This window comes from Sceloporus occidentalis, unplaced genomic scaffold (assembly GCF_023333645.1).
Source record: "Sceloporus occidentalis isolate IW3139 unplaced genomic scaffold, rSceOcc1.0.p SCAF_77, whole genome shotgun sequence".
Lineage (NCBI taxonomy): Eukaryota > Metazoa > Chordata > Lepidosauria > Squamata > Phrynosomatidae > Sceloporus > Sceloporus occidentalis.
Window position 1 is genome coordinate 3,159,219 of NW_028317057.1, and position 72,089 is coordinate 3,231,307.

Consider the following 72,089-nt stretch of genomic DNA (forward strand, 5'->3'; position numbering starts at 1 on the left):
GTCTTCAGCAACCGCTCGGCACCCCTTGGGCCCCCCTGACTGGCAGAAATCCAGGACTCCTCTGCTGGCGGCCGCCGCCGCCTGCCTCAGTTGCGACCCCGGATTTATCGGCGTATAACACGCAGGTAGGGTTTAAGCTCCGGATTTTAGTTAAAAAAGTGCGTGTTATACGCCGATAAATACGGTATATCGTTGCCCCCCCTCCCTCCCTGCCTGCCTGCCTGCCTGCCTGCCTGCCTGCCTGCATGCATCTTCGCTCCATAAGACGCGGCTGATTTTTCATCCTACTTTGGGAGGAAAAAAACTGCGTCTTATGGAGCGAAAAATACGGTACTTTTTAAGTTCTTCTCTCTCAGTGTGTTTCTGGGCATGTTAGTGTCAGTGTGTGTCTGGGTATGTTAGTGTGTGTAGGTGTGTGTAAGGGCAGTGCATGTGTATATGTGTGTGTACAAACAGGTGTGTATAAGGGGAGTGTACATGTATATGCGTGTGTAAGGACAGTTCACGTGTATATGTGTGTGTAAAGGCAGGTGTCTGCAAAGGCAGTGTACGTGTATATGTGTGTGTGTAAGTGCAGTGTATATGTGTGTAAGGGCAGTGTACGTGTATATGTGTGTGTAACGGCAGTGTATGTGTATATGTGTGTTTATGGGCAGGTGTGTGTAAAGGCAGTGTGTAAGGGTCCTGTTGACCAAGCTTCCAATGATGCTCAGCCAGCATTATGGTGGACACCTGGTTGGCTGAGCATCATGAGTATTCACAGCTAACATCTGCAGCTTTATCTACTGTTAACGGCACTTCCCATGATGCTCAGCCAGCATCATGGAAGTAATATGTCTGACTGAGCCTCATGGGAATTCAATTCAATGTGTTGGTTATTTTTAATATGCATGACTGTGCTGACAAAAATAAAGCGTGTTTTAAGTGGCGATGCAAGTACATTTGCTTGTATCGGTGAGTTCCGTGAGAGCGATTAAAATAAATAAATAAATAAGTTTCCCTCTTTCCCATTTTGATATGTTGGGAGGTATAATAGTGAGTCTATAATAGTGAGTGTGTGTTAGGGTGAGCTTGTATGTGTGTATGTTAGTTACCTGAAGGGAAGGAGGGGCACAAGAGGTCAGGTGCCAGCCCTCCTTTGTGGTCCAACTCTCAGACTTTGCACCAGAATCCCTATCTATACATGCCTCACTATTGAAAACCATGGGCTGTTCTGTGAATGCAGGCTGTACCGAGTGTACAGCTATCAGGGGATGACCCCGCCTCCATACCGTTACTGTTATTGAGCTGCGGTTACATCCATGTGACAGAAGGGCAGAGGCAGCCACAGAGGAAGTGTAACCTCTCGCTGTATCAACAAACAGCAGCGCGGCTCTCCCGACCATCCCTATGGATCTGAGGGGGGATACGTCTCTGCTACTATGGACGGCTGCAGCCGTCATCCTGTTAACCCTGCTGGTGTTATCCGCCCTTCCTTTACTGACCGACTACATTCGGAAATGGAAGGTCATGGCACCGATTCCAGGTGTTGGCATCAACATCCCTTTCATTGGAAACGCTCTCCTGCTGAAGCCTAACGGTGGAGGTAAATATAGTCCTGTTTATGCGCTTCTATCGTGCTATCTTTATCATGAGGCTGACAACGAAGGGTTAATACAAAAGAAGTCTACTTTCTAGAGCCGGAAGGGTTTTGCTGAACCCCTCGCTGTCCGAGAGGAATGCGAAGCACGGCATCCAAAGTGCTTCTGGCAAGGAAAGGGTGAGCTGTACTGTATATAATGTAACAACTTAAAGGTGCAGTGCCAGGTAAATACAGCAATGAACTGCACGTTTTGCATTAGAGGCTGTAGGGAATAGATCCAGCCAAGTGTGATAGATATATTATATATATATGATATATTCTTAAATGTAACCCTTTCTCTCTCTCTCTCTCTCTCTCTCTCTATATATATATATATATTCTTAAAGGTAACTCTCTCTTTTTCTCTCTCTCTCTCTCTCTCTCTCTCTCTCTCTCTCTCTCTATATATTCTTAAATGTAACCCTTTCTCTATTGTAAGTGCCAAATACTCTTGCATGTGAATGTTTACATGTTTCAAAGAAAAGAGGATTGTAAACTTTCAAAGTTAATTGTAAACAAAGTAGAAAATCCATCCTGGTTCAGTTTGAAAAGTTTGATCTTACCCTGGGAAGTTTTGCGAACATTCTTCTGGTTGCTATGGTGAAAATAACTCTTTTTAAACATTGTACCCAGGATCATCCTCTTGTTGACAAATTCTAGAACCCATGCACTACATGTAGATATTCTAGAAAATGACCAGACCCCCCAAAGGGGCTGTTGTACTAAGCAAACCTATAGAAGCAATACTAAATAGACAGATCGTGGGTGTTTTCCCTACTTAAACAAAACATTACTTATTTATGTTTATGTTATTTATCATACGATCCAAATAAACTGCAGCAGATCTGTCATCTTATTTGTCTTCTGGAGGATTAATCACATAGAACCACAAAAACATCTAAGAAGTTTTTCCAGTTTTTATGGCAGCATTGTCATGTCATAGTTAAGAGTTCCTTGCAAAAATTATGCCAATGTTTTACATGTTTAATTATTTTTGGGAAAAGTCTGGGCATCTAACAGAACTAAATTGTTTTTTAGAGAAAAATGAAAGAATGGAATAACAGACCTGCTATGCTTTGTTAGCTTGTTCTGCTTGATGTTGTTGTTTATCCAATGCATCCTTCAAAGTAGAACCATGATAATCAGTCAGGTAATGTTATAGAATCTCAATAATGTTCAAGCTGGCGCATGGCCAGGTTGCCAACTGACCAGTTCATTTTTGAAGACCTGTCCCAAATAAAAAAAGAGCGAGGTCTTTTTCACTGCTGCCTCACAAAGCGTTGATCCTGAGTGCGGACATATGAGGTCATATCCCAGCGCTCAGCACTAAACCCTTGCGCACTGCGATGGAACATCGAAACAAAGTCTGTAGGAACAGATCTCCTGCGACCACCACAGGAAATAAGGAAGGTTAGACATGGGGTAAAAGGGGAGCGATAGTGAGAAAATGGAGAGATAAATAGATATAAGTGATAAATAATGAGAAGGGAGAAAGGGAAGATAATGAGAAAGAGGAGAGATGGTGAGAAGGGGGAGGGTAGTGGTAGCAGCACATGGGTTCCATCTGAGATACCGCTAAATGCCTTGCACCCATCCTGTTTAACCTAAATATGTTTATATATATATATTTACATTAAATGGGATGGGTGCAAATTGTTTGCTGGCTTTTCATATGGAACCCATGTACTGCTACCACTGTCTTTTCTTCCTTAAGAAAATAGGGGTTAAACATACTGCAGATTATTCTTCAAAATGCTGCATTTATCCTCAAATTGAATCATAAATATTGCACATTAAAGTCTGGAACTTGGTTTCATGCAGAAAATTAAGCACTCAGGCTAGTTGTTTACTTGGTGGTAAGTTAACCTAAGGGACCTCAGAATTCATCTGGGAATGGGCTGTGGTAGGTCTTTTCAGTTGCCTTGGAGTTTATGATAGGATTTTTTTTGCAGAGAAGAACTTGTTCCTCTTTGTACCACATCAGCTTAATGGGCTTGAGTTCCGGGAATCAAAGGGGACACTGTGATACAGAGCCATCAACTTGTGACATGTTGATGTTGCTATAAATTGATGCACCTGCTTAGTATTGAAGTTCAGGTATGTTGTGAAACTGCATCATTGTTCCGAAAATACTTACTACACAGCTTGTTGCGGTTGCTATACCCTGGTTCTACCGGCACCACACATGCAGAAAGTATGATTTGTTGGGGTATAAAACTTTTTAACTCAAATAAGTTGTTTGGTGTGGATGCTGTAAAGCTTCTTCTTCGTTGACGTACTGTATATGTTGTAGGCTTCTGCTGTTGTACTCAATACGCTGAAAGATCTCCTGGGTTGCTGCCCCGTATCTCTGAACCTATTTTCAGCCAACCTTGAGTATTCCACATCTAAAGTGTTCTTTACTTATCTTTCAAGTAGTATTTCAAGACAATTTACAGTTCACCTTCCAAACATCTATCCCAATACCATTAACGGTCTAGCTGACACCATATTGTTACATTCACCCATAGAACTGTTGATCTTTTTCACCTTCTCCTGGTTCATACTGTCCTATAAATTTATAGGCAGAGCCCATTCTGAAACTTTGCCTTCACACAAAGTTTCATTGTGTAAGAGATATTTAGTTTACAATTATGGGATTATTTTATTTTAGTGGAACAAAAACTTATTTTAAACTATTTAATCTCCTGCCCTGGAGGTCTCTTCCTTCTCCTTGTCCACCCTTACTGTAAGGTTTATGAATAGAGCTGGTAGATGGGTAGGCCAACTTTCAAACACCACTGACCCAAATGAGATAAGCAGAAATGCAGACACTTGGGTAGGAGTGATGGCATGAGAACCCAGGTATAGAGTGACAGGTTAGTAATGGCTTTAATGGCTTTCCACTCCGCAAGCCGGGAGACGTGGCACCATCTTGTGATTGGCAAACACATGTTTGCCAACCAGGCGCAAACAGAGATGGAAGAGTAGGCAGTGGGGACCCCCATCGGTACAGTGCAAAGCTGAATCAGGGTGCAGGACCTTGAGGTAAGTTCTAACGCAACGGCTGCCTGCACAAGAGTCAGTGACTTATGATGCAACAATTTACTTGACAGGTAGAAATAATAGGGAGTTCCTTAGAACAGGGCTTTTAATGGGTTTTTACATGGAATATACAGAAGCTTGGTTTTAAATACAGAAATATATTGCTGATTCTGATCTGTAAATACTGTAAAACAGGTTTATTTAGTGTATAGACCTCTTAAACATAAGATTTTGCAGAGGTGTAAAATCCACTTTAACGTGTTATTCCTGTAATATGGTGTTATTTTCCGGGCCAGTGCTAGTTGTTTACTTGGTGGCAAGTAAGTTGTGTATTTACGTGGTTGTAAGTTCATGGCTGTCACTGTGATTATCTTTTACTGATGGAATGCAAATGCTTGTAAAACGTATTATCTCTATTAGATAGAAATGCTAAAGGTAACATGTAAGACCATTCAGCGGCTAAAAATAGGAGTTTATTGATCCATTATCCGAACTGTGTGCTGCATGTTAATGGGGCACTGCCGCCTTTGCAGCTCTGAGCAATCCATGAAATTGCTTCGTAGATTGTTTGAAAGTAAGAGTCAATTGTCCTCAGTGTAAACTGCGAAAAGTGATACCAAGTGGTTACAAGCTGGGAAGGTGACATTGTAACAAAATGTCATGTCAATGGGAAAAAAATATATAGCAGGGTGGCAGGCTGCAAAGTTAAGTGACACATATGACATAGCCAAGAATACTGGGTAACAAGCTGGAGAGCCCATCCTAACAACGTACTACTTACTGTAGAAATTCTAGCCCAATACCTAATAGGGGGCACATAAGTATATACACTAAATCATCTCTAAATGGTTAGATTGAAGATGAAAGAGACATGCTGAAATACATAAAGGTGTTACGTACACTCCAGTAGAGATGAATATTTGAACAATGCATACATGCTAGGGCAAGTGATAATAGTCTACAACTAGAGGGTTAGAAGCTTAGATGTAACACAAGCAAGTATTGTCAAAGTGTAATGGTGGTGAATAAATGACATAGGCCAGGGGTGTCCAAGTTTTTTCTGCAGTGGGCCACTTCATCAGAATTGTATACGTGCATGGGCCGCACTCATTTTTCACTGTGACAAAAAATATGGCCTTTAATAAAATATGCAGATTAAAATAAAGTAAAATGACACAAAACCTTTACTCTTCCTCTCACTGATTTCTGGGCCTTGAAAGTTTTGCGACTACAAATTCAGGATTCCCATATTTTTATTCTAGGGATGAACTAAAATGAAAATTCTGGACCAAAACATTCAGGGTTCACTTAGCCAAAACCGAAAATGACCCCCACCTTTAAAAATAATAATAAAAACTCACATGTTTAATAAAAGTAGGTAACACACAATTGGACAAAATTAGCAATATGACTTCGCATGATAGGAGTGTGATTGCTAACAGCAATCACACTCCTATCATACCCAGGCAACCAGTAAATGCTGGTACCTAGGCATGATGGGACTGTGCTCGCTGTGATTGCTGTTAGCAATCACACTCCTATCATGCCAAGTCAGCCAGTACATGCTGGTACAGGGTGGCTGTAAGTGATGTGCAGACCCCATACTGCTGGCAGCATCACTACACAAGGGGGGCAGCTAGCTAGGTTTCAGCATGTACTGGCTGACTTGGCATGATAGGAGTGTGATTGCTAACAGTAGTCACAGTCCCATCATGCCTAGGTTCCAGCACTTACACATCCATCCAGTAAATGCTGGAATCTAGGCATTATGGGACTGTGATTGCTGTTAGCAATCACACTCCTATCATGCCAAGTCAGCCAGTACATGCTGGTACAGGGTGGCTGTAAGTGCAGACCCCATACTGCTGGCAGCATCACTACACAAGGGGGGCAGCTGGCCAGGTTTCAGCATGTACTGGCTGACTTGGCATGATAGGAGTGTGATTGCTAACAGCAATCACAGTCCCATCATGCCTAGGTTCCAGCACTTACACATCCATGCTATCACACACACACTCATTTATTCATATAATCATTCATTCACAGATTCATTCCCTCAATCACAAACACCCTCCCCACCCCCTTACCTGCACTGCAGCTCCCTCGATGCCGCTCACAGACTTCAGCAGGGGGCGCAGCCTCCCTCTGCCTTCTCTGCTAAAGCACAGAGGAAGTAGGAAGTCACGTGAACTCCGCTTCATCTGTGCAGTCCAGAAGACCCTCCCACAAGTAAGTAGCAGGGCTTGAGGTGCGGCTCGCGTAAGATCGTTTGCCCTGGCTGCCGATCTTACGCGGGCCGCACCTCGAGGTCTCGCGGGCCGCATTTGGCCCGCGGGCCGCATGTTGGATGCCCCTGACATAGGCTTCCGAATAAGTGGAAAAGGATAATACAGGGAGGGAATTTAAACATTGCTGGGGAAGGTATAGTAAGGTTTTACAGCAGGCAAAACATGGTTAAAATGGAAAATTTCGTATTTGTCATAATTGTAGCAGGGTCACACATGTCATGGAAAACATATGTGAAGTTATGCTATCTACATTTTAATACTAGCAGCAAAACGTACAATAAAGCTGTCAATGCCAAAGGAAATATCTGTTCTGGGGAAGGTACATTAATTCATTACACATATTCCCTCTCTTATAACCAATAAATCTTCCTACACATAACCATACAGGTATCAGAAACACCTTCTTATATGGTGCTGGCAATGCTGGTTACAAAAAACTGGCTAATTTACAGCAATTCTCCATTAGACATACAAACTACATAATTCCAACATATAGAATATGTAATTCCATGGTTGGATACAGGCAGGCAAAGGAGAAGGATATATAAAAAATATATACTTATCAAACAATATGGACCCAATAAGGTCCAAATCAACATGGAAACATGAAAAATAAAATACACCAAGGAAATGTGTATATCTGTTGTAAGAACCTATATAATGAAATGCAAAGCTGTATGATGTTACACTTACCTACCTTAATCGAACTAATAAGAACCTTGTGTATCTCTGTCTCTGTCCTCCCCTTTGGCAAACAAGGGTCTTCTTTGAACGGACCCTACATGCAATTCTACCATTTGTCATGCTTTTAAAGATTGTTTTTAAAATACGCTGTATTATTGGGGGCCATTAATTTTTTTTCTAAATGGAATTACGCTATGTTTGCTTTTTCTGGAATTTTGACAGTTTCTCTAATACCCTCTACAACGCAATAAGAACCCCTTGTTTGCCGAAGGGGAGGTTAGAGATACACAACGCTTTTATATACTAAAGCCAGAATTTCGCTCGCTCGAGTAAACGAAAAAGCATACAGATTTTTATTCCATTATATAAATTATAATAGATTTACACATTACTTTTATTTTTTGTGTTTCCATGTTGATTTGAACCTGTTTGGGAAATTGTTTGATAAGTGTATTTTTTTATATACTTTCTTTTCTTTGCATAACTCTTTATTGCACAACACTTTGTTAGGAGTTATTTTAGTTTTTGTACCTTGTGCTGTTAAAATTTAAAAAAACCCGCTAATATCTAAAGAATAACACTTTTGACTTATATATTTAACTTTTTTATGTTCCAGATTTCTTTCTCCAAATTATCGAATACTCCGAGATATTTAGACCCCTTCCACTGTTTAAACTTTGGATTGGGCCCATTCCTTTTATAATACTCTATCACGCAGAAAATGTGGAGGTGAGTAATTTCAAATAAGCATCATTTTTTAAATGTAATGTCACAACAGCGAACGTGCAAGGCCTTGGTAATAAAATAAATTGACTCATTATGGAAGGTTTAATATTTTTCAGGAGACTAATCTGTGGGGATAGCACCGTTGTCTTCATTAGATGCCATTTTTCTTACAGGATACCTCAAATTCATATCGGGGAAAAAAGATGTTTAACTCCTTTGTGACAAGCCACCTTTTTTTTGTATTATTTGTGACAGTGGCTGTTTTGACTTTTCTGCTGTGTTTGTGTTTATCTGTAATTCTCTTCTTTCACCTTTCCTGTACCCAAAGCACTTGTGAAGAGCTTTCAGGAGCGATCACACGGGGTCCCTGACTGTTTTTTTGTTGTGTTGCTGAATGCCTCAATATCAAGGTTGTTCATGCATCAATAAATTAGCACACAATAAAGATTTAGCAAGTAAGTTTATTAAGAGTGCACAAGGAGAAATAAAGCACAGCTCTTTGAAGTGGGGCAGTCCCACAACAGGCATTTAAACGTTTGTTCTCTAGGTGGATTATAACTTTTGGCAAGTATCCTAACCGATAAGTATAAAGGTCCCTTAAGCAGCATATTTGATTCAAATGTGGTTAATACGTTTCTTAAAAGAATATCGCAATATTCCTGACAAACTGCCAAATTACACAAGGCCAAAAGATCATGAGGCTATATCCATTTTTGGGTGCAGCTGGATTTCCTAAAAACTCAGAGTAAAATGTAAAGATATTAGCATACATATATATCTTTCATAAGACATTCAGCAACACCGGCTAAACTTAGGAGGCGATCGTTGACTGCTTCCTAGACTAGTTACTGCAAACGGGCGCCTGTGACTGCTCCTGACAGCGATCATGTGGGGGCTCCACATATTTGGGGGGTTTAGCTGAATGCCTGAATGTTTGGGCATTGCAGCAAGACCGGCTGAGTAAAGTAAGCAATTGTTGATTGCTCTCTAAGTTAATTTTACCCCATGACATGCCAGGTACATAAATTGAGCTTAAGGGGAAGCATTTCCATGATGTGCCTGGCACTTCAATTGTCATCAAGGGATTAAGCATTTTATGCTGGCTCTGAAGATATTATAGATATTAAGGAGATGATTAAGAATGCTGAGAATCCTTGAGTAACACTATGACAAGGGCCAGCCCAAAAAATCGGGTATATGAAAAGTGAACGTCTGATGTGTTTTCTGATGTTGCCTGTCACAGGGGTGCCCATGTTTTTTCAGCAATGCGGTACTTCATCAGAAATGAATTTGTGCGTGGGCCGCACCTTATTTTTCATTGAGAGAGAATAAGCAGCACCACTCCTATGATTATATAATGAACCAGACACAAATGGCGGTACAGCTTGGCTCCTCTCATTATAAAGTGAGCCAGACGCAGCATAAATTTCAGCACTATATACATTGACATTAATGGTTCTACAGCATAACTTCCATCTCCCATAATTTGTTATTAGTATTTTGTTACTTTTTCACTCTTTCTCGCTCTAACTCACACTCTTTCACATTTTCACACACTCTCTCATGCTCTTTCAGTCTTACTCTCTCACACTATCACTCTCACACACTCACTTTTACATTCTCTCACACTTTAACTTACTCAAACTCTCACTTTTACTCACGCTTTCTTTCACACTCTTACTCACTCTCTCTTTCAATGTCTCACTACCTTCTCCACCAACCGCTTCCGGATAACTGTCTCCTTTTTAAGTAGTTCCGCTTCTTCTCCTGCCTCCTCTTGTTCTTCTGTTTTTTTTCATCCACTTCTTTTTGTATCTTTTTTCTTCATCCGCTTCTCTGAGAAACAAGGGCTACCGGAGCACTTCCGCAAAATAGTGGAGTTTGCGGGCACACCCTATCCCCCAATTGGATGAACAGGGGAGAGACTGTCCCTGTGGCTCCGCCCTTTTGCAGGAGTACCCTAAAGGGCCAGAATAATGCAGATGGAATCACAGAGAAAGAAAGTCGCAGAAACGCTAAGGAGTTAACTTGTGATCCTATTTTGTCCACATGTGAATATCCACCTACCAGTTTGTTCATCATTTGTTTAATAGATCTAACATTCTAAATTTTGCTATTTTCTGTTCATAACAAATTCATTCTCAGATAGACTTCGCCCCTAAAAAAAATATTTACATAGAGGTTGAAAGATAAGAAGCACAGCCTCCGCTTCGCGTTAGGTATAGGCTAATAGAGTGAGGTAATTTAAATATGCATCCGATAAGCATACGCCTGTTCTGACTCTGCTCTGACTCTGCTCTGACTCTGTTCTGACTCTGTTCTGACTCTAACATGAGACCAAGTACTAATTAAAGATCGAGTCTTTACATCAGGAAAAGAGAAAGGGTGGGAAAAGAAAAAACATTGAATTTCAGGACAGAGATTTGTCAGGTAATCCTGGCCCTGCCTCTCTAAGATAACAAATCTAGTCGTTCTTAAGTTGAACTAGCTAAATATATCCAAACAATTTATCCTGATTGTCAAACAAAATGCACAGGCTATAGTTAGTTTTAATAAACATAAAACTTCCAAGAGTTAAAGAACCATTTGAAGTCCGCTCCCTTCCTACCTTTGTGATATGTATTTGATAATTTTCTCTGGAGGTCATGTAAGTTGTATAAAAATGCAAGAATTTTTGAAACACTTTAAGGATATTTGAGTAGCACTTCAGACAAAATGTAAACAGGTGACATTTCAGAACTTTAAAAACTGCAAGACATTATGTAACATTAAATTGAGAAGTTTATATCTATTGATATGAAACATGTATGAAAACTTATACAAGGCTAGCCGTACATGTATATATATATATATATATATATATATGTACATTTTTATATAGGAGATTAAGTAGCCATGGGTACTAAAGTTTTAAGCCCTGTGGACACATTCTTTGCTGGCTTCTTAAATTTACTTCTTCTTAAATTTACTTTGTCTAGCAAGTAATAATATACATAAATGTTCAATGCATCATGAATTGAAGATAAAGTATATTGGCATACCTGGGAGTTCCCCATGTTTGACCCTGAGTCTCTAGGTGAAGCCATGCTTCCTGGGGTCTCAGGGTCCGTTTCTTTATTCCCCAGGCAGGGGAGTAGAGGGTGCCCTGATCTATTGGTCTGTCTAGCCTGCACACATCATAGGACTGCCTACATAAAAAGGAAAATCAATAAATAAAGCCCGCCAGGGGTCGCGTAACTAGTTAGCATGGAGAAGTCTCGTTCGTTATCGGGCTTTATTTATTTATTTTTCTTTCTTTTTTTCTTTCTTTCTTACGTAGGCAGTCCTAGAAGGCTTAAACACACAAAAGAAAGCCCTGCGCTCAAACTCCCATCATTGTTGGGCGGCAGCAACGGCTATAGTATTCATCAGCCCAAAATACATAGAACAAACACCGAAAAATAGTTACCTGCGCACTAACCCAAACACCTGTGCTTATATAGACAAATGGAGGTTTTTAGTTTCACTCCAATGGCCATTAAAATGGAAGCTCGCCTGCCACGTCACGGCAAACCTCTTAGGGAGTCCTACACTATAGTCCTAGAAGGCTAGACAGACCGATAGATCAGGGTAGAGGACCGCACTGTACCTGCGGGTCCCGGTAATCCTGCGCAGTCCCGCAAGGCTGCCTTCTCGCTGCTCCCTTACAGTGTCTCCTCTCTTGCTCCGCCCAGAATCATAACGGAGTCACGTGATGAGACGTCACTTCCCGTGACCCCGCCTTGTTCCTTGGCGGAGCAAGAGAAGAGACGCTGTGAGGGAGCAGCGAGAAGGCAGCCTTGCGGGACTGTGTGGGAACTCTGCAGTTCAGGTAAGGAGGTGGGCGTGATTGGCCACAAATGTGGCGGGAGCGGGCGGGATTGGCCACAAATGTGGCGGGAGCGGGCGGGATTGGCCACAAATGTGGCGGGAGCGGGTGGGATTGGCCACACATGTGGCGGGAGCAGAACACCCACCTTGCGGGAGCGGGCAAAGAATCAGCGGGAGCGGGATTAAAAAAGCTGGGGCGGCTTTTTTAATCCCGCTCCCGTTGATTTTTTGCCCGCTCCCGCAATGTGGCTGTTCGGTGCTAGATCAGGGCACCCTCTACACCAGGGGTGTCTAAGTTTTTTCTGCAGTGGGCCACTTCATCGGAAATGCATGTGTGCGTGGGTCGCAGTAATTTTTCACTGAGAGAAAATGTGGCCTTTTAGCTTTAGAATGTATACTAATACAGGGTTAATTTGGCAAAATCCCGAAACAAAAAAACAAAACACCGAAAATAATCATCCGCAGGGGCCCTGCTACTTCCCTCTGTGTTGCTCAGCAGCTCAGCATCTCTTGCTCCGTGGAGGGGAAGCAGGAACCCAGCGGAGTCACGTGAATGCGCATCACCTCACGTGACTCCGCTCCATTCCTGTTCCCCTGGGCAGGTCAAGAGAAGTTTAAACAGACTGCGTGCAACGCAGATGGAGACAGCACCCCTGCGTAAGTCTGCGAGCGGCACCGGAAGATCTGCAGTTCAGGTAAGGGTGGGGAAGGGTGTACGAATGAGTGTACGTGAATGAGGGAATGAATGTTTGTGATGAATGAATATGCATGTGATAGCATGGATGTGTAAATAGGGGGGCTAACAGCAATCACACTTCTATGATGCCCAGGATCCAGCATGTACTGGCTGCCTGTACAGAATAATATTACCATATGGTTATACATGTTTCTTACACATTGCATTCAGCAAAGATGAGCGCAACATTTTATACATAGATACCTTAAGCAGAACCAGGGTTTGTGTTAAAAACCCCCCAATAATTATATGATCCCAGTTACTGTACAGAATGTCACTATGATCAGAACATAAAAAATGTAGAGTGAAAAATGTTTCCATACACCACAATAGAACCAAGCCAAATGTTCTGAAAACAATTAAAAGTGGTTTAGTGTATGAGGGTGTGTTTTGGCCCTACAGGACATAAAAATGTATGTAGGGTTTTGCTGAACCTTTTTCTTCAGAAGTGACTCTTGTGGAAGTAAAGTGCAAATTTTACCTCGTTTTAATATTATAAATATATTTTATAATATAGATTATCTAGTATTCATAAAACTACTTATCCTTAAAAAAGATATTGCATCACAGAGGAAACAAACACATGGTTAAAATAGCAAGAAAATCCTCTTGTTTTTAAGGCATGAAATAGCCTTGTCAAGAAATGGTTTAGAAAATAATTTCATAAATATTATTCATGCTTTCCAAACTTTTTAAATAAACTTTTGAATAAAAATATATTAAGTTTAATCACAATGTGCAGGATTGAAACATAGAAGATGTTTCTAACTTATATTAATTAGTTTGGTTAGCAAATAATTTTTTGAATATTTTAGTCCTGTGAAAATATTTGATCATATTTTTGTTTATTTTTAATATTGGCATCTATAAGGGAAATAGCATTTGATTTTAGTTTTTATCAGCCATGCAGCACACAGTGGGTGATGATACAACTTAAGTAAATATATTTTATTTTTACAACACTTTTTCCCCCTATTTAGCCCATTTTGAGCACTTCAAAACATATGGACAAATCATTTGCATATAAATTCCTCCATCCATGGCTCGGAAAAGGACTTCTTACGAGGTAAAACATACCCACCGCTTGTTGTATTTGTAGTTATTAAAACAAACAATGGGCCATTTTTTAAAGCAAAACTACAGAAATCCTTGGTTAATGTTTGAAGCAATCAACAGAAAGATTGTTTGCTTTTTGTTTTATTTCATAAATTGCTACTTATTAAATTTATGAATTTTCCAACCAGTATAGGTCTCTGCTGTTGTCATTAATCCTGATTTTTGTATGTTTCATTTTCCATAACGTCTACATCAAATACAAAAAAAAAATACAAAAATATAAAAATATGTTTTATGGAATTTTAACTCGAGAAGCACCTTATAGAGTCAAATGTATCAGAATTTCTCTCAATGGACAAAAAGCTTTACAGTGAATCACACTGAATAATGTAAAAAACAAAATTACAATTTCACTAATCTGAATTTTGACTAAACTCGAACAGAATAGCCAACCAGTCTCAGCATGGCCCTTTATGTCTTGCACAATCCTGAATATAGAGGCAAAAGCTGGAAAAGCTGCACCTGTTCTTATCTGGAGGAACATGATGCCAACTAGGCTGTGGTGAAAACATCCAACTGTGCTTAGGGAGTAGGTCCTGATGTTTACCCTAGGTTGTAACTGAAGCAGCTGTGCATTTCAGATTTGAGGATTAAGGAAAAAGCATAATCTCTTTTGATAGTTTGGTTCATGAACTTTACTGCCTTTTTTACTATAGCTGAAATGGCTTTTGTCTGATGTGTGTTTATATATCGCTAACTCTATTGGATGAAGACTTACCACCGAAAAAGATGTTAGCCGATGAGATGTTTAAACACACTGGAAGAAAAACGAGCAAGTGTCATCCTCTTTAGCATAAATACAATATATTTCTGCATAAATGGTGCTTTCATTATTCACTGAATATAAAATTTATACTACATGATTTACCAAATTCCCAAATGGCAGCTTTAGAAAGGCGATTGACACATTAACATTTTATAACTGTACGTATTGTCAGAAAATATAATAATAATAAAATGTGACTCTACAGCACAGGGGAAAAATGGCGTTCCAGAAGAAAGATGATAACCCCAACCTTCCACTTCTCCATTCTCTCGGAATTCCTGGAAGTGATGAATGAACAGTCCAAAGTACTAGTTGAGAAGCTCAGAAAACATGCAGACAAAGAGTCTTTCAATTGCTTCATGAACATAACACTTTGTGCTTTAGACATCATATGTGGTAAGTATGATGTGCTTTAAGACTGCTCCTTGATCAAATTCTAAAGATTTGAAGGCACATAAAACACATTTTGCTTCTCCTAACTGTTTATCTTGTACTGGGAGTATCTCACGTAAACATCCAGTTGCCTGTTTTAATACCTATATGTCTGTGTGCAAGAGATGCATGTAATTTATGTCACATAAGTAAAGACTATATACCTGTGTGGAAGGTAACTGTATGTCACATACATATATTTCCCCCGTAATATCTGTATGGAACAAGAATGCTTCCAGCTTTGCACTCTACAACTTTATATTTAAATTACTTGACACCATGTTAGTCATTCTAGGTGGAGGTCTAATCATAGTACAGTTGGGAGAGTATGACTAGACTATTGCATTAATCCCACAAAACGTGAATGACAGTTACCAAAGTGAAATGCCATTCATAGTTGCTAGAAGGGTAGGTTCTGGTGGGTTTGTAGTAGTAGTAAGGAAGTAGTATGTAACAGTTACAGTGCTTTGAGGGCTGGAGGTTAGGCTGGTTTATGTATATGGGGCAATCCATTGTTCTATTTAGGAAGTTGCGTTTACATGGGGGTGAGAAATAGAAAAAGTAGTGGTAATGAGAGAGAGAGAAAAAAATATAAAATGCAAAAATGTTTTTTAATGTTTAATTAAGGCCACATGTGTAAGTGATTATATACTGCTGAAGTTTCGTTTGTAATAATTTTTAAATTAAATTCTAGAGACTGCAATGGGAACAAAGATTCATGCACAGAGCAACCAAGATTCTGATTATGTTCGGGCTATCTATGAGTAAGTGTCTTTAAGTAAGATTTAAGACAAGATTTTACATGTTATTTTTTTCAAGCATAGAGATCATACAAAAAAGATCGTACAAAGTGTGAAAGCCAAAAGTTCTGTAAAACCACCATTGATTAAAGGATTCTGGTAATAGTTGTTACCCAGCGCTCCAAGTCACCAGTGTCTTGTCTTCTGCTTGCACATATTAAACCTAGCTGAACAATTAATTCAATCAATCAAAACTGTGTCATTGTCCATATAAGACTATGTATTTATTCTTCAATGTATGCCAGAATGAATACCAGATATTTGCTTCATATTTGTGGAATGGTATGACAGTCTAATAAAGAAGCATTGTGTAAAGCGAGGTTTGGGACAAATTATCTCAGATGTACTCACATTCAGGACAGTCTAATTTTCCAGACAGGCTACTCAACAAAGTAGTTTGAGGTCTACCATTAGCTTTGAGCTATGACCTTGGTTAAATAATTTATTATATATACCATATATAGATAATAGTATAGTAATTATCATCATTAAATGCTATTACTATTAAATCTATTTGTTAGAAGAACTGCATATATAAAGTCGATTCTATATGAATTTGCCATCTTGTTTACCACTTCCTGAAGATTTATTTAGCTGTCCCTTAAATATTGTAACATCTCTGTTAATATAGAATGAGTGATATGGTTCATCGTCGTCAGAAAATGCCATGGTTATGGCCAGATTTAGTGTTTTCTAACTTAAGGATTGGAAAGAGACATGACGCAAACCTGAAAATCCTTCATTCATTTACTGATAAGGTACCGTATAACATTAAATGTTCTCTTTTTTTTAAAAACAAACAACTACATGGAAGGCTGCATATTAAGAGGCAAACAGGTAAGTAAGTAAGCAGTGAACACACTTATTAAGCCATACTTGTTTTGCTGTGGTTGTGGCATCTAGGAGTTCATAGTCTTCAATCTTTTTCAATAATGAATCCTTTATTGAAAATAGCTTTTTTTACTGTATTGATTAATATAAAAATATTTGTCTTCCTTTCAACAGCACTGGCAAAATACAACACATACGGGTGTAATATAGGATACAATATTTTAAGCACCATTAATTAAATAAAGCCGGGATGGACCAGTCATTAGGCATATGCCATTGGTTGCAATGGTCTTAAAACCAATTTCCAAATTTTCCCCTGAATTTTTATTTTTTTTAAATATCTTCATGTTTCATGTAAAAGTATACGAAACACAAGTGAAAGCAACCACGTAGATAATATCTAATTGTGCTTCAGCTCTGTTTTCTTTCTCAAAAGAATATTACCTATTCTAATATTTCAACTGTGTGTTTTCAACAGATGGAAATAAAATACGCAAAAAAATGCAAATGAAACCTGAAATCTATGCAAACAATAATGTTTTTATAGCTAAAAAGCAATCGTAGTCTTGAAAAGTTGCTCTAGGTTATTAAATATAATAGAACCAATCTTTCAAAGTACAAAACTGCTTTGGTTGCTCAGCAGAGGATGGTAGCAGGTGATAAATGCAGGCAGAATAGGGTTGCTGTTTTAGTAATAAAACATTGAAAATTAGCACAACCATTAAAAGAACTGTGTATATATATATATATATATATATCAGATGCACATGGAAATATGTTTTTATGCATCTATCTTGTGTTTAACCCCTTAACGACAATTGCCGGTCCTGGCACGACACGGAAAAGCATGTGCTTTACGACAATTGACGTGCCAGGACCGGCACGTCTTTAAACGGGTGCAGAAAGCGATCTACTATCGCTTTCTGTACCCAAAAAGCGTTGCTGAATGCCTCGACCTCGAGGCATTCAGCAACGCCGCGATCGGCACGAAGGGGCCATCTCTGGCCCCTCCACGGGGCGTCAACATCCGCCATACTTTGTATGGCGGCGGACGCCCGTTTTAAAAGCGTTTAGGAGGCGATCGACGATCGCCTCCTAAACTTAAATGGTGTCGCTGGAATGCCTCGATCAGGAGGCATCCAGCGACACCAAACACTAACCTTTTGATGGGCTGTGACCGCTCCGGAGAGCGGTCACAGCCGCAGCTGCCGGCAATCTTCGCCATCAAGGAAGATGGCCGCCGTCCTGTAACAGGAACCACAAATTTTAAGAGTTCGCTAGATGGTCCAGACCATCTAGAGAACTTTGGCTCCACTTGCAGGTTGAATACAGGTACTGCATTCACCATGCAAGTCAATGGAGCCCAGCTTTCTAATCACAGTGTGATTAGTAAAAATAAATTAAAAAATAAAATAAAATTAATAATAATTAGAAAAAAATAGTAAAAAAACAGTAAAATGTAAAAATCATTTCCCACTGATGTCACTATCAGGGGAACCTCCAAGTTGAAAAAAAATGTTAAATTTTTTTTTTTTAAAAATAATAAAAAAAAAATCTATATATATATAAAAAATATATTTTTGTGAGCAAGTCCTAAAATTAGCATATTAGCTTAAAACAATTCTCGCATGGAAAGAGTTAAAATACTGGCATATTAAATGCCCGTGGGGTGTCTACTTTTAAAAAATGTATGATTTGATGGGGTAAATTCAATGGGCCAGGTTCAACAACGTCCCAATTAACACGGGGGGAAGGATGGCCACACATCTAATTTCCAATTAGAAAAATGCACACGTACCAAATGTGGCCTTTTAGTTCCCCCAAAAAATGACACACCCATGCATGTGGGGTATCACTGCACTCAGGAGATGTTGCTGAACACATTATGGGGTGTCGTGTGACAGCGGCATATACCAGGAGCTGTAAATTCATACATAAAGTAGGTGTGTGTGGGAAAAATACACACACAAAAATATTACTGCAAACTTTGAAAAAATGCTGGTGGTAAAATATGTGCATGCAAAGAGTTAAAATACCAGCATTTAAAATACCCTGTGGTGTCTAGTTTTGAAAAATATATGGTTTTGTTGGGCACACTGAAATGGCCTGGCTCAAAGATGTACCAAATAGGGCATGGGCAGTGGATCCCCAAATGCCAAAGTTCAACATTGAAAAATGCGCATGCCCCAAATGTGGCCCTTTTGCCCCCAAACAGCCAGGCAAAATCATTCATGTGGGGTATCGCTGCGCTCAGGAGATGTTGCTGAACACATATTGGGGTGTTTTGTGATAGTGACATAAACTAGAACATTTTAATTCATACCTGAAGTAAAATGTGTATGACAAAACAAATGCAAAAAAATGACTACCATAAAGTTTGACAAAGACTGGTGGTAGATATGGTGCATGGAAAGAGTTAAAATACTAGCATTTGGAATACCCTGGGCTGTCTAGTTTTCAAAAATATATGACTTGATGGGGTAAATTGCATTGGCCGGGTTCAAAGATACCCGAAATGGCACATGGGGGGAAGAATTACCAGATTTGGAAAAAATGGCTTTGAAATAGCAAAACGCTACCTGTACTTATTGCCCCATAATGGGTAGAAAAAAGCAAAAAAACATAAAAACATTGGGTATTTCTAAACTCAGGACAAATAGTAGAATCTATTTAGTAGGTTTTTTCATTACCTTTTATAGATGAGTAAAAGATTTTTCAACTAAAAGTTAGAAACAGTCATTTTTTTCTAAATTTTTCACCATATTTTATAATTTTTTTAATAGTAAATAATATGATACAATCAAAACAATGTCATCTAAAGAAAGCCCTTCTTGTCCTGAAAAAAACAATATCTAATGTGTGTGGGTTCAGTAAACGGGAAAGAAGAAAATTACAGCTAAACACAAGCAGCGCAGAAATGTTAAAAAGGCCATTGTCACAAAGGGTACAAAAAGTAAAATCAGCCTTTGTCTCGAAGGGGTTAAAGGGAGTTAGATTAGTAACTTGTGACCCTTAAATTAAGATAACATTGACCTCAGTGTGGGTTTAGCTTTTTTAAGCTTGTGTGTTAAAAGTGCTACAGAATCTGCTGGTGCAATATAAAGAAATGTAATATAATGATATGTAGCTAGTGTGAATTCAAGCATTGGATGAAGAATTTGCAAAAAATATAAAAAACTATTTAACATATTTTAGTGAGAATATCCAAGTATTTAGGGTAGTCACAGTAGCACATGCAGTATTTTGCAACATAAATCGATAAACTGATGATGTTCACATAATTATTTGTATCAAAAGACAATTTTAGAAAGAGCTGAAGAAATGAAGAACTCAAATTGTAGCCCAAGTATCACTGATTCAGAAACAGAGAAACCAAAGAAAAGAAGTGCCTTTTTAGACATGCTTCTACAAGCAAGAGACGATGCTGGAAATGCCATGAGCCACATGGATATTCGGGAAGAGGTGGATACGTTTATGTTTGAGGTAAAGTGATAATTTTGGTATTAATCCATAAGGAACCAGTGCGTGGTTTTGGCACAATTTTCTACAAATCTCGGCTCTCATGAGATAAAATAATCCTTTACTTTTAAACCAAATATCCCTAAAATGAATCAAATGGATTGACACAAGTTAGGGGCAGCTTTTAGTTAAATTTAGTTATGCTAAGAGCAGCAAAATTCAACAATTTCAGTTGAAATGGTAAACAATCCGAAAATTTCATGCACCTATGTTGGCTGTCTTTCTAAAAAGGAGCAGTCAATTACACAGATTTCAGCACTTCTACTCCTAACAGGATGAAAGGTCTGAAAGCCCTAATGTGGAAATATCACACCTGAACTAAAGTCATTACAGAATACAAAGAACCATCTGTAAAATCCATAGAGTAATCTAATTGAGCTAATATGTTTTTGCTGTTTCGTGATCTCATGTTTACTGTCCAAAATAGATCTAAGTCCCTCTGAAGCTCAGTCCAGAACCAACCTCTAACTTTAATACTAAAACAAATCCCTGTATAACAAAAGCCCCAGTATAACACCACTACCCATCACATGGCTGCGGCAGTGGCCAAACCCATGGCTTCTACTGACTCAATAGAAAATGAAAAGCAGCCATTTGGAAACAGGACATCTGAGATTATGACTTTTAGTCACTTTCAGCTGTTGTAAGGAACCAGTGACCTTTACTGCATACACCACCACCAGTAATGTGGACGGTTACAGGATATGCAGGATTGGGGTTGTATCATATATTTTAGAAGCAAAATATTTTCATACAGGTTTTCAAGGTCTTGTCAATGGCTCTGGTTGGTTCTGATTTGTGAGTTACAGCCGCATACCATTTTGATGCGGTCAGGTTTTATTAAATTGATATAACATCTGTGGGTTTTCATGATTGAGTCATACCATTTTATGTAATATACTATCAGATATTTCTTATATTTCAATAATACAAGTCATAAAAAGTAGTATACACACATTAACAACTGAAATAGTGGTTAACAAACAGAAATCATTCAGTTGAATTCTGTAACAGTTATAATAAATGATAATGATTATGCATACCATCCTCCTTACTGTGATTACTGACCTAACATATTCATTTTAATACTTAGGGTCATGATACTACAGCTGCTGCCCTTAATTGGTCTTTATTTTTATTGGGATCGCACCCAGAAGCGCAAAGAAAAGTTCATAAAGAACTGGACGATACTTTCGGTGAGGCTCATAGATAACAATTTTGCATATGTAAAATACTAGATGTCAGTAGCCATGAATAACATTATGACATTTGTACAATCATTAGTTGAACTAGGTGCAGACTAGCAAATTTTCATTTTAACTTTCAGCACTAGCCCAAATAATCCCTTCTAATTCTCCCAGAAATCTGGTGACCGAAATACAAATTTACCGTACAGAATTCTCCAATACACACTGGCCAGTTTTGAGGAAAAAGCACCAGTTAGTTGTTATTCTGGTGTCTCCCTGGCCTAATTAGATATACTGGTTAAAAACAAAAAATATCAGTTTACTCACTTAGTTTCTAGCATAGACAGCTCTGATAGAATATGGGCATAAGGTAATATCCCAAAAAAATGTATTAATCCCAGAGGTTTATGTATAAAGATTGATGTTTAACTCCAAATATATAAAAGAAAATACTGTTTTTCAGGAAATGGATGAAATAAAAAGTTTACTGTTCTCAAAAAGTCTATTAATACATTAAACATGATTTTATATATTTTATTTATATCAGCTACAGAAGAACCTTGTAAGATCTCAGTTTGCACTCTAAATTTGTTCTATGAGGGATATTGCTAAATACATTATCATTATTATTATTATCTTTTATTTATATAGCACCAACAATTTACGCAGTGCTTAAAACAATAAATATATTCAAGGAGTATGACAAGACGAGAATTGACAGACTAAGACAAACCGATACAATAGGTGGAGAGAGCCCTGCTCGCCCACCATTCCTGACGGGAACTTTGTGTAAAAGTACAACTCCTGGTGTACATTACATTTATTTCTATACCGCCAGCAGATTCTGTGGCACTTTAAAATCAGATATATTAATGTATATTTGTTATGTACAGGTATGTGTCAAGTGCCCGAGTTAAATTGCACAGCACTGAGTAATTTGTTGGTGCTTAATTAATAACAGGTAATAATAATAATAATACATATTGATGTCCATATTATATGGACTTCAGTGCATTTTTCTGCATGCAGGTCAGCACATATATTCTATACACATTCAACGTACAAAGTGAGACTTCTTGATTACCCTCCCCCTTCTTCCTTGCTGCCTGGCTGCCTTTACTGACATGAGTTGTTAGCAGGAAGCATACTTCAGTACACTTCCTGTGCAGGCTACGCAGCAGGGCAGTAAGACAGCCAATCACACATATGCTAGTTGAATGTTCATCTAGGTCACATGCGGTTGGCTGCCTTTACTTTCATTGATTTCAGTGGGAGCTCAAGGTATGTCCCAGGAGTATACTTAAGTATGCCTTTCTGTTTTCAATAGAAGCAGCCATGATGGGAAAAATTGCATGCACCAATTTGGACCCCAGTGTGCATTTTAAGTTAAAATAGGGCTGGAATAGTCCTTCAGTGTTCCTACATTAAAATAAGGCCTGCTGGTTAATACAAAGTTTTAATGAAAATTAGTGTGATTATAAAATTATTGTAAATACAGATGTGTTGGCAAAAATATGATGATGGGTTCTGATAATGTCCACAACAGGTAAATCTGACCGCCCAGTCACAACCGATGATCTGAAGAAACTTCGCTATCTTGAAGCAGTTATTAAGGAAGCGCTGAGATTGTACCCTTCGGTTCCATTTTTTGCACGCACTATTACTGAAGACTGTACTATCCGTAAGTGCATTATATTTGAAATGTGATACCTTGTGACTATAGGAAGCTTTGCTTAATAACAAGAAATATTAGCTATTGGAAGAACTTGATTATTCTTTTCATTCATGCTTAAACATAATGATTAGAATTCCCTTAACATTCAGCTGCAGGAGTATAGCAAAACCTGGAAAGGCAAAATATAGATTTCTTCAAATCCTAAGCATTGTTAATTTTAGCATCCCTTTGTGCCTTAAAAACAAAATGAATCAGGATGGCATGGGGGCCAAACATAAAGCACATCAATTTTCTTACTGCACCCAAACATAAAGCACATCAATTTTCTTACTGCACCCACTAATTAACCAGATTTTCTCAAAATGTTTACAATATGCATATAAAGTGAAATATGATATGATGATGCAGTAGTAAACATTCACCTTAATCTTTAGCTAAATTTAAATGTTTACTTCCCTTATATTTTGCAGGTAATTTTAAGGTACCAAAAGGTGTGAATGTAGTAATTGTTCCATATGCTTTGCATCGGGATCCAGAATGGTTTCCTGAACCAGAAGAATTTAAGCCGGAGAGATTTCTTCCAGAGAATGCAAGTGGACGAAATCCATATGCATATATACCTTTCTCTGCTGGGCTTCGAAACTGCATTGGTGGGTATCGTATTAAGAATCAATCACTTTTAGAAATATGAGGAACATGGAAAAAAAATATAAGCAGCATATGGCATATGAACATTGAACAATAACGGACATAACAAGACATTTGCTGTAATTAAGAACAATGGAGCTGCTAAATATGGAAGTAGCAGCGGGGACATTCCACTGGTATTCATGGTGATTACGCCATATGTAGAACTTTCCCCAATATCTTTGTTAGTCTATCAAAGAAACAAACAAAGTCCCTGGGTGTGAACATTTACACCCTTCTCCTTATATGTTGCTTGCGTTGCATATTGGTTAATTATTCTTTGTTTAGCTGGATACAGTCTGTACTTCCAACGGCACAGAATTTCAACCCCTCCATGTAGTAGACACCAGGCCCGGACTGGGACAAAAAATAGGCCCGGGCATTTCAGACTGAGCAGCCCATTTTTATGGAAAAAAAACATATATGTACATACACATGCATAATACAACACGGGAAGCCTGAAGCCACAATTTAGTGCGACTAATCCTTGAAATAAATATTATAGCGTAAATAACACAGTACTTTATCTTTTCCACTAAATGATTTCAGGGCCTTGAATGTTTTGTCCCCTGAAGTCACTACAAATTCAGGAGGGCGTTTTATCTCTGGATAAGTAAAAATGAAATAGTTCCTACTGTAAATTAAAGAAACAGATAACCAAACACACACACCAGGACAGGCTTTTCCACACCGACACCCAGACACACACCCCAGGACAGGCTCTGCGACACCCAAACACACACCAGGACAGGCTCTGCCACACCGACATCCAGAGACACACACCAGCACAGGCTCTGCCACACCAACACCAGACACACACACACCAGGACAGTTAAAAAAGAAAAAATGGTTCAGCACTCAACTCCCAGGAAGCTGGGTACTAGCAGGAAAAAAGGGACAGTATAAACCCTCTTGAAGTATACGAACACAGAAAAGAATCCCAGCACTCCAATCAGCTTCCAATCCTTAGGTTACTTTATTCAGAGAAAGCAAAACAAAAAAAGCAACATTTTGGCCAAACAGGGCGTTTTGAGCTTGACAAAGGCCCTGTTTGGCCGAAACGTTGCTTTTTTTGCTTTCTCTGAATAAAGTAACACCCATACACAAATACACACCAGGACAGGCTCTGCTACACTGACACTCACACACACACACCAGGATAGGCTCTGTCACACCAACACCCATACACACACACACCAGGACAGGCTCTGTCACACCAACACCCATACACAAACACACACCAGGACAGGCTCTGCTACACTGACACCCACACACACACACAGCAGGACAGGCTCTGCCACACTGATACCCAAACACACACACACCAGGACAGGCCCTGCCACACTGACACCCAAACACAAACACCAGGACAGGCTCTGCCACACTGACACCCGCATCCGGAGGGTTTCCACGGACGGTTTCACTTTGGTATTGATTTATGTGATGGTTGCTGCCCCCAAAACAGCCTGTCTGTGGCATCTTTGCCCCCAAAACAGCCTGCCTGTGGCATCTTTGCCCCCAAAACAGCCTGCCTGTGGCATCTTTGACACCAAAACAGCCTGCCTGTGGCATCTTTGACACCAAAACAGCCTGCCTGTGGCATCTTTGCACAATATACTTAAGGCAGTAGTTTCCAACCTTTAGACAGACTAATAGTGCAGAATTTACTAACTATTACAATCTATTGAAATTGTGAGATTCATAATACCTGGACCATTGGTGTCCTTTAAGAACTGGGTTTAAAAACTAGACATATACTTATACATAAATAAATAATGTATAGTCCCAGAATTAGACAGAATTAGAATGCATTAATTCATTCACTCCTTCACAGATACTCATTAATTCACTCCTTCATAAAGCCTCCCTCACCCCCTTACCTGAACTGATGATGGACGCGCCGCTTGGAGACTTCCGCAGACAACCTGCTCTACTACTGCACAGGGGAAGCAGGGTCATGTGATGTGACTCCATTGGATTCCTGCGTCCCCCTGGCGGTAGAAGAGACGCTGCTCGCGTGCGTCTGCCAGGTAAGTAGCGGGCCCGGTCACAGTTGCTGGGGGCTTAAGGAGCAGGTGCCCCTTTTGCCCTGCGTTAAGGACGGCCACATAGGCCCAGTCAGTCCGGTCCTGACTGGGCCTATTTTAAGGTAGGGGCCTGGAGCTGCAGCTCCGTCAGCCCGTGCGTCAATCCGGCCCTGCCGCCGCCCAGCCCACCGGGCAAATGCCCGGTGTGCCCGATGGCCTGTCCGGGCCTGGTAGACACTATGGGTGTTGGTGTATGATTATACATTATGCGCCGTCATTTGTAGCTTGTCTATTACATGGAGCTTGTCTAACATGGTCATGGAGTACATCATTTTGCAGGAAACAGATGTATTGGGTTATGTCTAAGTTATTATTGAGATACTTAGCTTATAATTTGTGTTATGTAGTTGGTAAAAAAAAAACATTCTAAAACATTAAGCTAGATTAACAAAATACAAACTAGGGTTTGCTACATACATATAGTTACATAGTACATAAGGTTGAAAAAAGACCTATATCCATCAAGTTAAACCCTTCTACCTAACCTTCCTACTCTTGATCCAAAAGAAGGCAAAAAAAACTCCAAAAGGCAATCAGATTTCTCCTTGGATCAATAACCTCTAAAATATTAATTGTATGTCATGCCTTTCTAAAAACAATATCCAGACCCCTTTTGAAGGCATCTAATGTATTTGATAAAACCACCTCCCTTGGCAGTGAATTCCATACGTTTATTGTCGTTACTGTAAAGAATCCCTTCCCTTGTTGTCAGTGAAACCTGCGCTCCTCCAGTCTCAGAGGGTGACCTCTTGTTCTTTGTACATTTCTGTTAATGAACAGGTCACTGAAGAGCTCTTTATATTGACCCTGCATATATTTATATAATGTTATCATATCCCCTCCAAGACCCCGTTTCTCCAGTGCATATCATTTTCTTTCTTCATAAATAATATCTTCCAATCCCCTTATTCATTTTGTAGCCCTCATTTGCATTGTTTGTATTGGTACCCTGATTACAGTAAGCTTGCAGCACTTATACTGCATACTATACTGACCACTAACCTAAATTACGAAAAAGAATGTCATTATTTTCCAGTTATAAAATGCCCCCTTGTGTCTTTATTATTTGTTTAGGTCAGCGCTTTGCATTGATGGAGGAAAAGGTTGTCTTGTCAAGCATCCTAAGGAATTTTTCAGTTAAAGCAACTCAGAAACGTGAAGAACTTTCTCTAGTAGGAGAGCTAATTCTACGACCAGAAAACGGCATCTGGATTGAACTGAAAAGCAGATAAAATGCCTTATTTCATCAGTGTATGAGCTTTGTGTTGGTCTTATAATAAATACGTGACTTTAATTGTCAAAGATAGTATTTAGTTCATGCATAGCTCATGTACTTCTTGTCTGTTGACTCTACCTGCTGCTCTAGCAGGTTATATGTCATTTTATTATTTCTTCAGTAGATTTCAAAATTAATAAACAACAAACAATGCAAACACTTTAAAAGCTTTTCATTATTTTTATACATTAGCTATGCAAATTAATCTTTTCCAACAAAAAAATGACCTATACGATTGTGGCATACATAAGACATTTTTAAGCTTTTATTTGGTTTATAACTTACTGCCCAATGGAAGTGTGGCACCATCATCAGGCATTACCAAGAGTATTCTTCATGGAAAAATAAATTGTGGGTTTTGCAAGGTAATTTTAACTTGATATTACCAATATTGGGTATCCACTAAAGTGCAGCTAGATCACAGCTTCTAATAAGATCAAAGAATTAATAAAAGTACCTTGTGTTTAGAACAGTCAACTCAAATTTACTGTCAAATGAGCATATATGGATTTAATTCATTTATCATAACATGTAAACTTTATATAGTACTTTGTTGAAGAACATTCTCTAATGCCGAACTCCAACCCTTTGCCTATTGTAGTTGGCTGAGCTGGCTTCAGGGACAGGCCATGATCATTGGGCAGAGAAATGCTTTAGGACTGTACGCTGACAAGCATGTTGATTAATGTGTTGTTCATTTAAATGAATGTTTATTAAACTTATTTTGCACTCCAAACCTAATGGTTATCTTTTTTTTTATTTCATGGACTGTGATAGTCCGTGAAAATATGTACATTTCCAGGTACTCTGAAAGGAGGTGGGCATTCAAATAAACTGCTTAAACGTGAATTTAATAGACTCATTTTGTAGCAGTTTTTACTTTTCTGTGTTATGAAAGAAGAAAAAGTACTGCTCCATCATGTTAACACAAAAATACACAGTAATCATTGCAAGGTTACACATATATATATATATATTATTATATTGTGTAAGTGTGAAATATCACATTTAACAGGACTTTCTACATGTATGTCTTTGTTTCAATACTTTTGCTTTCACCACCATGTTGTATAGCATTTTGCAAGATAAAATAGTGGTGACTGCAATATAAATTATGAGGAAGAAATAGATCAGTGCCTGTAGGTCACATAATGATAAAAAGGGTATTGCTGTCCACATCTTCTGCAAAATTATTTGTATAGGTGCATCTATCTGCTGGCATGGGAGGCTTCAGTTATCCTATTCACCCTATTATAACAAAGGAGGATGTGAGAGAAAGAAGTTTAGAGGCAGCACGGGGGGGGGGGGGGGGATCGATGGGGATATTGAAATCACCAAGGATTATGGTTGGGATGTTTGGAGAGAGAAAGTGGGACTGCCAGGCAGAAAAGTTATGCAGGAACTGTGAGGTAGGTCCAGGAAGGCGATGAGAGAGAGAGAGAGAACAGGTGTATGGAGTGAACTTCAAAGGAGGAGAATGAGAGGGGACGCAGGTGTTGATAGGAGCAGGAGGGGGAGAGCAGGATTCCAACACCGCTTCCATGTGTCTTGCCTGGCCTAGGAGTGTGGCTAAAGTGGAGGCCACCATATGTGAGAGCAGCAATGGAAGCGGTATCAGAAGAGGAAAGCCAGGTTTCAGTTATGGCTAGGAGGTTGAAAGAGTTTGCGACAAATGCCACCCCAAGTCCATCCCATTGTCCCATTCATTGCTCCACCTATCACACAATAAGCACACCATATGAGAGCAGAGACAAACCTAGGGCTAGTGGCACATGGGTGTGGTATTTCTTCAGGGCCCCCTATAACTAACACACATACATACTAACATGCAAACTTTCTCTAGCACTGTACACTTACATACAGACACATTCTTTCTCCTGTTCCTCTTCTCCCTCTCCAGTGCACCAAAAACCCTAGCCTCACACCTGACACACACTCAAGATAACAATATGTTTTGACATCCACACACAGATTAACACACACATGTGCTCATGCTGACAACATGAACTAACATACCATAGAGCAGGGGTTCTCAAACTGCGGCCCTCCAGCTGCTGCAGGACTACATCTCCCATACTCCTCAGCCAGCCACTTAGCTGAAGGAGCATTATGAGAGATGTAGTCCTGCAGCAGCTGGAGGGCCGCAGTTTGAGAACCCCTGCCATAGAGTAACAGGTACACACATGCTAGTATCATATGCCCACAAACACAAATGCATGCCAACATGATCCATTAATACAGAGGCATGATAACACCATTGTCAGGATTCCACCCTACTAGCCCCGACCATGGATGATTTATTTTGCTGTAGTCCTGCTGCTACCACTAGTGGCCACCTTCCCCCTCCCTCTGGAGTGCTCAGGATCAGATTACCAGGTCAGCTGAGTCTGATCACCTGAGTAGAACCTGCCTTTATTAACCTGCCCTTTATGTACAACACAAAGTGATGAAGGACAGTATGAAAAGGGTGTATATGGAGAAAAACCAGTGACCAGTATACTTCCCTTTGTTTTTGCTTGTCACTTGTCCCGGATACCCAGCTGCAGCCCGTACAAAACACTCTCCGGGTGTTTTTTTAAACAGAAAACAGGACGCTAGGGGGCGCTCGTGTATACCGGTTGGGGAATAAAAGATAAAAATAAAGTAGAAGACAAATGATTGTGTAGTATTTTGTGCAAATCGAAAACGCTATACGTATATATAATGCACTCACAATCTGTCTAGGCTTTCAAGCATCATAAAGCATCCAGTCCTCCAGGTAGGTATATTATAGGAATATGTAATGAAACAGAAGACAAGTGGAAACCACAATGGTGTTGTATCTAACCATAGTGTAACCCGCAAATGTAGAGAGACACTTACACTTACTACGAGGGTATGACACACATCAGATGTATATTCCTTGTCTTCTTCCTTCGTGCTGGATGTTTCTCAGTATTCCATGGAAATGAACTGGTGCTTTAAGTCGGAATAGAGGTAGGTCCACACTGTATTCCAGTATAAAATTATTTATTGGGCTATGTGCCAGAAAAATAAAAAAAGTTTAACAAATATCCGCTCAGGGATGTTAAAATCTATAAATTAAAGTCCAAGTAAAAAGAGCTCTGTAAAAATCCTCAATGCGTTTCACCTGGTAGGCTTCCTCAATTTCCTGAGGAAGCCTACCAGGCGAAATGCGTTGAGGATTTTTACAGAGCTCCTGTTAACCTGCCCTTTAGTCAGGGCCTTTGCATTGGAGTGTTTAGACCGCTCTGTTTTGGCCTTGTGCCTGTGCCTGTGCCTGTGCCTGTGCCTGGACTACCTGCCTTTACCTGGACTACCTGCCTTTACCTGGACTACCTGCCTGTACCTGGACTACCTGCCTGTACCTGCATTCCTGCCGCCTGCCCTGCCAGTGCACTACTTGCCGTCAGCCCTGTCAGTGGGCCTCCGTACCCGTCAGCCCTGCCAGTGGGCCTCCGTACCCGTCTGCCCTGCCAGTAGGCCTCCGTACCCGTCTGCCCTGCCAGTGGGCTTCCTGCCGTCAGCCCATCCCGTGGGCCTCCGTATCCGTCAGCCCTGCCAGTGGGCATCCTGACAACCATAAACCACACACTCTAAAACAACACAATAATATACACGCTCAGACTAATGCTATATAGTAACACACACACAACACCATATACTCACACACGCTAACACCACACTCATGAATATTGATCGCCTCCTATCTTCTTTTAAACAGGCAGCGGGTGGCATATTTAATATGGAGGACGTTGATGCTCCATGGAGCAATCAGACGGGGCCCCTGCTTCAGATTTCTGTGTTGCTGAATGCCTCGAAATCGAGGCATTACAGCAACATTGTTTAGGAGAAGATTGCAGATTGCTTTCTATACCCGTTTAAAGTCATCAAATGGCTCTTTAGACCTTTAAGACCTCCAAAAAATGTAATAATAAAAATAAAAACAATAAAATTAATATACTTAAAAATGTAAAAGTAGGTGCCCCTCCCACTAGAAATATACATTACAAAACCCCTTTCTTGCCCCAAGCCAAAGTACAAAAATAAGAAAAAAATAGTGTCGAATGTAAAGGGGGGGATTTGTGGAAGAGGTTCTATGTAAAACTGTTGGTTTTTGTTTTTTTTTAAATGTAAATGCTTTTTTACATACTATTTATGATAATGACAGACTACAAAAAGGGAGTCATGGGTGAACAAAGATATGCAAAAAAAACTGGTCGCTTAGGTAAACCCTTGTGTCATGATAGGGTTAACAAACACCTTGAGTATGCTGGGTAATAGAATTTTACAGACATCATTAACAGATTATGTGCAACTTCAAAAGGCTCAGTTCCTCACTAATAACCCTTGGAGGCACTCTGTGTTGTGCCCATAGTACCATTGCTAATGTCCCAGAGTCACCTATCTGATCCAGACTGTTCACTTGGTGGTCATGAAGGAATAGGGGACTCTGTACCCAGCTGGCATCTGCATCATTATTTATTTATTAAGCACCAACATATTACGCTGCCCTGTACAATTTAAGTGAGGCACTTAACATACATAACAAATATACATGAATACATACATATCAGGAGTTGAGAACCCTGTCCATGAGCTTGCCAATTAGCGTTATTGTACTTTTATACAAAGTTCCGGTCAGGAATGGTGGGCTTTTGAGGGCCCTGCTCGAGAGCTTACAATGTAAAGGAATAGTATGGGTAATTGCAACAAAAAGAGGGGTAAAAAAGAGGGAATAGTAGCTCTCTTGTAGAAGTAGCTAGGGCTAAGTGGTTTCAGCATGCGAACGTGGATGTATAAACAAAATGTATAGAGAGGAGGGTTAGTGCTTGGCTTGAGATGATAGTAAGCAGGCTGTTTGTTATGGTACAGGAAAACTACAAGAGGACAAAGAAAGAAAGATAAAGTTAAAAAGGGGAGGCGTTATGGCTGTAGGGGGCCAGAGGGGAGGGGATCAGGACAAAGGAATGTGCAAAGAGGTAAATACCAAACTTTGGCCAAAAAAGAAACAATCTCCCCAAAATATATATTTGGTGCAGAAAAACATGCATAATTAGACAAAATATGAAGTAAGAAACTTGCATGCAGATCTGGCATAGTTGTCCGAATTTAAATTGTAATACATTTTCTATCTTGCAAGAGCTTGGCTTGAGATGGTAGTGAGCAGGCTGTTTGTTATGGTACAAGAAAGCTACAAGAGGAGAGAGTCATCCACTGGACAGCTTTGGAGATTTGTGAAATTTGGTAGGTGACCACACAGGGGCTATTTGTATGCCCATCCTAATTAATAACTGTTTTTCTATTATTTTCCAGCAGAAGTGGTAAAGATGAACACAATGAGGGTATTTAAGTTAAGGTATTGCATGTTAAACAATCTATAGTAGATTGGTCCTTGCATTGCCTCTTCTAAAGGTTTAATTATAAAAAAATATAATTACATAAAATTATCAAGTTACATGCCAAATATCGACCAGTGAAATTATTAAATGTTCCCTGACAAAGATTATGAATAAGTTAAAATGTAACGTGATTAAATAATTATTTATTGAGTGTTTGGCTCGTTCAACAGTACAGGGAGCAAAGTTTCTAATGACAAATTGAAATACAATAGTATCCGTGAAACAGCAACTTAGCATCTTATAAATCTGCTTTAGGATTTTTTATGTGTTTAGGGGATTTTCTTTTACGCATAATAATTTTACTTCCAATAACAATCTAATTTATGGAGGAAGACTTTGAGGCAACTTTATTGATTTGAGAGAAACATTGAACTTTACTATAGTCTGTTTAACATCCAAATTGTGCAACGCAGTGTAAATACGCTTTCCTTTTTGTTAGAAAAAAAAAAAGTACAAATGTAGAAAAATACAAAGTTAACTCCGACAAACCTTTGGAGAAAAAAGAGGGCAAGTAATACAGGTAAATGTAATTCCTTTCCCCCCCTAATTTATGAACTATTACATTTATGCTAGATTACATTAAGCAACATTTAACTTTAATAAATCCAAAAACATGGCATAATTCATTGGAATTATAATAACAATGTTAAATCACAGATGTTTGTGGCAGGTACTTAGCTCTGAATTCAGTTATTAAATTATTACACGACTAATAGATGGGATTTTGGTAATACATTGTGCATTATGGCTTCTGTACATAGTTTGCAGTATTTTTTTCTTGTAGGATGAATTGGCATTATACGGTACTCTTTTGCTGCTTTACCTTATTTTCTTTTGCACATGGAGGTAAGTACTATTTTTCATTATTTTTTAGAGGGATGTTATAAGGCATATGAATAAATTTTGAAAAAAAGGTAATAAGGCAATAATAAGCTTTAATTACAAAAAAAATATAACATGCAATATGAAATGGGGCAAAAAGGCAAATAATTAAAAACAAACGGAGGAATAAAGCACTGAAATTAATGGGGAAAAAAAATATTAAAATACGATTGGTAACATGTAAACAACAAACTAGGGGATGGAAAAATGTTGCATATATCTATATTTATAGATCAGATTAACCCAGGAATGCAATTTAACTAATATAGGATAGTATTGCTAATATGTATAATAAAAAAAGGTTGTGTGTTGTGAGGTGGAAAATACTGCAAATAGTACAATAGGAAAGATTTATAAAATATATAAAAATTTATACTTTTGTTTTGCGATACTTATGGATTTCTTCTCCCTTTGGTATTATGCTTTGTTTTAAAAAACATGGTCATTGTAATGAAAAAAAAGCAGTATTTGGACTGCTTATTTTTGTATAAAACTCCTTATTCACTAATGCAGTTTGTCAGCAGAATGTGTATGAAAGTTACGTGGTCAACCATTATAAAAGGCCACCTCTGGCAGTTTTTTATGCAAGAGGGACAGAGCTTGCCCTGTATAATGCATATCTGTATGGTGACTTCAAAATCTTACTGACTGAAAAAGTACTTTATACAAGGTCACTCAAGCTACATCCCCTCCCAACAATGCAGACAATCAAGGATAGACATATTAGTTATATGGGTCCAGGTTACAGGTGTGATAAGCATGATTAGCGGTGGAGCTTTACAAGGACTTTTTATGTGACGGTTTGACCCATTGATGGCTACATAATGCATTTAGGAAAACTATAATGGATTTTATTTAGACAATGCCATTTTTTTTAACACTTTTTGTGATGTTTCTAGTTTCTAGACTTATAACTGCCTCTTTGAAAACAATTTTTAATATGTTGGAGCAGAGGGACTTGTAGTCCAAAGAATTATTGTCCTTCCCAGAAAAACCATTGGGAGGTATAAAACTATTCTTGGATATAACTATCCTATATAGCTATCCAGAATATTAGACCAAGGGCCAATTAAGTTCCCTAAGTCTAAATAACAGAACATAGTACAGCTGTAGGTCCACCAAATTCCTCACACCAAGCAAATGTAATTATTTATTCTGGTTTTGGCAGTAAACCACTGGCTATACACCTTAGAGTACACTTAGGTAATAGCACTGAGTGTACAATAATAACACAACACTCAGGTAATAGCACTAAGAGTACAATAATAACACAAACAGCAAATTGTTAAGGATACTGTTAAAAAAAACAGATTGCATGAGCTCTTCCTTATCTTCATACTTTGAACTTTCTAGGGTAGGTTACACAGAGCACTCTCTCTCTCTTCTGGCGGAGTGGCTTTGTGCTAGGCATGTGTAAGGTGAGGCTAGACCCAAAATTATTTAGGAGGAGGAAACTGGGCAGGGAGCAGGAGAGTGAGGGCAGGGAGAAGGCAGAACACAGGGGCCCGGAAGACTCTTCCTGGCTCGGAGACCTGGGGAAACAGGACTTTACCTGGCAAGTTCACAGGTATGCTTATTTGTGTTGGTAAAGGGAAAAACCTAAGAACATATAATAAACAAAAAATGTTCTCCTTTGCAAGCATATTTGGAGGTGACCGTTCTCTTGTTAGAATGCAGATCTACACTAGAAAACAATGTGTACTTTCAAGGAGGAGACCATGCTTCACTTTTTACACCTGATGCTGAATATTGTCAGCTAGCATGTACATTCCATCCTCGTTGCTTGATGTTTTCATATCTCCCGGGAACCTGGATGAGACAAAAGGAAAGGTAAACAAATGTTTATATTTTTACTGCAATTTTAATATTGGTTCTGGTAGTGAAGAAATAATTTTGGTGTTAAAATAATAGGCACAAAAGTAATAAGCCTATTTTCCTTCCTTTAGTTTGTGTTATACTTGTTGATGTTGTTGTTAATTTTGTTACCGTCCTCTCATTGTGACAAGAGTAATAATAGTTGAGCAAAATACTAGATATCCATGATGCCTTGAAATGATAAGATCAAATTACAGATGTGAAGGGAACAAAACAGGTCCTGATGAAGAAGGCATGGATATCAGCCAGGTTGTTGCAAAGAAAGATAACTGGTTTTGAACATTGCAAGGAGCTTCTGGTTTCCTACAATACTGATTAAAGGTTTATACAGTAATCATGGGCTTTTTTCAGGCACATTGCAATCTAAAAACACAGGGAAGCAATCAGGGAAAATCGTGAAAAATACTACAGTACTAACCGATGGGAAAAAATGTTGAATTCCCAAGACACGGGAAGGGAAATACTCTTAAACATTACTAGGAGGTGGTCTGACGGATTGGGACAATGGATAGAAAGCATCATGTGAAGGCCATTCACACAAAGCAAGTTCCCGGTGACACATTAAGTGACTAATGGCTTGAATCCCACAAAGTCAAGTGATATTTCTGAATGTGTTGGAAATTATGTATTATGCATAACTATATTACTAATGAGTGGAGCATTAATACTATCAATGAGTAATGTCAATTGGTCAAGGTAGTATTAAAAAGAATATTAATATTATACTACTCTCTCTAACCCTAGGCTTTCTATTATTCAAATTGTAGGTTTGCCTGTTTTTTAAAGGATAGTGCCACGGGTACACTGCCCAATGCCACATTGCAAGGGTCAATTTCAGGATATTCATTAAAAAACTGTAACAATCAAATAGATGGTGAGTAGTCTTATTAAGTTTTTAGTAAATTCAGTATGGTTTGTAAATGGCCATTAAAAAGAATGGGACCAATTTTGTGTTTTTGTATAGCGCATAAGGTGTCTAGGGTATATCTGAATTTAACATAAAAGAACAGTCAGTAAAAAAAAAACCTTAATGAGGAAGAAAAGACTACACTAAAATATGAATGAGCATTTATATTTGTGCCTGTTTATTCCCAGTCATAACTGACTAGTTAATACTCACTGACTAAAGAAGAAATGATCTGTTTGCTTTGAAAATGTGTCATATAGATTATTGCATTGGTATGTAGGAATCAATACTCAAGTTGTAAATAATTGTATTTATAAAATGTATATTTTAATATAAATTGTATTTATAAATATGTTTATTTTGAGGTTGCTATATATACCAACTACCTAGCTAAATTATGGACTGAAGGAAGGGCACCTGCCTCTTACCTTATCGTCTTAGATGATTTATTAAAAAAACTAAAGTAGAATAAATAGAAGATCCCAGTCATTCAAAGAGGTAAATTATTGTGCATTTTTTCTTGTTCTTTAGCTTGTAGAGACAAGGTGTTTTCTGGAATTGATATGATAGGAACCAACTACAACATCACTAATGTAAAAAATGTGGAGCGATGTAAGGAACTCTGCACTAATGACTTACACTGTCAGTTCTACACATATGTCACAGAGGCATTCCACAGTATACAACTTCGGTGAGTAGACTATATGGTAAGTACTGATAAAATTAGAATGCTTAAGGATCTGAGATTTCTTTCACTTCGTTTTTTGAGATTTAAAAAAAAATATATCAATCATACTACTAGACTTAAGTTATCACAACCATAATATTTCCCTTGACTAAAATATGTGCAAGCTTCATTTGATATTTTAGTATATGTTTTCTATATATTATATGCTATATCTCCCCATCACTTACCTTTCTCCTTTCTGAAGTCCTTCTTCTTGCAGGGCTCCATCTTTGTGGCCTGACCTCCCTGGGGAGCGGTGCCCTTCTCAGGCCAAGATACAGCACTGCATATAATATATATCAGCACTAGCATTTTAGTACATATATGTGTGATCCATCCTCTGGCTGTTACTGCTTTTGGTCTGCCCTACACCCTTGCCTTACACTCCCAGCCTCGCCCCTATTCAAGTAGTTCAAAAAGCACTGAGAACAAAATCTCTTTTATTTTATTTTTAAATCTTTGATACTACTACATCATGCTTTAATTTATCAAGTAATGTAACCTGCAATGTGCCCTGTACTATTTTTACAGAAATGTGTGCTATTTCAAGTACTCCAGTAAAGGAATGCCAACAAGGATACGACAGCTGGACAATGTTATATCAGGTTTTTCCCTGAAATTTTGTGGAAAATCTACTCTAGGTATGTCCTTTTCTGTTTTTCTCATTTTTTTTACCTAATTTTGTTTTTAGTATCCTTGCTCCTCTTGTCTCATTTAGTTTTCCATTATTTCATTTTCTAGGTTGCCGAAGAGATTTATTCCAAAATGCACATTTTTCTGGTAGCAATCTAACAAGTGTTCTAGCACCAGATGTACACACTTGTCAGAAGATTTGTACATTCTATCCAAACTGTTTGTTTTTTACATTCTTAAAAAAAGAATGGTCTGATCCACTACAAAGGTTAGTTCCAGTTCCAGTTACTGTCACACTATTCATGATGCTAATAAATATACAACTTGTAATGATAAACAAGAAATACGTTAACAAACTAAGTATAAATGTTGTTCTAAGCCCATTAGTCCATAGAAACAGTAATTCCAGGATAACGTTTTGCACCATTGATTGGAGACACAATGTTGATAAATTCATTACATGAATTATTTCATTATTTAAACACTAAAGTTCTGCTGCTGTGATTTCACAAGAATTAACCTGATATTTAGTAATGGTCATTTAACATCATGAAAAATGAATATGTTAATTAATAAGGGGCATATATTGGCAAGCTAAATAATACATTGTCCATCTCTCTGAATGTCTGGTATGGAAGTATAAATTGCTTGTTAGCATAGGTAAGTGGGAGTTATAGTATGCCACAGTATAATATATTATTATGCTTACAGATAATATATGTCTCTAATGTCTATTTAACAACCTCTGTTGATTTATGCTTTTATACTGTAATTTAAATTGGTTTATTTCGATCTATACATTTCATTTTTTTCTTTCCATTTAGGAATCATTGCTACTTAAGGACTTCAAAAACTGGACTGCCAGATGAAGCCATAGAGAAAGAACATGCCATATCTGGCTTTAGTCTTTTAACATGTAAATTTAGCCCTTCAGGTAAATATATATTTATTTGTGAACAGTGTCGGACAAAGTAAGAAAAGTCAGTGGGATCAGTATCTGATATATATGTCGGAATAGTCCTTAAGAATGGAATGTTGTTTCTAACGAGAAACTTCCATAAATTGGTAAGGTGCATAATTAGTAAAATATTTTTTTTACATTTAATATGTTTTGTTAGTTTTGCTGGTTTTATTCCGGAATATTTATTAAGAAAACTTATACAAAAAACAAAAACTGTTTGCGTTTCGTACTCTAATAAAGTTGGCATTAAATATATGAACATAATATAAATGAGAGGTTTTGGTTATATGAATTGGCCAAAGCATAATTAAGCTCACCCGCTATATCAAGGCACACTCTCAATAGGGTGAGAACCTACTCTCACCTCCTACATAGTGGGCAATTTCACATACAAAAAGACATACAATAACAAACTGGTGCAAAGGAGAAGAGGGCCCTGCTCTTGCAAGCTTTCAATCTAGTCGGTAGTTGAGGGAGAAGTGAGACAATAGGAGAGGACTGCTTGGATGGGGATGAGTTAATCTGGTTCCGATGATGTGTTGTAGCTGCTTTCTGCAGTGGTACCTGGTATGTTGTTTCCGTCCTGTGTAACCTCCAGTGTAACTGTTAAATATCCACTTATGAAGAGTCCACTGGGGAAAAGGCCACAGCAGCTACATTTCCAAGCAAGCTTGTTTCCAAGTGAGGCCTAGGAATTTATAGGGCTTCCTCACAAGTGGTCAGATAAGGCGATTGCATACAGGAGGCAGATGTTTCACACCTTGGCTTACAAATGCAGTTAAGATAGACTAGAGGGCACCACATTTAACTCTTTGAGAGCAGCAGGGTATGGAGACAGGCAGGATTAAGGCAGGATAAAGACATACCGAGTGGAAACAGGGGTTACAGCAGGAGATGAGGGATTCGGACGAAATAGGTGATAGTCATACCAAGTGGAAACGGAGGTTACAGCAGGAGATGAGGGGCTCAGACGAAATATGGGATAGTCATACCTGTAAGAGAAGGGGATATAGCAGACATTAGTGATTGCCAGAGGAGTAGTTGGATGAAAGCATGAAGACCAGGGATGGATGTCTGGATAGTCCAGTGTAACTCTTAAATATCCACTTATGATGAGGCCACTTGGGGAGAGGCCACAGCAGCTACATTTCTATAGCCTGTCCATGGCCAGTTCAGACTGATGAGGAGCCAACAACCTCAAATATGTGCAAACAGGGAAAAGAAAAAAATGACGGTGCGCTAATGTATAATAATGTATAATACAAGGCCTACAAAACAGGTGTAAGCATGCTGCAAATACAGTATATTGGGTGTATACAAAAAAGTGCAATTAAACTTATTGTGTCTATTATTTTATCGTTGGCCTATAGCTTGTCCATCGCCAGTTCTCACCGATATGGATTTTCATGGGACTGACTTGATTGTACAAGATGTGGATGGGGAGCAAAACTGTCAGCAACTTTGCTCAAAGACACTTCGTTGCCAGTTTTATACCTACAAACCATCAGTCTGCATGCAAAACAAGTGAGTCTCTTATGTGATTTGAATTTAATTCTTGTTTGTTACAGCTAAAGAGGGGACATAGTCAATGTGCTAATATTATATCGATTACATAACGCATTGGTATATTTTATTGAGTTTATGTGAAAATTAGCAGAATTCTTTTAATGTGCATTTCTGTGTGTTTATTTTAGGTGTAAATGCCATTTGAAGATGTCTTCTAATGGATTACCAACAGGCATACTACATGGAAAAGGGGGCATCTCTGGATTTTCGTTAAGGATGTGTAGAAACAGAACAATTACAGGTAAAATTCCTTATTTTATGTAAATGCAAAGTTAAAACTATTATGTAGCACAATTATAGTACACAGTTAAGCATTTAGAGGGTACAAAAACTATGGTACTGAAAAGTTATTAAATAATAATTTTCAGCCTTTCTGGAAGCTTATTTTCAGTTTCCTTTAACTACAGCAGCACTGGTGTTTACTTTCAGAAAACAAATTATGAGTGTTTTCCTTTCTCCTGAAGGATGCGGACAGCCTGTTGAATCAGAAAACAGGATTGTAGGGGGGAAAGACAGCTCTCTTGGAGAATGGCCTTGGCAAGTAAGCTTGCAGCTTAAGCTATCCACCACTTTTAAGCAGCATGCATGTGGTGGATCCATTATCAGCAAACAGTGGATAATAACAGCTGCCCATTGTGTCACTCAGTAAGTACCCTTTGATAAAACATGCTTTAGTTAAAATAAAAATGCCATACTATGTAAGATCAATTACTGAAATCACGTCATAGGTAGACAGATAGACAGCTCTCCTCTCCATTACCTTTTAATTAATCATCTTATTTCCTACTGCAATTTCTCTGACCTTACTGGTGTTTGGCCTTGACTTAAGTTCAGGGTAGCCATTTGCCTATTTTGTGGATCCTTAAGGACTCATTAAGTCCTTCATTGTATTAACCTTCTGCTCACTCTAACTTCCAGGTTCTCTAGTATGTAAATAAGCAAAAACATAAAGGAAGAGAGTGGCCTGAGACTTTGTTTGCCAAGGGAGTTAGAAACCTTATGGGCTTGCTTCTGAGTTAACCGTAACCCTTCTCAGTAAATAAATACTATTACAAGTAATCTTTTGACTTTATATTTCTAGATCATGGCTTCCTATCTTAGCATTTGTCCCCTTTAGAAATATACTTTCTCTTTTTTAACCCCATTATGTATTTAAATATTTCCATCAGTGGTGCTTTTATGAATAATAGGTGCGAGTGCTAACTAGTACAGATATGAACAGTATCTGATTAAAACAATAAATTTTTATATAGAATGATAAAAAAATATATAATGTTAAAAAGACTGATATAATATACAAACATACAGAGCTATCGGATCAAAGTTTTCAAAATAATAGAAAAACCTGATACATTTTGTCAATATAGGCTTCTTCAGAGGTAAATAATAGAGAATAATGATAAATAGTCCTATAAATAATATTAATAAAGAAGAGTAGTAGGAAAAGAAAACAGAAGGATCAAAGCTCAGGCAGACTTTATTGAAAGGTTCATACCGATATGAAATATGTCAGTTAGGGACATGAAGGAAATGAAGGAAAACAAGTACATTCTGTTATATAAATGTTCTTGTTAGGAGAACAATAGATTGGTAAAACATGTTTAGAAAGAATGCATATCAGGTGCAGATTATGACTAGATAAATACAAACAAATATTCATGAATAACATAGTACAAACCGTATATATTAATACAACGTATAACAATATAACAATGGTATAACAGTTATATGAATATACACAAATTGCCAAAGATGACAGAGAAAAATAAATAAGGGAACTAACTTTGGGCGTAACTGTATAAATAAACAGTATTTTACTTATGGGTATTATTCTTAATATATACGCAAATCAGAATGGTTTAGGATAGTCATGGACCTCCTGCAGCCAATATAACTACAGAGTGTTCTATATCCTGTGTATAAACAAATTAAAACAAATGAGTCATAAGGCTATAAACTTATGATGTACAAAGATCTTAGTGTAATTAGTGCAGTGATGGTGCCTAAACCTTGTTAAGGACTTTCTCAGTAAAATAGGAATGTAAATATACACTTCTTAAAATAGAGAGAGTAGCAATAGCATTTGCCGCTATGAAGAACATATATGTAATTCATGGCATTTGTGCGCGGATTTTTAAAAAATGAGGGAAGGGGTGGGCCAAAAGTGGACCTGCCGACTATTTGAGATAGAGAGCAGCTGAAGTCAAATAAACTCTTAAAAAGAATAGCAAGTAGAATAAGAGTCAAGTATTTCTAATGGTTAAGTTGCTTTTCATTAGTTGTAAAAGACTTAAGGTATGTATGCCGTTAGACTGAATGGAGTTATAGGGGAGGGATCAACCATGTCAGAAGCAAGATAGAATCTGGATATTGAAACATATTGTTAAGATAACACTGTAAAGTACAGAGTGAATAAGGTGCGCAGAAATAGTATAACATTGTTGCAAATACTATTTGCTGAACTATTATGAGGATCTTAAGGACAACTGACAGCTTGCAGATCTATTTTAACTATGTAAGAAAAAAGGGAGAAAGACCGATAGGGCTGCAGAAATGTTAATGTGTAGTATAAATTAAGTGCCTGCTGTGTAAATAAAATACAAGTAAAGTTGAGAATTAATAGTGAGATATATAAAAAAGGGGCTTTTATTTTAGGAATATAAGTCAGTATTACATTTGGTCCAAAATCTTGCTAACATTGGTATCCAAACAAGTTCTGTTTATGTGGAATGCCAGCTGCTGTTCATAAACTAACACTAACATAAAGGGGTTTCCTAAAGACTGCAAGGAAGGTATACATTTGAGGTGGAAACAGAGTCTCATGTAATAAACCTTATTGTAGATATCCTTATGTAGAATAGCAAATAGAATTTATACAGTAAGGGGATGTACACATGCAAGGAAACATAGAAAAGAACAGATAAGAACCATTCAACCTATTTGGTCTGCCTGTATTTTCCTGCTGGAAAGACTCAAACCTTAATTAGTCCTTGGTCTGGTTTTAGATTTAGGATAGCTTCATGACTATCCAGTGTATTAACCTCTACCACTGTGTGTGAGCATAAGATGTTAGTATGTGTGTATATGTTACTGCAAGGTCTTAGTGTGTGATTGTCTATTACTTTATGGTTTTAAAGTGTGTATGTTAGTGTGTGGTGTTAGTACGAGTGTGCGTGTTAGTATTTTAGTGCGTGATTGTCTATTACTTTATGGTTTTAATCTGTGTATGTTAGTGTGTGGTGTTAGTATGATTGTGTGTGTTAGTATTTATACGAATATGTGTGTGGGTGTATGATGTTACAGTGCCAAGAGTGAGCCTGGTCAGTGGCCTCTGGGAGAAGGAGGAGGGAGTGTGCCACTGTGTATGTATGCGTGCTTGGTGTTAGGATGAGATAGAGTTACAGAGAGTTTTGGTTTTCATGTGTGTGTTAGCTACTGGGGGAGATTAGGGAGGATGATTGCTGAAGACATATTGCACCCAGGGGTCATTAACCATAGTCTCTCCCCTGCTGCCATTCCATGTTTCAATTAAAATAATCAGAATAAAATGCTGCCACCTCCCCTTCATTGTATAACTCTCTTGGTGATCTAGTTTTAGGTGTGTTTTTGTACTTGCTTTGGAATAACTTTGAGAAAAAAACATTTGCTTCATTCATTTTTGGTCTGTTTTTGCCTGCAGAATTGGTCTGTGAATTTATCTTTGCTGTACCTTTTATTTCAATTTCCACTAAGCCGTAATCCACAAAAGGAATCTAAAAATGTACATTGTGGGTTCAGCCTTCTTTCTTCTTCTATGCCCTCTGTAACCTGTAAAGTGTAGCCCTTCTAAAATAATCCAACTAATATAAATTTAATACCATGCTGTTTCCCTTGATCCGATCTTTTTTCTAGTTTCTTTATGACATTTTTTTCAGGTTCCTCAAGGTCAATCTTTATAGCTCCAAAGACACTCTCACTTTAACCCAGTAGGAAATCTTTGTATCAGAATCTTTTTATTCCAGCGTATTTACCCTTTGAAGGCTAGGAATGTTTTACTCATTAGAACAAGAAATATTTTAACTACCTTTGTAATTGCCCTATTTCTCTTTTAGTTCAGATACTTAAACACAAACAGGGCTTTTAATGTAATACTTAAACTTAAATTAAAGCTATATATTTTTATAATAATGAATATACCATCAATGTAGTTAAAGAAAAAGAATCTCAAATAAATTCATTTACGGGGCAAATATTAGAAATGTATCACTTTTTTCCAAGATGTAAGTTTTTCTTGTGGTTTTCATTTGCTTCTAAATCTTTTATTTTCTTTACCTAGCTTTAACCTGCCTCGAGCATGGAATATTTATGGTGGGATAATAAAGTTATCAGACATAACCCAATCAACACCAGTTTTTGAAATTGAAAAAATTATTATTCATCCTTCATACAACGGAGCAGAAACTGGCAGTGATATTGCTTTGTTGAAGCTAAAAACACCTATCTCATATGATGGTAAGTAGTAAGTACTCCTATAAGGAACATTGTATGTTAAATAGAACGAGAAATAGTATTTCCCAATTCAGTCTTTTCATTCAAAAATTCCACTCTGATACATAAAAAACAGCTACAATAATAAAAAAAAAGAATTTTTAAAAACATCAACAAAAACTCAAATTCTCCCCAACCCACACGATAGTGGATGGGACAATAAAAGTTTATTATTTCCTGGCTTTTTATGTTTTCTATTGCATTTCTGTGAACCTACATAACTGGCCCTTGCTTAATTCTGTATCATTTCAGATGACCTGCAGGCGATTTGTCTCCCTTCAAAAGAAAAAGCATTAACACTTCCTAATTCTTGCTGGATAACTGGATGGGGTTACACCGAAGAAAATGGTACACTTGTTTTGTTCACACATTTTCATTCAAGTTTTAATAATTTAAGTGTGCTTAAGCTTTTTTTAAAACCTGGTCTATCTTTTTAGAAGCTTAACAACTTGATTTTGGGATTGGGAAGAGTGATATTTCTAAAAATATAATAAAAACTTTATATATTAAGTATTTTTTTTTCTATGGTAAGCAACATTGTACACACAGATTTTGCTGGTAACCTTAACAGTTTTGCATGTTAACATTACTAACGCCTCTAAATCTGAAGATACATTTCATAAAGTTATGTTGTTAAACTTAGTGCTCAGTATGCCACTTTAATAGAATTGCATATTTCTCGTATGTGGGGAAAATCTAATCCTGTGACATTTTATCAATGTCAAACTGCCTCCAGCAATATTATTTTATTTCTGAAACCTGTATTTTCACTGTGTATATATATATATATATATATATATATATATATATATAGGTAATCCTGAAGATGTCCTCCAAAAAGCTGAAGTCCCTATGTTGGCAAATGAGGAATGTCAGACAAAGTACTCCCCACAAAAGATAAATCACAAGGTGTTGTGTGCAGGATACAAACAAGGCAAAATAGATGCCTGTAAAGTAAGTTATTTAATAAATACTGCATGTGTGGGTAGAGATATGTGATATATAAAAACTGTTTGAAGTGAGGAGAATACATATTCCTGTAATCCTAGGAGATGGGAGGGTGGGGAAGGAAATAAAATGCATGGGGAGATAATTAAAAAAAAAAGAAAACGGACACAGCTATTATATATATTATAGTGCATGTGATGGCTGGAGTGATACTTTACCCCAGGTATATTGTGCTTGTATAGTCAATACTGCTTGTGCATGTGCACAATACTTTCTGGCTGCCATTGTCTGAATTCCTCATACGTGCCACACCTATTAAAAAAAGAAAACTATTAATCAGCTTTTTTCTTATGTTATAGGGTGATTCTGGTGGTCCACTGGCATGCCAAGTTCATAAAACATGGTACTTAATTGGGATTACAAGTTGGGGAGAAGGCTGTGCTCGTGCAGGAAAACCAGGCGTTTACACAAGAGTAGCAGAATATACAGACTGGATTCACGAGCAAATACAAATGTAAGATAATGTGTGTATATATATATATATACTGTGAAAAAATATTTGACCCAATATCTTCTATTTTTGGTTATTTAAATGTTTCACATCCTCCAACTTATTTTAATATAAGACAAAGACAACATAAGTAAACACAAAATGCACGTCTATTTATTGAAGGTTAATAGTTCATCAAAATTATCACCCTTTTGAAAAAAGTTATTGCCCCCTAAAATTTTAAATCCCCCTGGAGGAATTTTAACATAAATCTTCCCACTCTTCTTGGCGGAATTGTTTTAATTCAGCCACATTGGAGAGTTTTTTAAGCATGAACTGTCTTTTTATGTCTAGCTACAACATCTAAATTGGATTTTAATTTTATTTACAATTTACATATAATTCCCTTTTATTTTTCAGAAACCAATGATACAAATATCCTTCAGAAAATCGTTTCCAAGAATTGAACTACACAAACTTGATTTTCCCATTTAGTCTGAATTTCTTGTACTATGTGTAATATTACTAAGGAAAATAAAATAAACATGTTTTCACTGAATTAAGATCTGATTCCATTACAATTTTGAAAATGCTTGTTCAACTGAAAGAGCAAGGCCCACTCAGAAGCCTGGATCCTCAGATTGAGCAATAATCCCCTAGTTAGCAGTCACATTCCTAGAGCATAATTTGTTAACAGAAAACAGATCTATATGGATCATTAAAACAAATAAAAATCCACATAGAGCAGAAGATTAATAAATGTAAATTGAGTATACCAGGGTGTGGGTCTTATTGAAACCTCCGCTTCTTGTAAGTGTTGGTGTTAAGTTGTTTGTCTTTTCTTGAGTTTTCTCAAAGGAAGCTGTTCTCATGCCATGTACATTTGTATTACTGTATTGAAAATAAGTTGATGGTTCAATATTTTCTGCTCAAAATTTGCCTACATGTTTTCAGCCACTGGAATCAGTGTGAAAAACACTTAGTGGGAAGTCAACATTTATCATAGAAGAGTCCTGGACCTAGACTCCTGGACCAGTGGGGATATTACATCTCATCCTACATATGATCAAACTGTGCAAAATGTAGGATGGGCTTGCTGATTTTGGTTTATCTTGATTAAATGTCTTTGGGCAACATTTTTCCAAAAAACAATTTACCCAATATCTAAACACATCATAAACATACTAGGCTTGCTGTGCCTGTGCTATTATTGACAGTTTCCTCCCCTTACCTTGTTTATCTGGGAAACATGTCCACAAATTGCCTTTTTTTATCTTTATCTATCTGTTCTTGGCAATTTGCTACTCTGCTTACTCAGACGTGCAACCACCTCTCAAGGATAAAAGCTAAACTCATTCAGAGAAGTCAGCCAAATGCAACAGTACAATATTAACTTTAGGGATAAAGCTATACATTTATTTACGTTTCAAAGTGCAACGTTGGATCTCTTATATGTATGGTCATGATTTATTTGGTAAGAATATCAAAATATTTTCGTTTGATGTTACATACTTTTTAAATTGGAAGTCTCTTCCAATTGCAGTTTGCAATTATTGTTTGTAAGTGATATATACCAGGAGCTATAATTTCTATACTTGATATACAATTTGTGTAGAAAAAAACCCACAAAAACATTGCTACCACAAACTTTGTCACAGCTGGTAGTAAAATTAATGCGTGGAAAGTGTTAAAATCCCAGCATTTGAAATACCTTGGGATGTCTAGTTTTCAAAAATATATGGTTTGTTTGGGTAAATTGAATTGGCCAGCTTTAATGATGTCCAGAATAGAACATGGAAGCAGAAGGACCAGATTTCAAAACTCCTAATTGTGCATATCCCAAATGTGGCTTTTTAGCCTCCGAATAACCTGACAAACCAATGCATGGGGGTATCACTGTACTCAGGAGATATTGCTGAACACATATTAAGGTGTTATTTTTAAGTGACATTTACCAGGAGCTGTACATTTACAAAATAAATTACCACAGAGTTTGACTAAGGCTGGTAGTAGAATTAGTGCATGGAAAATATGAGCATTTGAAATACCTTGGAGTGTCTAGTTTTCAAAATATCTGATGAAAAACTAGATGGTTTGATGGGGCAAATTAAATTGACCAGCTTCAAAGATGTCCCAAAATAGGACAAGGGGACAGGATTAATAGATTTGAAAAAATGGCTTTGAAATAGCAAAACACTACTTGAACCTATTGCCCTATACCTTGCAAAAAATGAAAAATGTACACTATTTTTTTTTTATAAGAAATTAGATGATATGATCCAAAAAATGGTCTGAACAAAGCCCTTCTTGTTTTTACTTGTATGGGGACACTAAACAAGAGAGAAGAAAATTACTGCTTAACATGAGCGCTGCAAAAATTTGAAAAGAGCCACGAAGGGTACAAAAAATAAAAAAAGGGGTTGCAGTATTTGTGGGTTTAAATAAATTCAATATTACACCACATTGGCCAGCTAATACAATACATTCCCCTGCACTGTCAAAGTTACAAATGATTAAACATGTGAAATAATTGTATCAAAGACTTAAATGTCAGTAGAAAAAGTAAAGCATGTGTAAACAATATTAAGATTGAATAATATTTCGATACGATTTTTTTAAAATATGTTTTATATTGATTAATATTCTACAGTGTGCTTTCCATTGCTTAGACCACTAGATGGCTGTATTGTATCAATTTCTGAAATAGTGCAATGAGGATAAAAGCTTTTTTATCACCATTTTTATGATTAGCCATTTTCAATTAAATACCATAACAGCGGTTTGTACAATTCATCCATAAAAGATAACTTTACATATATGTATTATTGCTCCAGGCCCGCTGTCATTTTGCCAGTATACTGGAGATTTTTTTAAGTGTAAGTAGGATTTATTACTTGTAATGTTGGCTTCAATCTGTTACTCTTCTTACATGACAATCTGCAAATTATTTCATGCCAGACAAGATCATATCAAATAATTCAGATCAGATACAGATTTTTTTTCCATTCCAGGTACCTGTTATACTTGGTGTATGCTTACAATGTAAATGAAATAATTTACATACATACATACATTTGGTTCCATAACACCATTGCTAACCCTGATGCTAATGATTGAGCTACCCGTTATACAATACCATTAATTTATTTTCAGGCAAGTAAAGTGAAGCTCAGTTCAATCTTTATAGTACTATTAAAGCAAAATTCCTTAACTACACTCCAATAGCATGAGTTCACAGGATCTCCTTAAATAAGCGGATGAACGTTAATTAGGATTGATTTTTTCTGGACTGAGTTAATTATGGGAAGGGACCAGCATGGTCGTTTAAGGACTGGAGTTGAGAAACCAAACCAGGTGCATAAGGTCCGGTATGTTTTAATGTCTGTTCAGGAGATCCTGGTGCTAGTAGTTCATTATACTGTTAATAACTCTACAGAGACAAGTTAATAAACAGTTAATATATGAAATGTTTTTTATTAAGATGTTTAATACCAACAGCATTTCTGTCATGCCATGGCAGTTATATAGGTATTACACATACCCATGAGATAACTGAATTAAAAATAAACCCATTTTAAGCTTGGGGAGTGCAATGTCGCACATGAAGTGGCAATTAAAGTCTTTCTCTATACCAGTCTTCCAATTTGAAAACAAATTAATGTTTTATTAAAAAATTCAAACGTTTTAATTAACTGGCCCAACAGTGAGACTCGGGGCCAGTGGGTGGATGATGAGGTGGTCCAGGCACTGTAAGGCCGGCTAATGATGTAAGTGCAGCTGCCGGCTGGATGTGTGCAATCGTACATTATATTTTCATGCCCATGTAATGTCGGGCCAAACATATCCACCTGTTGGCCATACACTGGTGCACCTGATCTGGTGTTGTTATATATTTATACAGTGTAAATACAAAGTCATAATGCCTTATTTTAATTGTTATACTACTTACAGTAGCTGTTCATTTAATATCTTTACTCACTATGCTATACTCCTGTAATTTAAATCTTAAATGTAAGTGTTTATATTTGTGTCCACTTCTATTGAATTAATTATTCCGCTAAATTATTTTTTGATTATTAACAGTTTTGGCCAACATTTTGTAGCATAGCCATAAATGAGTTCTGATCTCAATCCGATTGAAAACCTTTGGGAAGAGCTGAAATCTGCCTTTTGGAAAATAAATCCTGCAAACATTAAAGAACTTGAACAAATTTCAATTGAAGAGTGGGAGAAACTGCCAGCGGACAGATATAAGAAGCTTATAGATGGCTACAAAAAACATTGGCGGCTGTCATTGTAGCCAAGGGTTATGCAACTAAATATTAGGGAAGGATGCCTTTAACATATTGTATGCTCCCTCTATGAAACACTACATGTAAGTTGAAGATACAACTTTTTAAAAAAATATTAAAATATTTTGCTCATACAAAGTAGGTATACTTACAATAACTTCTGAAGATATACATGATTTATCACCACAGATGTATAACAATTTTTAATTATTCCCAGGATGCAATATGAACTTTAAAACAAGAACAATTATGTTAGACCTCATATAATGCTCTGGAGAATGACATTTAATGAAACGTATTCAGTCACAATTAATCTGTTTGGTTTTTTTTAACTTAAAATGACAAAGCTTAATTCAGTATTGAAACATTTATTTATTATTTATATGTATTTGCTTGATCATAAGACAATTTTTTTTCAGAAACAAAATCATCTAAAAAATCCCTGTTTTATAATCAAAGTCGTCTGACCTCCGATTCGTGCTGCCGATCCCCTGATAAACCACTTCCGCTGATCCACCAAAATGCAGAAAGGAGTTACACAGCACTCACTTAGGAACAATCTTCACAAAGTGATCTCCTACAGTCCTGCCTATCACTCTGTCCTTCTCTTTACAAGTAGTGGAAAGATGCTGGTTCAAATATGGGCCAATCTTTGAGGACTGCATATCCCATGATTCTCAGACTGCCTTAAGGTTGACTAATACTGTCCTTTCAATGGCTCTATGTTGTTGGTGATCATCAGTTACATTGCTAGCTGTGATCCATCAACATGATATTTAGGGCTGGAAACAAAAATAACATGGAGATGTTTATTCACTAAAGGTAGAGTTCACAGAAGTGTTCACAACAGAATTGTGTTTAAGCTCCTTGACATAACTATACATTATGAGACAATAAGAGCCAGCCACTGTGTGTTTTTCCTCAGCCCTAAACACTGGATAAAATGTGCTAGTGTTGACCCCTCATGCAAACTCTCATTCCACCATTTATTTTAGTGAATAAACCACAGGGGCACCATCTACAGTTTCATTATTAGCTGTAAATCATAGAGGTAAAAATGTTAAAAAATATTACAATTATTAAAAATACTTAAGTGTTAACTTATAGCCTCCAGTTGTTAAAAGGTTAAAAATATATTGGTTTAAAGTTAAACATTCTCAGACCCCCATCCCAGTTTGCTACAATGGATTTCCTTGTCTTACGGCAAATTGATTTTAAAACTAAAGGAAACTAGCCGTAGCAAAACCCCCCCCAGAAAACTAGCTGTAGCAAAAGCTGTAGTTAAGGGGTTAATTACAATGAGTATGATGTATTTAAATAGACTTTTACTATTCTGTTTTCATTGGCTTTTAACAAAACTTTCCTTTCTAAGGAATGATAAATGATGCTGATTGTTCCTTTTCTCTCACTCTTTTCTGTTAGAACACTACTTGTAACTAAGATCAGCAGTTCATGTTACTTCTAATTTATCTTGTCTTTCTACAATGTTTCCTTTGTTTTCATCTTTTTGTTCTCATTTGTGAAATACCATTACTAAGTGTATTATAACAAATAATGTAGATAGCACAAACAGCCTTTTGATGTTTCAAATATTATTGTCATTTTAATATTGTTTCTCAAAGAGAAAACTACTAAACATGTGTCCACATATTAAGATTTACCAAGATTTTCCAGCTGTATCCTCATATTTTGTTATTGTACAACCTTCCCATAGCAATTATCAAGATTACCCTTGAAATAAAATACTAAGCTTGCGACTAGATCTCTATATAAATATGAACATTAACATCTGTGCTGTACATACGCGCTCTGCAAACACAGTGAAAAGCGCCAGTTATGATATATCAGCTGTGTTATCAGTGATAAGCTGCCAAAAGAGAAATTAGTGAACTAAGTTATCCATTATAGAGGTTTTTTTTAACATATTCAGAAAAAAGATGGAGATATTTAATCTAAGAAAGAGAGATTCAAGAGAGATCTGATCCCAAAATACCAACATATTCAGGCCTGGACAAGGGGACATCTTCAACCCAAAGATAGAGCAGATAACATTCTTCATAGTGAGGGCAGTAAAATCCAGAAATTTACTGAATCTATATGACTGATGGCCAAAGGTAGAGCCAATGCTTTTAAAAAATATGTTTTACTGGGAATAATATGAATCAGAAGATTTGTCTGGATCACAAAATTTTTAGCTGTCCAAATCTTTATGACTGCAGCAGTCAGAGAATAGCTACTTAACTATCCAGAGATCGATAAGCCTATTATTGATGATAATCATATAGAACAATGTAAAGCAACCCTCTGTATCTTGATATCTCTATGTGGGCCTAACGGGTAGGTTTCTTGCTACCTGTTAAAATAGCATCTTTAAGTAGTTATGAGTCCACTTAAAATGCTATTTTTAAGATGCTATTTTAAAATGCAATGATAATGGCTTTTGGTGACATGTGTGGTATTTTGCTTTATAGAACCTAAAGGTCAAAGCTGTGTTTTGCTTTCTTATGGGGATAATTGCTACACTAATCAGTTTGGCAATTAGTACAGGCACTTAAGTGACCCAGTTAAAGTCTTTATCCATTTAACAATTGTCATAATAGTTTAGAGGAACCCGAGTACACACTAACGTTAACCCCTTGACTACCAGCTACATTCAAATGTTCACTCTGGCTCCTCTTATCTGCTTTTGACATTTTCATTAAGAGATGCAGAATGCCTGTCAAGAGTTAATAATCCCAATAACTGTATCTAGTATAGTCCCGGTGAGACTCTCTGCTACTCTACCAGTGGCATGACTGCCTGATGTCACTTCAAACTATACTATTAGTATAGGCTATACAGCAACACATATATAAAGAAACTGATAAAGGGTCTTGCTAGCACATTGAAGGACACAAACCATACCCTTTCATCCAGTAGTGACTCCCTCTATTCAAGCTTTATCTATACAACTTGGTGTGCAGGGAGTCCGTGACATCAATCTTCTGCATCAAACCTTCCACAGTGGATACTGTTCACTCTAAAGGACCAGCTTCCACTTATTTCTAAGATAAGATTGTTATCTATGCATAACTCAATTACTTACCTGTGATTTATAACAACCTCTGAAAAAGCCCTCGGGTGAAACGCGTCAGGTTATCTGTTATATGGTTCCAATCCTGGGCTTTGGTTTCAGGTGTATAATTTTAAAGGTTGCCAATGAACATCTGAATGATTCAGATGAGAACTGGGTGAAAGTGTTGTGGTCAGATGAGACCAAAAATCAAGCTATTTGGCATCAAGCAACTTTCGGTGTTGAAGGAGGAGGAATGCTGCCTATGACCCAAAGAACACCATCCCCACCATCAAACATGGAGGTGGAAACATTGTGCTTTGGGGGTGTTTTTCTGCTTCCCTCAGCCATATTTATCAGTTGAAAAAACGATTTTAAAATACCATTAAATAACATGTTAATAGTTTATTTTTTATTATTTAACAAAATATAGAAAAACAATATAACTCGAACTCTTTACCTCTAAAACAGCATCAATTCTTTTAGGTATACTTGCACACAGTCTTTAAAGGAACTCGGGAGGTAGGTTGCTCTAAACATCTTGGAGAACTAACCACAGTTATTCTGTGGATTTAGGTAGCCTCTGCTGCTTCTCTCTCTCTCTTCATATAATAACATACGGACTTGATAATGTTGAGATCAGGGCTCTTTAGGGGCCATACCATCACTTTCAGGGCTCCTTGTTCTTATTACTAAATATTGTCCAAGCTGACATTCTGTGTATCTAGAGGAGTTGACGCAGTTTTGAAGGCAAAGGGTGGTCACACCAAATATTGATTTGATTTAGATTTTTCTTCTATTCACTCACTTTGCAACTGTTAAATGATAAAAATAAACTATTAACATGTCTATCTTTAAAAGTATTTTTACTAGACTTGGGCACCGGCCAACTCTTCGTGTTAGTCTTCGTGTTCGTCTTCGTGGGGGGGGAAAAATCTTCGTATTCTGCGAATATTCGCCCGTTCCTGTGTTCGGGCAAATATTCGTGTACATTCTTCGTGTTCGTTTTTTTTCCTTCATTTTTTGTAGAAGGGGTTAATACATAGTTACCGTGGCATGGACTATGCAGCAGCTTTGGCGCCAGGATTTTAAATGTCCGTACAAGCAACTCTATTGGTTGCCTGAAGGGGACTCCTCTGCCATCAACCAATGAAGTACACCTGTACATCATTGGTTGATAGCAGACGAGCCCCCTGCTGGCGACCAGTAGAGTCGCTCGTACAGACATTATTGGTCGTTCGTACGGACTTTTGGAGCAGGGAGACCTGCCGGTCTCTGCCGGCCAAGTTGCACCAAGTTAACCCCTCACAGCGAACATACGGATTTCCGCTACTGTTATAAGGTAGGCTAGATGGGGAAGGGACCAGAGAGATTAGTAGGCGAAGATGAACACAAAGATTCTTCGTTTTGTGCGTCTTTGTGTACATTTTACCGCCAATATCTTCGCATCTCCGTTTCTTCGGGACGAACAACGAAAATGCACTCTCAAATAATTTCTCAAAATGGTTTACAAATATTCAACATACGCACACATAATAGATTATAAAAAGATCACCGCTGTAGCACATTGCTTAACATGCAGAAAGTATCAGAGCAATCACTTTTACCACTTGAGATTTGTATTTAATCTATAGCCACAAGTGTTATATGCTTGAGCTGCAGTATTATATGCGTTGTGCATTATATGAATGTATGGATTTTATTTGAATTTCTAAGTGGAGCTTTTCTCAGAATTAGTGAGTAATATGTTGTTTTGGATGATGCTATAATTCTTTTTCATCTAAAGGTAACCTGTTCTCTTACCCCATAAGAAATAGTTTACAAATTCCATGTAACACATTATAATATATTCAATTAAATAGAGGTTATACTAGTGTTGTAATATAATTGGATTTGAGTGATCGTAATTGAATTTGATAATGGGATGATTTGTACTAGGCTAGAAACACTGCCCTAAGCTGCATACTTCAGAATTTTGATTCAGGTTTTTGATTGAATGCTCAAGGTTTTTTCCCCTTCTATGGAGGAATTATTATACGTTGCTTTGATGTATATACCACTTTTCCCCTTTGGAAATAGATGAATACATTAAAATGCAGCTATAAATAAAGAATCCCATGTGTGCTGTTTTTATCTGACCTATTTCAATTGTTGAAATATTGATGACGATTAAGATTCATACAAAATATATCATAAAATACTAAGCATGGGATGCAAAACTTACATTTTAAACACAATGTTTTTTGTAACCTGGTAAGTCTTCAGGTTGCATTGTATTTAAGGGTAGAGATTAAATGTTTCTAATAGTCTCAATATACAGGTTTACACTATAATGGGACTAAAACTCTCACCTTACCATTTTACATAGTAAAATTTAGCAGCACTTTAGTAAGCAGTTTAACATCTTGTCATCCAATTTTTAACCGCCTTTTGTGCAGCATTTTATTGGTACATCCATCCCTATAGAAAAGACAGAGCTACAGTTAAGTCCTGTGCCTTTACCTACATTGCCAAATGGGAAATCAGAACAACATCCATATCAAAAGTAAAACAAACTTTTATAAAAAGTAATCTCACTTCTATTTGATTATAAATGAGTATTTATGTATATTCATAGTAAATTGTTAATATATTCATTTTCAGTGAATTTTAAATTATTTTATGTGTTATTTATGGTTTAATAATGTATTTCTGGGTGGAGTATGTACTATAGTATAACCTATGTTTTTTGTTGAGTCCTGTTAGATTGACTAATAGCATTCATTAGTCTCAGTGAAACAAATATTGAAACTATTGTACAAGAATAGAAATATTGTGTAAACAATATAAAAAAAGTTATGCAAGTATTGTTTCTTATGGGACACTTAAAACAAACAGAATGAAGAGGGAGCAATGTGTGGGTTAATTGAGTAATTTAAAGTAAGGCATAAAAAGTTGAGGAGGCGGTATGCACTTGATAAAGCCTTCGACAGGTGAAATGCATCTGAAACCCCCCATTCTGTTTCATGACATTATTTTTCTGCTACTTTTTTGAAGCTTCTGGTCGCCTGTGAGCTCTGGTGTTTTGTATGTAGCAGAGTGATTTGCGGTATGATTGGACTTTTGTGAGTTCCTGCTTAAAGAGGAATTGCTAAACGCTTAGTGTGAGACACGCTGTAGTAAGCCTCTGTCTTTTATACTTCTTGTATATACATTTTGTGTTGGTACACAATAGATATGTCAAATGGGCCAAAAAAAAAACGATCGTCGTGGCGTTGGTTCATGACCTACCGCTAGGTCTCATGGCTCAATATTTGATGCTTCGGCATCCAGGGTCTCCTGCTGTGCTCGCTGTGCACACTTTTGACTCTTGTTTTCGTTTTTGTTGTTTTTGGTTTCATGGTGTTTCTCTTTTTCCTGTTTATTTTTGCACTGCTGCTGTGACGCTCGCTCCGCCTTGTCCCCCCAGATACCTTCTCAATGACACCTGATCACATCAAATTTACCTCTTTAAACGTCAGAGGTTTAAATATGCCCCAACAGCGTTCTAAGCTGCTTTATGTTTTGCACTCATTTAAGACGCATGTGGCGTTCCTCCAGGAGACACATTATAAGTCCTCGAGAGAATTTAAGCTACTCAACCATCACTACTCTCATAATTATTTCTCTAGCTCACCTGATTCTAAGACCAAGGGTGTTGCGATTCTGCTACACAAGTCGCTCCCCTTCCGTTTACTGGATGTTTGGAGGGACTCGGAGGGCAGAGCCATCTTTCTAAAAGGTTACCTAGGTAATCAAAAGGTATCTTTTGGTAATGTGTATGCTCCCAATCGCGGCCAGTCCTTGTTCCTTTCCCGTATTCTGTCCCGCTTTGGAGACTTCCGAGAGGGTCTGGCTATCTTCGGGGGTGACTTGAATATGACGTTGGATCCCTCTAAGGATTCTTCTTCCCAATTCTCTCACATCCCTTTTCGCCATATTAAAAGAGTTCGGAGGGCCCTTCACCTTGGCCAGTTGGTGGATGTCTGGAGGTCGCAGCATCCCGACGGCAGGGACTATACCTTTTTCTCCTCCCTTCACAACCGTTATACCAGGATTGACATGTTGTTTATGTCTCATCCCCATCTGCTTCAATTGCATTCCTCTGAGATAGGCATACGCTCATTTAGTGACCATGCTCCAGTCCACTTCTCTTTGCATATGTCCCCTTCCAGAGGTAGAGTATGGAATTGGAGGCTCAATGAAAATCTGCTTGACAACCCCATCTCGTTATCTGACCTTTCTGACCGCCTTACGGAATACTTTTCTGACAACATTACTGACGAGCTTCCCTTCCCCACGATATGGGAGGCCCATAAGGCCGTAATCAAAGGTCATCTCATTAGGTTAGGCTCCATGCAGAAAAAATCTAAATTGGCCAATCTGTCATCGCTTATTGAGCAGATTCATCTCCTGGAACAGTCGCATAAAGCCTCGTTAGACTCGACGATTCTCCCCCGACTGCGTGCTCTACGGACACAACTGGCCTCCCTTCTGGATGGTGGGATACGGCGTTCTTTTTTGTTGGCGAGGAAGTCCTTTTATGAGCTTGGCGATAGGCCAGGCAAGCTTCTGGCCAGGGCTCTGAGGTCCAGACGGGCCGCCTCGTTCATTTCAAAAATTAGACACCCTTCGGGTTCGCTGGCTCACGAGTCATCTGAGATTGCTGGATGTTTTCGTTCGTACTATCACTCCCTTTACAATCTGCCCTCTGGGTCTTCGGGGTGCTCTCGATCCTCGGATTCCCTAAAGGCATATATAGAGAAACATTTGCCCAGGCGCCTGGATTTGGCCGCACGGGAGGCTCTAGATGCTCCTGTGTCATGTCAGGTGAAGGCTGCTCTTAAGTTGGCCCCCAAGGGTAAAAGTCCGGGTCCGGACGGCCTCACCAGTGTCTACTATGACCGTTTCTTCCCGGTCTTAGGTACACACTTAACGACCCTTTTCAACTCCTTGGCTGAAGGCCTTACCCCGGACCCCCAAACCAATTTAGCTCAAATCACCGTCATTCCCAAGCCGGGTAGGGATGCTGACTGTTGCTCTAATTATCGCCCCATCTCCCTTATCAATACGGACCTCAAGCTTTTGGCGAAGGTTTTGGCCCTTCGCCTCCAATCCTATATCCCCTCTTTAATACATAGGGACCAGGTGGGCTTCGTACCCGGAAGAGAGGCTAGGGACAACACCATCAGAGTCCTCAATCTACTGACCCATGCCAGGCGGCTCGACGTGCCTTATGCGCTGATCTCTATGGACGCCGAAAAGGCGTTTGATAGAGTTTCTTGGCTGTTTCTCTTTCAGGTCCTGGACTCTATTGGCCTGCCGAGCCTTTTTCTTAACCAAATTAGGGCTCTGTACGCTAACCCCTCTGCACGGGTTAAGGTGAATGGCATCCTATCTGACAGTTTTGCTATTCGGAATGGCACCCGTCAGGGCTGTCCCCTTTCCCCCCTTCTCTTCATCTTGGTGATAGAGCCCCTGGCACAGGCCATTAGGATGAATAGTAATATCTGTGGAATTTCGGTCAATGGTCACACACACAAACTCGCTATTTATGCGGATGACATGCTTTGCATGGTCACTCGACCGCAGGTCTCCCTCACACACATTATACACGAACTGGACCTTTTTGCGACCCTCTCCAATTATAAAATTAATTTACACAAATCCGAGATCTTGGGGATTAACATTCTTGACTCGGTTAAAACGCATATAGTTCATTCCTTCCCCTTTCGGTGGGCTTCCTCTGCGATTAAATATTTGGGAGTGTGGATCCCTTCGGACCTGTCCCTGCTCCAGCTTCTTAACTTTGATACGCTGCTTTCCTCAGTACTTGCGGATCTCCGCAAATGGGCAGTCCCGCACATCTCATGGTTCGGCCGCATTGGGGTTCTCAAAATGAACATCCTCCCCAGGTTCCTATATTTATTACAGTGCCTGCCCATTTCCCTTCCTAAATCGTACTTTCAGAAATGTCATAAGGTTTTTCGGAACTACATTTGGGCGGGGCAGAGTCCTAGGCTCTCCCTCTCCCATTTAACCAGACCTAAGAATAAGGGGGGACTGGGGGTGCCCAATCTCGAATGGTATTGGATGGCGTCTCACTTGCGTCGGCTTGTAGAATGGTCTCTGGAGGTACCTAAGCTATGGGTTTCCCTGGAGGACTCTTTCTTTGTTCACCATATTACAGCCGCCCCGTGGTTACCGTCCTGTTACTGGACGTTGACAGTCACCTCCCACCCCACAATCCCGGCCACTTTGCGTGTCCTGAAGCGGGTGGCTTCTCGGTGTCTCCTGACGTCCGCTCCAAGCCCTATGCTCCCCCTCACGCACAACCCTGACCTTGACCTCACCACACGCAGGGGATTGCGGAGTTTGTTCCCCCCCCCCACATTCCGGCCCTGTCAGGATCCATCAGATCCTGAGGGGCGCTTCCTTTCGCCCGATAACTGATCTCCTATGCCGGTCACCCCCCACCTTTCAGCTTCTTTTCGTATACCACCAAGTCAAGCACTACGCCGCCACCATGCTGCCGTCTCCCCTGATTACAAGGGAGTTGCGTGCTCTTGAGAAATTGTGTGTTTTATCTGAGGAACCAGCCCACTTGCTATCTCACCTTTATGCGTTATTGTTGGACGAACAGTGCAAAACGAAACCATTCTTCCTGAGTCTGTGGGAGAGGGATCTTGGGATCCCATTTTCTGAGGCTGACTGGGACAAAATGATACTACTTACCCACAAAGGCAGCATTTCAAGTAGGATTCAGGAATGCTCCTATAAATTTTTGTCCCGATGGTATAAGGTCCCTGTGGAGTTGCACCACTACCTCCCCCTTGTCTCCCCCCTGTGCTGGAGATGCGGCGTCTCTGACGGCTCGTACCTACATTTGTGGTGGGACTGTAGGGAGATACGCCCTTTCTGGTCCGCCGTGGTGAAGGTGATCAGGGAAGTGGCCGACCCCAATTTCGTAGCCTCCCCGGCAGCTCTCCTGCTCCATCATACGCAATCTTCTCTTGGTGTCTATAGGTGGTCCTTACTTGTCCACCTGATCCAGGCGGCTCGAGCTGCCATTCCCCGTTATTGGAAGTCCCCGAGACCTCCCCCCATTGATGCCTGGTTATCCAGGGTCAATTTTATCTACCAAATGGAGGACTTAGTGGCGTCTTCCAGGGGAAGGGAATATGGGAATGATCTCACCTGGCTCCCCTGTACGACCTTTATCTCATCCGCCCGCCTCCTTGACATATGCTACTGATCCCCTCCCGCTTGCCACCTCGGGTTCTTTGGAGGTACGGTTTTCCTCCTCCCGAATCTCTGCTGGACAGCCTACTGTCTTCAGGTCCCCGTCCCCTCCTTGCCTAGGGTTGGGCTCGGTCGTGTTGTTTGTCGCGTCTCGTGATGGCCGTTTCTTTTTCAGTACCATTCCGCCGCAGCATGTGCTTTTTTCTTTTTGTTTTGTTACTGTTTATTTTTACTTCGCCTTGTTGTTTACGTTGTGACTCTCCAGTTTTCGCTCCGTCGTCATTACATTGGATTGCTGGTAGTGCCACACTTGCCTCGGGTTACTCTGACCCTGGCTCGCCGTCTATGCCTGGTCCGTATACCACGTAGTCTTTAGCTCTGTCGTTGTTACGACTTGTGGATCATAACTACCCGTTGTCCTCCTGTTCTGTACTCTATCATGCATATTGTACTTGTTTTATTTGCTTTCTCTCTGTTTTGACAATGTGCATAACCAATAAACGGAGATTTGAAAAAACAAAAAAAAAAACCAAAAAACGATCCAGACGAAATTTTCGGGTTTGGTTTTGGCCCTTTTGTGAACAAAATTAATTGCAGGTGCTCACATTCATTCTCATTTACTCTCTTGCTCTCTAAATGTTTCCCTACCCTCTTCCCATTCTGCTTCCACTTCTGCATCGTCTTGTTCATCTTCTCTTGTCCTCTCCCCCGAAGTGCCAGGATTTGGGATTTTTTATGGATAGCTCTCTTAGGGTCTCTCCATAGCATTTAAATCGGTTTGAGGTCTGGACTTTGACTGGGTCATTGCAACACCTCAATTCTTTTCAGCAATTCTGTTGTGATTTGCTGGTGTGCTTAGGATAATTGTCCTGTTGCATGACCCAATTTCGGCCAAGCCTTAGCTGTTTGACAGATGGGCTCCCATTTGGCTCTAGAATACTTTAGTAGACAGAGGAATTCATGGTTGACTCAATGACTACAAGGATCCCTGTTCCTGTGGCTGCAAAACAAGCCCAAATCATCACCCCTCCACCACCGTGCTTGATAGATTGTATGTGTAATGACTTACCTTCCTCTCCGGTCCCACTCTGTGGCTGCTCCCGCGCCGCTTCCTCCTCAGGCAGCTTCCCGGGCAACGAGTGCCACCGCTACTGGGGCGGTGTCTTCACCACGTGGCCGACCACGCGGCAAACTTAATATTGCACGTTACATCTGTAACGTGCTCTTATAACCTCAGGTGACCTCTTCATGCAGGACACGCCTCCACCTCTCCCTATTTAAACCTGGACTTCCTCTTCTGGGTCACCCTTGGTTGGTGTATTCTGCTGTTTGCCTGTGCGAGTTACTACGACTGATTTATTCGTTTGACCCGGCTTGCTGACTTCACTCCTGTTTACTAATTTGGCTCCTGTTCTCTGATCGTTTGGTATAGATTCAGCTTGTTTGACTACTCTTCTGGATTTGTTTCGGCTTCCCGCTTTGCTGGTTTTACCAGACCTGATTCTCGGTTCCTGCTCTCCTGGCTACTCCTGGTTCCTGTTTGCCTGGCTCACTCCGCCATCTGGGGTCCACTTCACCCAATCATTACAGTATGGCGTGTTTGTGCTGATATGCTGTTTCTTTGTCTACTCTCTCTCTGCCCCACCATTTATGTTTCCCCTGTATCTGTATTCAGGTGTGTATGCGAATACACAAAACACAAAAGATTTCTTGTGCCCCGGGACAAATAGTTTTGTTGAGAATGGCACTATTCATCTGGGCATAAGTGTGGTCCAGGGAAGTTTTCCTCTTTAAGAAGAAAAATATTTTCAGTGATATTAAATTAACATGGCTCTAAGCAACAATTATTGAAGATTAAAAAACCCTTGCAGATAAGCGGAAGACATTTATGTGCATTCTGTTTTCAACTCACATACACATTTCTTATGTACAATGTTTACATTTCAAAATGTGTTGAGAACTGGCTTTCGGTGGAAACATTTCTGCAGGATATAAAATACACTTTTAATTAAAATACTACTTAATCTAAAATTAATGTGAAAATTCAATTAATATATTCTGCAAACAATTAAAGGAATTTAAATGAATATGACACAGTGGCAAAGTGAATTTTCTAAGTAGGAAATTAGAGCATGAACAGAAGAAATAATGATCAAACGGTTCTAAAGAAGGATTGTCAGACAGGCTGAGCTGCTGAAAGAGATCTTTAAATGTTCTTTTTGTGATTGTATTGAAACAATAGCATTATGTCAGGAGCAACTTCCATGTGGCTCAAAGGTGACTCTACAAATCTATCATTGTGTAAAAAACTTTAGATAATTATTGGTAACCATAATGGATCAATCCCTGGTTAAGGTAATAAATGTATTGTTTCAATTTGTATGTGCCACAAAAAATACTACTGTAATATGGCAATATAAATAAATATGAAAAACATTGACTATTGTAGTGACTAGTACACATTTAGGTTCAAGGTTCCCCAGTGAAAGTGTAGAGCATTTATACATTAGGAAATACTTAATGTAGTGTAAAATGTAGCACAATAACCATACTTAACCGTACACACAACAAACCAGATACATTATAAGAACTGGTTCTAGAGTACCAGCTCCATGCCCCCTATCCAGTACAGTATACAGTACATACTTATATATATAGAAATGGGCAACAGCCTTCGCCTGTACTGTGTACAAATTATGTTATATATAAATATATTAGATATATATTTAGTCCCAGTAAATATTAACCTATGTCTGTTAATATAGTTCAAAATTTTGGAGTTGAGTTTCAAAAAAGGAACTGTTATGTTCCCACCAGTGGCATGTTTCCAGTGTAATTGGTTATTCTTTGTGATACAAGCCACACGTGTAAAAAAAAAAAATACATGGAAGAATCATGTGGCAGAAATAAGAAAGTGAAAAACGTGAGATAAAGGTAAAACTGTATAATATAAAACACAGATATTACATTTTAAATTATTACATTTTCAATTATTTTATCAACCATTTCCACCTTAACCAAAAAACATAACCCCACTCACGTTACAGATTTTATTATACTCAGTTCTCACAGTTTTACCTACTGCTAGTACTCTCACTTGTCTCTTAGTTTTTTAAATAAAAATATTGATACTCCTGTATTCATGTGCTTAACATATCTGCACTCATAATGCATTCATAACCTAAAAGTAATGCTGCCGCAAACAAGACAGTCCTGTTTGAAGCATTAGAGCTGCATCTGCTCAAGTGATCTCTGAGATAAGCCCAGGGGAGCTTTGCCCCCCAGGCCGCCCTGAGTGATAGGTGTTATGCTTTACCCCCGTCAATGTCTGCTTCAGTATATAATGATATGACTAAAAAGAGCAAAGGAAAAAAAAAGAGCCATCCCACATTTGCCAAAAAAACATCCTAATGACCCTTGGGACTTCTGGTATAATGTTCTTTGAACTGATGAGTCAAACACTGGAACTTTTTGGAAGACATGGGTCCCGTTATATTTGGCGTAAAGCTGACACAGCATTCCACAAAAAGAACATCATACCAACAGTCAAAACGATGTTGAAGACTCATTGACAAATATCTGACTTTAGTTGTTGCTTACAGGGGTGGCACAACCAGTTTTAAGATTTATCACATGGGTGATAAAGGTTTTGATTAACTCCTTACTGTCAATAAATTAAATGATCATTTAAAAGCTGCATTTTGTGTTTACTTACCTTGTTATATACTACAATTCGTTGAACGATCTGTAACATTTAAATGTGACAAATAAGCAAAAATAGAAGAAATTGGGAAAGGGCAAAAACTGTTTTACAGTAATGTACGTGGCTTTTCATTATTATAATAACTTATTCAAGTGGATATTGATTGTTTTTTTGATGATGAATAATTAAATAAAATAAACAATTGGCTTACATCTCTGAAAAATGTTGTATGGGGACACTATGCTGGATGCAGTACAGTCTTCTGTTCAAGAGTATATTTTAAGTGATCAAAAAAAATGTTGAACTATAAATGCAATGCAGTGATATAGGACTTCTACGTTGTTTATATTATATGTTGTTAAAATCATACTCCTCGTGTAAATGCAATAGCACATAAAAATGTACATTGTATTGACAAATTTTCCAGTATAAGCTGTCAATTTACCTTTTCTAACACTATTGCAGTATGGAAAATTACTTGACTTTCATGTGATGTTTCAAAAGCAAAACATCAATTGACACAGTTTTCAGCAAATAAAATGAAATTTTAGCATTCATATTTCCTTTTCATTTTTCCATGGAGTATACATCAAGAACTTTCATACCCTATAGCATATACGTAAGAAGCATAATTTCAAGGACAGCATATAATATGAAGAATGTGAGAACTCTGACATCCCTACATTACATTCATAATAAATATTCTGCTAATGACTGGAAAACACGCTTGAGGGATAGATTATTTTTTTGCATAGGAATATAGAGCATAGAGGAGGCATTTATTTGCTTAAAAGAAAAACTAAATGGTAAAAGTATGAGTAATATTCAGTGAGTAATATTACACCAACACAGAATTTTTATTTAGTATACTCGTATCTATTTGGTTGTAATGTTGAACTCAGGAAAGGAACCCAGTATGCAGGGACTAGTGTAGAAACAGGTTTATTGAACCAAATGAGGAGCAGGATAAGGCAACAGCGATGCAGAACACACAAAGGCTATGAATGCTGCTGTGAAACAGTTAATAGCACAGTCCACAACTATAGCAAGATGTCAATGAGGTCCGTGGAGTTATGGTTGCAGGTTGCAGCTAGTTGTCTACAGAACAACCAAGCACTGAATGGATGTCAGTGCTTGATTTAAAACTTACCGCACTCCACCGCCCTGCCCCCAGCCCATGACATCACTGAGTAGGTGTCCCTCCGTCACGATGGATAAGAAGGGGGCATGGTGAGCGCGTGCGTCTCTTGCCCACCACCTGGTGACAGAAGAAGGCCAGCACAGGGGGAGGGATTGTCGCGAGCACCCGCGCCGGTAGAGTTCCGAGGCGCTCCGTTGTGGGGCATGACATAATTCATGGCATTTGCAAACTGAACAAATATTGATTCAAACATGCAGGCTAAAACATGGTTTACTATTCACATTAAAAAACAATTAACTCATTTATAAACAGTACCAAGCTCCAATACTTTTCTGCCACTCACATCATGCCACACGTGATGCTTTCTAAAATAGAATGTTTTTTCCCCCCACAAGAAGTCCTGAAGATGTTTGTTTTTCATTCAGTTCTATATACAAGAAAACCAAGTAAATATGGAAAACCAAAAGAAGTATCAGTAGAGCACACGGAAAAATTGACCCAGGGCCTGGCGTTCTTAGGGGCCCATGCTTCTCATGGAAGGTTCTGAAATGTCTCCTTCGAAGCAGGACTGGCAGTAAGGAAAAATGTGTTAGAAAGAGAAGAGCAAAAAAAGAGATAGAACCAAAGAAATTGCCAAAGAAGGAAGAAAGAATAGAACAGAAGGAAAAAGACAGCAACAGGTAGGCAGAAAGGAGAGAAATAAAGTGGAGAAAAAGAGCTTGTTAAAGGCAAGAAGATCAGAAAAGTAGAAAACAAGGAATGTTAGCTTTTGTTTTCTCTATGCTAGAGTACGTGGTAAATACGATGAATATATTTCCATTTAATTGGTCCAGGGAATCTAGTAGCAGATTACATGTCCTTCAGCTTTTTCATATTAGAAGAATAATGCCAAGGCCTTCAAAGGGCTCAAGAACATTCAAAGCCTTGAATTATTTTGTAAATTGTACATTTTTGTCTGCAATCTTATAATTTTCAGAAATAACTCCAAGGAAACATTTTAAACACAACAATGTAAACCATTAAAGAACTGTATTTACTCTAAAACCTCATTCAGTATACATACATTAGCACAGGCATATTATAATCTACCAGTGTGTGTTTTACATTAAAACACAAATTTAACGTATGCGTAATAAACCCCTATACAGATACTGCATTCGAGGCAATTAGCTGCTAAGCAAGTTCTCTCCTTAAGAGTGGTTATATGACCAGGGTTACCTTGCTGTCACATTTTTTTTGTGTTATGCAGAAACATATGTGTGACTTCACTGATGTCAATGCAAGACAATGTTAAATTTGAGCAGAGTGCTCCATCTTTTGTTGAAATATGTTTAATAAATATGTATCAGTTGGTATTAGATAATTACACATTTTTCTCTTTATTAAAAGTATTTATCATGAACTATAAACTCATGAACTACATTTTGACAAGAATGAGATGCTGTAAACCTGTCCAAACCTGGTGCTGTAGTTCAGATGCAGGAAGGGCTATGCTGTAAACATATACAGTTTGTGAAGGTAAAATAGAGGACAGATAAACATAACAAAGATGTGGAGAATATTGACACATCCATACTTCAAATAAGTTTACCGCTTGGATCTAGCCCATATCTAAATAATCCATATCCAAACAATGATGTTCTTTAAAAGAGTAGATGACGTGTAGGACAGGTTTTCTTCTCTTGATTGATTTTTGGGAGACGATGCAGATTTCACAAAGATGTATTTTATGTAGTTTCGATTGTGTCGATTTCCTAAACATTTATAATAGGCTGTTCAAAGTGTCAGTCCCAGGTCCATTATTAAGATGTCAAAATTGCTGGCAAATCTAAATAAACTGAACTGGAATCATTATGATTCAATGTGCAACGTCAGTTACCTAATCCTTATACCACTACCCAGTTCCTAGAATACACTAGATGAGTGCTTTCATAGCATAAGTCTGTTGTATATTAACCCTAAAAATCAACTGGCCCTAATATAAGAGGTTGGTGGAATGCCTGTTCAGTGCATATGTGGTCTGTCCTGTATACAGTAATCCCAAGTATCATGGGTTGCTGGTAATGATCCAGCTGTACTGATCTAAGAGGTTTCACTCAAACAGGTGAGGAGGGCCCTGCTCAAAGGGCTTACAATCTGGAGGTACATTGATAAATCAGAGAGGTGACCTTCATAAATATTTACAGCATAATATGAATTATACTGTACTAATCAATCTCTTTTTGGTCTTTTTGAATTCAATGGACTAGAATATGCTTACAGTTGCAAAAAAATTCTCAGATTCATCAATATGCAAGCTGCTTGCGTGGGCATGCAACTTTTCATTTTTGCAAGCTACAGGTGAGGACATATGAATTCAATAAATAAAATGATGTTTCCTTTTAAATAGCTACATTAATAAATAATTAATAAATAAAAATATTAAAAAATAATTAATAAATAATTTTAAAACAGAAATGTGGCACCCCTATTAACCAGAGTGGCAATGAGTGGCCCTTCTTCTACCGTGTTTGTGTTTGGGGATAATTAAAGAAATCTGGGAAATATATTAAGTTATATACCCTCCATTCCCAATCTTCTGCTCCTTGTGATTGGCACATAATACACTATGGAGCACTGAGTCTATGAATTTAAATGCTGGCACTCAGCAATGAGCATACCTGGGAACTTCTGGGCTCCGGCTAACCGGAGCCTTCCCTTGCAGGCTGCGGGCCAGGACTGCCCACTGATGTCAGCAGGCGGTCCCATGACATCAGTTGGAGGTCCCGCTGACGTCAGTCGGAGGTCCTGCTGACATCAGGGGCGTTTCCGCTTACGTCGGGGGCCTTCCCGCTGATGTCAGCAGGAAACACCCCCATTTTAAGGGAAAATGGACGGGGAGCGGTGCGTGTCAAGACCCCGCTCCTGCGACCTGGTGGATTCTGGTCTTGAACCAGAGAAGCGGTGGTTCACCCAGCAATCTCCGTGCAAACCCGAAGAGTTACCAGGTACGGCAATGAGGACAGCAGCCATAAAGGTAAGTGGCAGGGAATGGTTAAGGGGCTGCCTCAATATTGCAAAATTACCATACATAACAATGTGCGTAAAGCTTAAAAAGAGGTTATTTACTTTTCCAAATTTATAGGTGGTTGAGGTTTGTATGCCTTTCCAACAAGGATACAGTTTTACGAGAATAGAAAGGCAGATTGTTGGTGCAAGGAGAAATCTCCTTTGTTGTCATATTTTGTTTCCTAGTAAGAAGCACAATGTGTAACTTTTTGGATCTACAGCACCAACAAATACCGTATTGGCTCAAATATAGGCCGCACCCGAATATAGGCCACACCCTTAAAGTTTGGTGCTATTTAAAAAAAAAAGGATTAAAAAAAATTAGATTTTATCTAATGAATAGGAATACATGTATTTTAACATTTTTGGTATCTATTATACAGTTTGTCAGCATATGTTATATATAAACAGAAAACCAATAGCCATTTTAAGGTCCCCCTCCTTAATTCATAATGCACCTTACTTAGATATGCCCCTCTGCCCCCTGATATGCCAATCTGCCCCCAGATATGCTTTATAAGTCCTGATATGCCACTCTGTCCCTAATATGCTTTATAACCCCTGATATGCTTTATGCCCCTAGATATGCCACTCTGACCCCCCCCAGATATGCTTTATGCCCCCTAGAAGTGCCCACTCTGCTTCCTAGAAGTGTCACCCCCCAACTTACCAATGCACCCCCAGACTCCTTGGTGTCTAGCAGGGACTAACTCTATTACATTAGTATCACATTATTGATTTTTTAAGAAAAATAAACATTAGAAAAGAATGGATAGCTCAACTGCAACAATACCTAGGATTAAATTTTAATCTCTAAATAATGTATCAGATGTGTAAAACACCATGAGGATGGCTTACACAACAGTGATCCTTTATTTTCATTTTTTATTTATACTCAGGATCACAAGGACCCTTTAAAGTAAAAAAAACAACCTCTTCACATAAGGTGGAGTGGTTCTTTGCTTCAAATGAGATAATTAAGAAATGAGGACCTGAAGTAGCAGATCTATTAAAATATATTGACAGGTCTGCTAATTAAAAAGAAACACACACTTATATTATTCAAAATAACAACACATGGCATTTCCAAAACATTTTATTATTGTTATATTAATTTTGTATTTTTCATTTTCATAGTGATAAGACCACTGCAACAATAATGCGCTTTTCTTTTGTCTAGTGTCTACTTGTTTTATTTCCAGTGTTATTTCCAGTGTCCTTAGATCAGTTTCTCACAGAGTTACTTGAAGTATGAACTCCCCCTATTTCCCTATAGTGGTGCAAGAACCTAAATGAAAAATACATTTTTTATGCTCATACCTGTTACAGATGTCTCTGTAAATGTGTGTTAGCCGTTCCGTCTCATGGTGACAGGCATTGTGTGCACATCACTCAGGGACCCAGGAAAGGATAGTTCATTGACATGCATGATTGAATGTATTTAACCTGCAGGGGGTAGCTCAAAGTTCTCAGGAGGGTCTTGAGAGATGGTCTTAGGAACTTGTTTATTTTAAAAATGGATGCAACCATCTTATGAGAGGCTAAATCTCTTGCTATGGCATTTGTGACCACTCTCCAGACAAAATTGGCTTTTCTTTCAAAAACAAAGATATTTCTAAGTAACCACAAACTTTTGAGCATTAGCCTATTTATACTTTTTTTTATAGAAGAACTGTAAGTTTCTGTCTCTTCTCTCTCAAAAGTTAAACACTTACTGGCTTTGTTCAGTAAGTGTGTGTGAGCATGGTTGTAGATGTGTATGTACAAGCGTGTGTGAGCATAGATGTGTATGTGTAAGTATTTGTAAACATTTATGTGTAAGTGGAGTGAGATGGAGTATGTGTTAGCATGAGTGGTGTGAGAGGAGGAAACATGTGTTGAATGTGAGGAATGAGTATTTGTGTGTTAGTGAGTATGAGTAAGTGTGTGCTAGCATGTGTAAATTTGAGAAAGTGTATTTACATATGTGTGCCATAGTGTATGTTTTGGGGGGGAAGGGACAATGATGGCACAGACAAGCTATTTGGGGCAAAGATGACACAGATGAGCTTTCTGGGTTCACTGACAAGCTGTAGCAAATATGTCACAGGCAGGCTGTTTGGGGGCACTGATAAGCAGCTTGGGGCAAAGGTGGCACTCACAAACTGTTTGGGGGCAAAGGAGATACTTACAAGCTGTTTGGGGGCAAAGGTGGCATTGTGGGACAATGCCCAATGGCGAAGTTGGGGGACCCCATGCAATTTGTGCCCTGTGGTTTCTAGTTACGCATCTGAATGGTACCAATAAACATGCTTATTGAAAAGGTATAATTTTAGTGAAGTTACATAGAAAATTATAACTTCAGTTTTATACTTTTATTCATTTGAGCTCAAATCAAAAAACGTACCGGAGCACAGTTCTGATTTACCAAAAAATCGGTGTTCTAGTCTTAATAACTATACAGTATATTATATATATAATATATAATAATGTCTCGTTTTACTTTTATTGCAGAACATTTATATTGGATATTTGGATTTTTAAATATAGACAAAAAGATGACAAAATAAGCAAAGAAATAAGCAGAAAAATAGCAAGGGAATGTGATACCAATAAAACTACAACTAGAATATTTCCACTTCATGTGATAATACTGTTGTCCAGTAGAGGCCACCATTAGACAATTAAAAATAACCTGACCCTGTTTATGGCACCAATTTGCTTCAAGATTTTATTATTATTATTATTACAATGGGTGGACAGGACACAACAAGTAGCATGTAACATAACAATTTGACAACAGGTGAGGGGGCCCTGTTCAAATGAGCTTACAGTCTAGAGTTAAACCATAACACCCAGACAAACAAATCTATACATTTTTGTTAAGAGGCAAAGTCTTTTCTGTTAAGTAGGATAGGCAAGATTTGAAATAGGTATAAGAATTTAGAGAAACAATTCATCTTCACAGATGCTACCCTGCCCACCCATGAGATGCAGAAATAATTTCATCTAAGCAGATATTTTTTTAGTTTCCTGAAGTAGAAGGGGGTAGTTAAGTTTATAAAGGTTGTAGATTATTTATTATTTATTTATGTTTTTAAGAGATTGTTATAGACACAGATAAAATGTGGAACATTTTATGTTTGTTTTTTTATCAGGGGAGGACGTCAGTGAAAGATCCACCATTTTGGCAGAACTTTGGGGGGAGGTTATGTCTGCAGAGATGCAGATGAAAAAAGTAGAAGTGAGAAGAAAAGATATGAGAGGAGAAAGGAGAACAAGAAGATGCAGAACAAGAAGGTCCTAGACATGGAATCAAAACTGTAACACACGTAAACGGAAGTGGTCGGCAGAGAAGGTAGGGAGACATTCAGATGAGAGAACGTAGGTAA

The 72,089-nt window shown here is 38.2% G+C and overlaps 2 protein-coding genes across 2 annotated transcripts; both read left to right on the forward strand.

The window, feature by feature from the left end:
• The first annotated feature begins 1,389 nt into the window (after positions 1-1,389).
• On the forward strand, positions 1,390-27,260 carry LOC149285582 (cytochrome P450 4V2-like). The gene is made up of 11 exons (XM_089495205.1): positions 1,390-1,585; positions 8,234-8,346; positions 13,909-13,994; positions 15,016-15,206; positions 15,937-16,006; positions 16,674-16,800; positions 20,171-20,356; positions 21,486-21,588; positions 23,126-23,260; positions 23,725-23,904; positions 27,103-27,260. Exons 1-11 carry the CDS (start codon positions 1,390-1,392, stop codon positions 27,258-27,260), a joined length of 1,545 nt encoding a protein of 514 aa, XP_089351331.1.
• Positions 27,261-31,492: 4,232 nt separating this feature from the next.
• LOC149285583 (plasma kallikrein-like) lies at positions 31,493-46,250 on the forward strand. Its single transcript, XM_089495181.1, has 14 exons — positions 31,493-31,532; positions 35,229-35,418; positions 36,231-36,337; positions 36,902-37,061; positions 37,629-37,738; positions 37,839-37,998; positions 38,555-38,664; positions 40,062-40,215; positions 40,386-40,498; positions 40,722-40,902; positions 44,573-44,748; positions 45,037-45,132; positions 45,599-45,738; positions 46,092-46,250. Exons 1-14 carry the CDS (start codon positions 31,493-31,495, stop codon positions 46,248-46,250), a joined length of 1,896 nt encoding a protein of 631 aa, XP_089351307.1.
• The last annotated feature ends 25,839 nt before the right edge of the window (positions 46,251-72,089 follow it).

Excerpts from the sequence above, each read along its gene's own strand:
- LOC149285582 (XM_089495205.1), top strand. The coding sequence starts at position 1,390 with ATGGATCTGAGGGGGGATACGTCTCTGCTACTATGGACGGCTGCAGCC. Across the intron at positions 8,347-13,908 it reads ATCACGCAGAAAATGTGGAG|CCCATTTTGAGCACTTCAAA; the intron begins GTGAGTAATTTC and ends CCCCCTATTTAG. Across the intron at positions 21,589-23,125 it reads AGAACTGGACGATACTTTCG|GTAAATCTGACCGCCCAGTC; the intron begins GTGAGGCTCATA and ends TGTCCACAACAG.
- LOC149285583 (XM_089495181.1), top strand. The coding sequence starts at position 31,493 with ATGGGTGAACAAAGATATGCAAAAAAAACTGGTCGCTTAG. Across the intron at positions 40,499-40,721 it reads TAGAAACAGAACAATTACAG|GATGCGGACAGCCTGTTGAA; the intron begins GTAAAATTCCTT and ends TTTCTCCTGAAG. Across the intron at positions 45,739-46,091 it reads GCAAAATAGATGCCTGTAAA|GGTGATTCTGGTGGTCCACT; the intron begins GTAAGTTATTTA and ends CTTATGTTATAG.